General features: G+C 33.7%; 7 protein-coding genes, 1 non-coding gene and 1 pseudogene across 12 annotated transcripts; 4 read left to right on the forward strand and 5 right to left on the reverse strand.

Annotated features, from left to right (window-relative positions):
• The first annotated feature begins 6810 nt into the window (after positions 1-6810).
• LOC140990179 (F-box/kelch-repeat protein SKIP11-like) lies at positions 6811-9552 on the forward strand. Of its 3 annotated transcripts, none has more exons than XM_073459758.1 (2): positions 6811-7128; positions 7748-9552. In XM_073459758.1, exon 2 carries the CDS (start codon positions 7884-7886, stop codon positions 9207-9209), a length of 1326 nt encoding a protein of 441 aa, XP_073315859.1. In that variant the 5' UTR covers positions 6811-7128; positions 7748-7883; the 3' UTR covers positions 9210-9552. The 3 variants fall into 3 exon arrangements, with proteins under 3 accessions (XP_073315859.1, XP_073315858.1, XP_073315860.1); XM_073459757.1 differs by having other exon boundaries at positions 6812-7128; positions 7808-9552; XM_073459759.1 differs by lacking the exon at positions 6811-7128 and adding an exon at positions 7142-7428 and having other exon boundaries at positions 7808-9552.
• A 2918-nt stretch (positions 9553-12470) lies between these two features.
• On the reverse strand, positions 12471-15157 carry LOC140989201 (small ribosomal subunit protein uS4y). The gene is made up of 3 exons (XM_073458336.1): positions 15004-15157; positions 13986-14367; positions 12471-12904 (listed from the first exon to the last, which is right to left on the reverse strand). The coding sequence occupies exons 1-3, from the start codon at positions 15029-15031 to the stop codon at positions 12721-12723; spliced, it is 594 nt and encodes a 197-aa protein (XP_073314437.1). The 5' UTR covers positions 15032-15157; the 3' UTR covers positions 12471-12720.
• Positions 15158-16140: 983 nt separating this feature from the next.
• LOC140990163 (PH, RCC1 and FYVE domains-containing protein 1-like) lies at positions 16141-21239 on the reverse strand (annotated as a pseudogene).
• A 13275-nt stretch (positions 21240-34514) lies between these two features.
• On the reverse strand, positions 34515-36018 carry LOC140990000 (transcription factor TCP15-like). Its single transcript, XM_073459592.1, has one exon. It carries the CDS (start codon positions 35801-35803, stop codon positions 34727-34729), a length of 1077 nt encoding a protein of 358 aa, XP_073315693.1. The 5' UTR covers positions 35804-36018; the 3' UTR covers positions 34515-34726.
• A 10742-nt stretch (positions 36019-46760) lies between these two features.
• On the reverse strand, positions 46761-46832 carry TRNAM-CAU (transfer RNA methionine (anticodon CAU)). Its single transcript has one exon. It is a non-coding gene; the product is annotated as a tRNA-Met (tRNA).
• Positions 46833-46914: 82 nt separating this feature from the next.
• LOC140990193 (uncharacterized) lies at positions 46915-51159 on the forward strand. The gene is made up of 9 exons (XM_073459773.1): positions 46915-47071; positions 47317-47439; positions 48522-48719; positions 48901-48979; positions 49093-49238; positions 49430-49543; positions 50022-50153; positions 50536-50649; positions 50752-51159. Exons 1-9 carry the CDS (start codon positions 47018-47020, stop codon positions 50788-50790), a joined length of 999 nt encoding a protein of 332 aa, XP_073315874.1. The 5' UTR covers positions 46915-47017; the 3' UTR covers positions 50791-51159.
• An 821-nt stretch (positions 51160-51980) lies between these two features.
• On the forward strand, positions 51981-55029 carry LOC140990194 (origin of replication complex subunit 6-like). Its single transcript, XM_073459774.1, has 10 exons — positions 51981-52293; positions 52405-52451; positions 52547-52651; positions 52740-52820; positions 53196-53307; positions 53418-53480; positions 53553-53640; positions 53808-53875; positions 54090-54186; positions 54279-55029. The coding sequence occupies exons 1-10, from the start codon at positions 52174-52176 to the stop codon at positions 54356-54358; spliced, it is 861 nt and encodes a 286-aa protein (XP_073315875.1). The 5' UTR covers positions 51981-52173; the 3' UTR covers positions 54359-55029.
• Positions 55030-55605: 576 nt separating this feature from the next.
• Positions 55606-58305, forward strand: LOC140990304 (origin of replication complex subunit 6-like). Its single transcript, XM_073459919.1, has 10 exons — positions 55606-55918; positions 56030-56076; positions 56172-56276; positions 56365-56445; positions 56821-56932; positions 57043-57105; positions 57178-57265; positions 57433-57500; positions 57720-57816; positions 57907-58305. The coding sequence occupies exons 1-10, from the start codon at positions 55799-55801 to the stop codon at positions 57984-57986; spliced, it is 861 nt and encodes a 286-aa protein (XP_073316020.1). The 5' UTR covers positions 55606-55798; the 3' UTR covers positions 57987-58305.
• A 3401-nt stretch (positions 58306-61706) lies between these two features.
• On the reverse strand, positions 61707-66614 carry LOC140989767 (probable methyltransferase PMT2). Of its 3 annotated transcripts, XM_073459157.1 has the most exons (8): positions 66395-66614; positions 65996-66051; positions 64722-65376; positions 64383-64593; positions 64025-64319; positions 62802-63188; positions 62407-62484; positions 61707-62277 (listed from the first exon to the last, which is right to left on the reverse strand). In XM_073459157.1, exons 2-8 carry the CDS (start codon positions 66031-66033, stop codon positions 62052-62054), a joined length of 1890 nt encoding a protein of 629 aa, XP_073315258.1. In that variant the 5' UTR covers positions 66034-66051; positions 66395-66614; the 3' UTR covers positions 61707-62051. The 3 variants fall into 3 exon arrangements, with proteins under 3 accessions (XP_073315258.1, XP_073315260.1, XP_073315259.1); XM_073459159.1 differs by lacking the exon at positions 65996-66051 and having other exon boundaries at positions 66395-66613; XM_073459158.1 differs by lacking the exons at positions 65996-66051; positions 66395-66614 and adding an exon at positions 66243-66295.
• Between the last annotated feature and the right edge of the window lie 4819 nt (positions 66615-71433).

Below are 71433 nucleotides of genomic sequence, written 5' to 3' on the forward strand. Positions count from 1 at the left end.
TAATGGGGCGACGTCGTTTTCATTTCATGTACCCGTTGCTATAATTGACTTGCGGTCTGGGTTTAATTAGAGGTCTTCTAGATTACTTTTATTCAATTTTTAAATAATAATTTTATTCATAAAATACATGTTAAATTTCGGATTTGGGTCATCTGCTGTGACATTTTTTACACGAGATGATCAGTTGATCATCTCGTTTTCTCTGACAATTTTTCAAATTTATCTGATATTGTGTGAGGTCCATCAGATGATCAATTGATTATCTTGTATAAAAATGTACATCACCAGGTGCTGTATTTTCAACCACAATAGAGGATCTAAATCTTTAAATTTAACTGAGAAGCATGATTAAATTAATTAGACGAAGTTTATCGACTAGAGACGTGTTTAATCGTGAAACACATAGTGCATAGAATTGTTGGTTAAAGTTTAATTATATCAATTTTTAAAATACATAATCAAACACCTAATGGGGTATAAGCCGGCACAGGTGGATTTCCTCCACACTTGCAATCTTAATTTATTAATTAATAATTAGGGTTAGCGATGGCGAGCATCGACATAATCTCCAAATATTTTTAAAAAAATAATAATTGATAACAATTAATAGAGTATGTCTCTGTGAGACGGTCTCACGAATCTTTATCTGTGAGACGGGTCAACCCTACCGATATTCACAATAAAAAATAATACTCTTAGCATAAAAAGTAATATTTTTCCATGGATGACCCAAATAAGATATCCGTCTCACAAAATACGACCCGTGAGACCGTCTCACACAAATTTTTTCCCAATTAATAATCTACAATTAGACAAAATTTAATATTTTATTTAGCATTATTACATCTACATGATAAATGACGACGGAGAAGGCGAGAATAAAGCTTGGCTTTCAGATTTTTTAGTGAAAATAATATTTTTTTGTTGTATATATTTTTGCGATTTGGTCATTTATGTTGTAAAAGGTTTTTTGTTCATCAGAAGTGCTGATGTGTCGATACACATCAACATGTCAGAAAAAACCACATGTGTCGATACACATCAACATGTCAGAAAAAACCACAGTTTATTAAAAAAACAAATATAACGGACTAAAACTAAATTTGACAATATAAATGACCGAAATCACAAAGAAACACATATATATATGACCAAAAATATAATTTTTCCTATATAAAAAAATAATAACTTTCAAGGTTTTTAATACCAGAAAGAAGAAAATTATTGTCACGTCCCGAGCCCGGGCTCGCGCTTGCGTGACTGCATAATGGGCCCCTATAGCAACTACTTCGTATTCGTCCTCGTTTTACGAAAATGATTAACCCAAGTTGCTATAGAAGTCAATTGTAAGCCATTATAAACTCATTTTAAATCTTTGATTTTTTCGATGTGGGACAAGGGTATCACAATCACCCCTCCTTCAGAACGCGACGTCCTCGTCGCGGCCCGACCCCTCGATCCACCAGCACCGAGAATCTAGAGGTGGCTCCTACAGGTTCAAGAGCTGGCTCCTGTCATGTAGCACTTTTCCCCGCAGGTTCAAGAGGTGGCTCCCATGCACGTAGCACTTTGCCCTGCATAGCACTTATTTCCCGGTGTTCCATGCCGATGACCGGCTCTGATACCATTCTGTCACGCCCCGAGCCCGGGCTCGCGCTTGCGTGATTGCACAATGGGCCCCTATAGCAACTACTTCGTATTCGTCCTCGCTTTACGAAAATGATTAACCCAAGTTGTTATAAAAGTCAATTGTTAGCCATTATAAACTCATTTTAAATCTTTGATTTTTTCGATGTGGGACAAGGGTATCACAATTATGATTACGTTTTTCTTTATAATTAACGAAATTTGGCCATTTAATTTCCTTATCATGAGTTAAATGATCATCTTGTATTTCATAATATCAGGTAAAATAAAAATATCATAATATAATGTAATTAATTAAATATGTCAGTACATGCAAAAAAAAATTAAAATCCATGAGTACCGGTTTAAAATTATTAAATCTCGAACTTATGAAACAATGATAATTAAGTTTAACCAAACAACCTATAAAAATAACTTTAAAAACTTTGGGCTTGGGAGCAGTTAATAATTAAATCCTCCTAAATTAAATCTCATGGATCTATTTTTGTTATACAAGTCAGCCTAATTCAAACTTAAAGTGAAGATTTATACTTTTATGATAAAAAATGATAATTTTTTTTATTAATCATGTCGAGTTGGACATTCGTCTCGCAAAATTAATTTGTGAGTCCGTCACACGAGAGTTTTTTTGTTTTACTGATTTAAGAGTTATATCTGTTTGATCGGTTGTTTAACCACTTAAAAACTTTAATGAATTTTTTTTAAAAAAAAGATACAATAGAAAAATAATAAGAGGTGTCCAAAATTTTGTTGAACATGTGAAAATTTTGATTAGATATATAAGCAATATTTATCTGATTAATTAGATCATAGTCATTTTCATATACACTACTATTAAAATCTCACAAGGTACAGTCAGAATTTATTTATTTTCCCAAAAGTAAACTCAAGTAGACCGACCTAATAAAACAATGGACATCAAGATGCTATATGTTCTAAATCAATGGAATTGTGTGATATTGGTTAATTAGGCTTGCAATCAGTAAACATACTTGTCAAATTGATTACCTTTCCCAAAATCCAACACTTATTAATCCAATACCAAGAAGATGGATTTTTATTACACAAGATTTTGTGTTGGAATTATTTATAGAATGAATAAATAAGTTTCGCAACGATTTTTCTCATACTAATTTCGACCTAGATCGTGTATAACTCCGAGGATCAAGAAAGCTAGGAAAAAAAATATTTTCTCTGAGTTATGAAACGATGAGAACTTTTCTTGATTTTTAAGTTCTTAATATTCATATGATTATTGACAACACCGAATGTTTCACGTCTCGGTCTCGGAACGTGACAATGAAACGATGAGAACTCTTGATTTTTGAGTCGTATTATATTGTACTTTACGCAATAAAAAGAAGATTGAAGGTATCCTGATTGTTAATGAGGTACGCGCCTAATACAACAAAACGTGATCGAGGGGGGTTGCTCAATGATGCTTATCCAAGGGTGATCGAAAACACATTGGTATGGTTTGTACCTTTTTAAATCGTAATTAAAATGAGAAATTATTTTTAATTAATTTTTTTTAAAAAAAGGGGTTTTATATACTATTATTGGACCTTTTTAGATCATAATTAAAATGAGAAATTATTTTATTATTTTTTTAAAAAAGGGTTTTTATGTACTATTAAATTCGTTTTTATTGGAATCTATCATCAATATAAACAAAGTTAGGCGAAGGTGATGACGAACACTCATCTTATCTTTCACGTTTAATACTTTTATGTTTTATATTTGCCATCATTTTTCATTTATATATGTGCGTGTAACGTGTCGTATTTTATGAGACTGATCTCTTATTTGGGTCATCCATGCAAAAATATTACTTTTTATGCTAAGAGTAATACTTTTTATTGTGAATATCGGTAGGATGACCCGTCTCACAGATAAAGATTCGTGAGACCGTCTCACAAAAAACCTACTCATTATATTATATATGGTAAAAGTTTATTTCATTTAAAAGAAAGTTTGATTTTTCAAAGTTTGAAATTGACTAGTGTATTGTATTCGCAAGTTTGAACGCATGTTTTCATGATTAACAATTAACCAAGTTTGACATAATTGGCCCCTAAGTGGCGTATTAGATTTGTGTCCTTCGATAGAATGGTCTTACTTTTTCACAAAAAATTATGAGAGATAATTTTATGAATAAATTTTGTGAAACGAATCTATTATTTAGATTATACATAAAAAAATATTGTTTTTTATGCCGAAAGTATTACTTATTATTGTAAATATGGACAAATTTAACATGTCTCATGAATAAAGATCATTGAGACCTTCTCACAAGAGACGTGTTAAACTTTCTATCTCTTATTTCCTTTGATTTTAAATCTTCTACCATTTTTAAACAAGTACTCTAGCTAGCTGGTATAAAATTCAAAATTTTTGAGGAAAAAAAATAAAGATTAAATTTAATTAATATAAATTAAGTTGCTTATGTATATAATTTCAAAATCTTAAAACTTAATATTAATTTACAGATATATTCGAGTATGGTTATACACAATTTTATTTGTGATTCCACATTGTTCTGAATCTAATTTATTGGTTTTTTAGCATTAGGAACTGAAAATCGAATCGTAATTCCTCAATATCGGCTTCAATTTCAAAACCACGACCAAAAAAAAGTTTTGGTTGCAAATGTGGTGACTATTTTCATTCGATTTCATACATCCAAGACAATTGTTATCCAGTCTAAACAAAAGCTAGGGTGAAAAATGAGCAACAATTCTTGAACTATACATAGTTATATTAAAATATGGCATATTTTGTCATGACACCCTTGGATCAGGTCGAGCACACACTGACTGCATAATGATTCCCTATAACAACTGTTCTACAATCGTTTGCATTGCATGAAAATGTTAACTGAAATAGATTTAGTAGCAGGGGCGTAGCCAACATTTTTAGTATAGAGAGCTAAATTTTATATTAAAAAGTTCATTGATAAATATATATATATATATATATATATATATATATATATATATATTTGTTGAGAAATATATATATGTATGTATACACATAGGGTTTGGGCTGGACATATATATATGAGTACACCGTATCTCATCATAAATCATTTTGAACTTCTTTCCAAACTCATATGAGAAAAGATATACTACATATTCGATGTTTTGGTAAAGGAAATTTAATCTAAAATATTAACTTCGGTTAAAATACCAATAAATAAAATATAAAGGAGTTATTATAGAAATAATGGATTATAGTAAGGATATTTTAAAAGTTTCAGTTTTGTTTGTATGTATCGTAGAAATATTTAAATATCACAGTATAACTAACTGGTGATATTTTAATTACACAAAAACATTTATTAGACTGTTTCACCCGTAAAAATATTTATTTTATATCAAAAATATTATTTTTTTTAAATCATAAATTCGAATAAAAATATTATCAGCAAAAAGATCTACTCTTTTAACTATTATGATTATTCCTTTCGGCTGGTATTGTGCATGATTTGGAATCCAGCTGTCTAAGCCGCAATCTTCAATCCAGCCAGAAACACGTGCCGCCACCGACTGTTGGCAGATTCCGATGGCCGCTCTCCGCCACGAAGAAGAAGCTGTAAAGAGGGGTCTACATTTTTTTTAAGGATCAGATAAATACTTTATATATTGAACGAAATGAAAATTCTGTATCAAGAATGCTTTTCTTTTCAAAAGGATAAATTAAATGGACGAGTGGATTAAATCCTATGGTGAAAATGTATAATTTATACTGTGGAATTAATACATGTATAGCCTTGTCAAGGAAAAAAAAATTCACAGACATTAATTGATGTAGAATTCTGTTAGGTACCCTCTAAAATAAATAAGCAGAATGCAATTAAAACTACAAACAAACTGAAGTACTCTTTCAATAAGGATTGTTTCAGATAGAGAATTATTCTATACAAACAATAAATTGTCTTTAAAATTTTGGTAATACGTACTAAAAATAGGATTCGGCTCATATGTCTGATTGTTTTCTCATGATTTAGGAGCTCCCACCTTTTAGGGTATGCTCTCCTAATTATTTTTTAGTTTCGAACTTGAGACTTCGTCCCAATGATAATCATATTTTGAGGTACTAAACTTTCTTCTTCTCCCCCGTCTATACGTTCTAGCAAATTCATATATCCCGATCGAGTTTGTAACAATTTGTATATCGATGGTTGCATATGAATTCGATACCCATGTGAATATATTTTTTAGTAATCATAGTTGCATCGTATGTGCAACTAGAGAACTACTTTGATCTAAAATACATTTCTTACTTGGCCAAAGATTCTTTGCACTATCAACTAATCGTATCAGATATGATATCCACACCTATAAGTGAGCGGTGAATCTCCAACTATAATGCATGAGATCCAACATGTATCGAAACTGGATCCAAGATTGCCACATGATGACCCTCGCAGAGTCGATGAACTGGTCAAAGTATAACATTGGCATGCAAAGTCTATATGTTGTCTTGGGTCAATGGACTAATGATGTACAACTATAACTGTAAATTAATTTACTTGATTAATGATAACCGCTTGGAAAATGCGAGTGATGGTTGTTCAGTAGATCATCCTATGATCACTCACCCATCTGTATGATTCGACATCTTCATGTCTATACCAATGAAACATGACGTATAACATCACATATACTAGTCTAGAGCGACCTTTATCCTCATTTTAGGGGTATGAATCGACTAAAAACGATTTTATAATATACGGTAACTAAAATGTATTTATGATCGAGGTGACATGTACGACTTCATTATATTACAGTATATTAAATGTCTTTATCTATACATTTTGTATTATTATATAGATAAATTAAATATTATAATATATTAAAAGTTAAAATATTATTAAAACAAATATATTTTTTTACACAAAAGTCAATAAAGCTCGAATCGCAAGTTAGTTTGCTGAACACTTATTCTAACAATGACAACAAATAAATACCCATTGTATAACCTTGACACGCAAAAAAACGAATTTGTAACTACTGTGATTTGCAATATATTGGTTTAGTCTCAAATTTTACCCAATATGAACAAAATGATAGATGTTACAAGTTATCACGCCATAAAAAATAGAATTTTGTTTCTCTATTTAAATAAAATGACATGCTTTTATTCATAAAATTGGTAAATACAAATAAAAAGATCATGCCCCAAAGCCGAATTCCACAATCGAAAGCCTTCGCTTGATTTGCCGTGAGAATCCGAAGGATTTCTCTTCTACATAACCAAGATCGAAACTGCATTTCTTGCTCTTCACTTTCACACAAACACACACACACACACACACATAAATAAAGCTTAAAATAAGAGAAATAAAGGCAAAAGAAAGAAACACACAAAACACTAGTGTATACATGCATAAATACCTACAAAGGGGGGAAGAGGAAGAAAGTGTGGTGGTATTTAAATACAAATGTTTCTTTTCTTTGTTCCTATCCACAAACTTATGTAAGTGTTCCCTGTGATTAAGAATTTTTTTAGTCAATTATTGATTTATTTGGCTGTCTTTTTTGTTGTGATTTCAAATTATTATCATTATTTTTTGTGGGGCTGTGACGATAGATCTAATCTGGGTTGTTGATTGCAAAACCAATTCAAGATTCAAGCTTTGGGTGTGATTGATTATTTTTTCGAGTGTTGGAGCTGGGCTTTTGTTTGATCTGAATTTGGGGGATCTATCTGTACTGCTTTTCCGGATTTATGCATGTTTCGGTTGATTGAAAGCCGTTATTCTCGCTGTGTTTTGAGGTGTTCTGGAATCAGGGTTTCCCTAATTTTTGCTCTTTCTGCGTTTCAAAAGCTTTTTTGACTGGTTTTTGTAGTTTTTGTATGAAGATCGCTTTTTTATATATATAAGCATTTATCTGTAGATATTGTTTATTGAATGGGATCAGTTCTGGTCAGTGGTGTAAACTTTCCGTCCTCAGTTTTTTTCCTAATCTAATCGGTTTTATAGGCTTTATAAATGCTGTTAAAAAAGCTAATATGGAAACTTGTAGTGATGAATAATACAAGAATCTTGGTAGAATTTTTTTTTCTGATTTCTTTTTTGAACTTCTGTATGCAGTTAAATCCTTTTTATGGTAGTATTTCTAAGATTCGGGTCTATGCTTGCTAATATCTGCAGTGCCCATTACGAAGAAGCATTTGGATTGGTTTTAATAGAAAAATCGTCGATCCCTTTTGGTTTGGATCTGTAAGACATGTTGGAAGATTGGGCTTGCTTTGTTTCAAGGGATTATCCGAGGACCTGTGATCGAGAAGGCAATTGGCCTTGCCTGAATTACCGCCTTGAGAAAGTTGAGGTTCAGCAGAACAATAGAATGTTGGAGACAAACGAAGAGGAAGAAGTGGCTGTAAGAAAGAAGTTGAAACATTCGGGAAATCAGATTGATACCACATTATCGATAGGTGGGATTTTAACTACCCTTTCGAACCAATCCGAGAGTCAACGACTTGCTGGTGATAATTCTGATTCGAGTTCATTAATTGCTGCCATTCGGCGCGACAACTCAATCAGTTGCCTCATTAGGTGTTCTAGAGCTGATTATGGAGTTATTGCATCCTTGAACAGGAGTTTCCGCTCACTTATTAGAAATGGTGATCTGTATAGATTGAGGAGGCAAAACGGTGTGGTCGAGCATTGGGTTTATTTTTCATGCCAGCTGCTCGAATGGGAAGCCTTTGACCCTAATAGTCGCCGCTGGATGCAGATACCAAGAATGAATCCTAATGATTGTTTTGTGTTTTCAGATAAGGAGTCTTTGGCTGTTGGAACTGAGCTTCTTGTTTTTGGGAGGGATCTTATGTCGCATGTGACTTATCGATATAGTTTGTTAACGAACACGTGGACTACAGGGATGAGTATGAACTCACCTCGATGTTTATTCGGTTCTGCAAGTCTTGGAGAAATCGCGATACTGGCTGGTGGCTGTGATTCGCGTGGTAACATCTTTAGTTCTGCAGAATTATACAATTCTGATTTGAGAACCTGGACAACACTCCCGAACATGAATCAATCAAGAAAAATGTGTTCTGGGGTGTTCATGGATGGTAAATTTTATGTCGTTGGAGGGGTTGGAGGAGCTGATTCAAAGCTTCTCACGTCTGGCGAGGAATATGATTTGAAAAGTGGGATTTGGACTGAAATCCAGAATATGTCCCCTGTGCGGATCGCAAGGGATTATATGCCTGCAACATCAGAAGCGCCACCACTGATTGCTGTTGTAAATAATGAACTATATGCAGCTGATCATGCTGATATGGAAGTGAGAAAATATGACAAGATTAATCGAGTTTGGGTTACAGTAGGAAGATTGCCAGAAAGAATGGACTCTATGTATGGTTGGGGTTTAGCTTTTAGGGCATGTGGTGATAGGCTAATTGTGATTGGGGGCCTCCAAAATGCTGGTGAAGGCTTTATTGAAGTTAATTCATGGGTTCCTAGTGAAGGTCCGCCTCAATGGGATATGCTTGGTCGAAAAAGATCGGGAAGTTTCGTTTATAATTGTGCTGTGATGGGGTGCTGAATATTTACAGATGGAGGCACCGTTTGTATCAATATGTTGTTTCAAGATCATATATACAACCAGCTTCTTGCTAATGGGTAATTTATCCAAACTTTTATTTTTTTTCCCATCTTTTGGAATGGTAGGGCGATAGAGGATTATCTGATTTTACTGGAGATCAATTGGAATGTTTTCTCAGATTATATTGAGTATGATAGTTAAAATTTAATCACATGTTTTTTTTCTTTGAGCTGTCTTCTCCCATATGAGTGACACAAGGAGATCTCAATATGGCATCACTATGAACAGAAACAGGTTTAATACTTTGAAGGGGAGTTGGGTGTCTATTGGTGTTATTATTTCCCTTGGTTTCCCAATTTTCTTGGTATCATCCTGAAATTAATATCTTATCATGTTTATTTGTAACTTGATTTGTGTAATGACTCTAATTAATGTTAGGATATGCGGGACAAATCATTTTTTGATATATTTCTTATATCTTTCATTAAACTGTCTTTTGCTTCGTCATTTTTCATCTATCAAATTTGTTATGTCCTTGTCAGCTCCACAAGCAAATATAGGATGGCTAGTAAGTTCGAGGCTATCTTGCATAGATGGTTAGTCTTTATGGTTCAAGTTGTTGGTGGTCTAATATTGATGTTGTCATTAAGAAGCAATGGAACAGAAGGAGCAGAACTAGTATTGATGTTACACGTTTTCACAATATGGACTAGATTACGGTCCATGCACCGATTACCGATATGCGAGTGGAAAATAGCTAGTAAAGGGTGTGTGATGTTTTGTCCTACATAGGAGTGGTTAATAAGAACGAGAGACTCTAATTTTCTATTAGATGCGTCGATCATGGATCGTGTTGCGTGTTTTCTTGATTGCTCGCAAGCACACGACGTCAAGTTATAGTAAAATGTATTTTTGAGTACAATGTCGATCCTACGAAGAGTGTGTACATAAACGTATATCAATGTTAGTAATTAGAATAGTCCCGACTTTATCTAGAAAATTCAGTAAAATGTTTGGTTTGCTTAAACGGATTAATTGAAAGCAAAGAATTAAATTAATCACTGAGTTGAGAAATAACAATGAGAGAAAATATCTAGAGAAATGATTTCGCTAAGTTTCCACGATAATTATTCCCAGTTAAATTTATATTCATGAATTCCAATTATTTAATGGCCAAGAACACATAATTATTTTATTCCCCCTTTCCCAAGTGACGAATAAACTGTATCATTCAAATCTCGATTCAAACTTTCCTAATAAGAATCTAAATTTAGATGATAAATGCAAACTATATTCTTGTCTAAGCCTCGCCAAAGTTATACGCCTTCCGAACGATATAAACATTCAACGATGTGTCTCTAATGATCTATAATCCTAGTCCCTCTCCCGAGTTGTATAATTAATCAGACAACACACAATTTATGGTCAGTAAAATAAACACAGAGAACACAATTAAACAAAAACGGAATTCAATCAAATAAACCATCGAATCGAATCATCGTATCCACAAAGCTACGTAATTCTCTAGACTAGAGAATTAGTTCATGACGAATTCTAAATAAAAACAACACCTATGCGAAGTTTTAGACATCAAAATACAAGAAAATATAAAAGCGAAAGAATAGATGACAAATCCGAAGTGTCGTCTCCGTCCTCAGATCCACCGTTCTTCGTATTTGCGATCGTTTTTCGCACTTAGATCTTCGTCTCCGCTCAGCGCCTGTTCTCCCGTGTGTTTTTCTCTCCAAAACGGCGTGTAGATTCTGAACCCTTCTTTTCTTTTTATTTCAGCGTCCTGGCCTTAAATCGAGGCCCATTTATTTCAACTCGCTGCCATTAGCGCCGCGGCGCTGGATGAGTGGCGCCTAGGTGCCCTTGCTTCGCTGGTGTAGGCGCTGCGACGCTGGATTCTTAGCGCCTAGGCGCTTATTCTTCGGCAATGAGGCCCCGCGGCGCTACTAAGGCGCTTGTCCTTCGCACAAATGAGCGCTGCAGCGCAGGTTGTGGCGCTGTGGCTCTCGTATTTCGCAGTTTCACGCTCAAAAAAATACCTCTGATTGCTCTAAACCATCAACTAGTTTGTTCTCCGCACGACACCAAAACAGGCATAATTCTGTTCGAAACCAAAATAATTCAAATGGATTAACTTATAAATTAAGTACAATTCTTGCACTTATCATATCGCTTCATGAATAGAACACGTCGCCTCGGTGTTCAGATCTGCTGCACAACTGAATTGTTGGGCATTGAGAAGGATATGATTTGAAGGCCTTTTTACTTTACCCAATCCTCTTATTGGACAAAGAGCTATATAAATCTTTTCATGAAAAATTGACTCGGTCACAGGTTTATGTATCCCCTCCAGTTCTAATGCTACCAGTTTCCCCAAAGCAGTGTCATCTTTAGTGTAAGAAATATATCAACATGCTAAAGATTGTTACATGTTAACACCAACACTATCGCGTTCGTTTTGGCCTTACAAATGTAAATTGATTGTTTCTGGTGCTAGATGTGGTCATGACTTCGCAGGTGATTGAAACATTCATGCAAGAACTGTCTTCCTTCTTTCTTTTATGTTTTTCCCCCATCATGGCATACGATTTTGTTGTCCTATGAGGACACGTACGATGTTATTTAAGCATTTCGTCCTTTGTGATATGTTGAATGACAATAGCAGCATCTTTTAAGGTGGTGAACTATGTTTTTTGTGAGGTACGAGGCATGGTGTATGTCGTTCGACCGACAAATTTGATGGTCTGTTTTCTTGATTACGTGTCCCTTGGCTAGGTTTCGATTGATCTTGGTTTGTTTTCTCCGATATGTTGAGATATCTTTCAACCTCGAGGAATTTGTTGGCTTTTGCTATATAAATTAAATATGAATTAATTTGTTGACATTTGATTGCAACTAAATGATATTAATCAATTTTATATGAAAATTAAATGGAGATAGTTCCTTTCAGATAAAGTATATCGCTGACTTTTTTGTACTCAAATTTTGGCTCGGAAGCAAAAAGTAATGTATGTGCGTCTTTTAAAAGATCACGACACTTATATCGCTCTCCCACAACCACGTTTGCCCAGTTTAAACGACTCTCATCTTGCTCGTCGTTTTTACAGGAATCGCTTTTGCTTTCTTTATGTATATATATATATATATATATTTACAAAAAATGTAGTCAACATCTTTATCAAATATTTTGTTTAACACCTCATGTCATGACGACAAAATAAAAGGACTAAAAGTCATCGCAAACACAAATCAAGTAAATACAAAAATACACTATTTGGCTAACAAAGATTGACAATTCAATATTACAAACGATAATAAAGTAAGTTAGCAGAAACATTCAGAAGATAACAAAGCTTGAAACTATGTCCCAAACACAAATATCTCATCGAAAACAACGGATGGTCCATATAAAATATTATCACTCTTACAGGAGTAGCATAAACCAACTCAAAATCTGCTTCCCAATATTGCCATTCATAAATAAATAGAAAAGTTTACCTCATTCTTCATCATCCTCATCCCCGTCACCACCAGACGCCTTCTTTGCAGCTGCCTTTTGGTTCTTTCTCTTCACTCTACCAGGACGCCCACCACCAAATGGACTTGTGAGCGAGAAATCTATATGTTTCTGGGAGTCTACTCTTACCAAAAAAGAGGGCACATTCACTACTTGCCTCCCAACCCTACATTATGTAAACAGAGATCTCAATTCAATGACTAAATACATACATTTACAACGAACCTTCGCTATAGAAAGGCAAGAAAAGGCAAGATAATTGATGCATTCATTCTTGAAAGATGGCATTCATTCGCAGCATTCATCATTTATAACAGTGGGATAGAAAAACAATAATATCAATACAAATAATGACAAACGTAACAAGCAGGTGCACATTTCACATTGCATGAATGGCCCGTCCACTTCTCGAAGGGTATTATTCAAAACAGGTTTGAGGCTAGAGTCATCAACACCAAGACATTAAGTGGATATCACCTCACCTCAGGATGTCATCGAGTCGAGCCGAACTCTTGAATATAGTTTGATTTGTTTATAATTGAATCAAAATCAAGCTTTATTTCACAAATATATTCATGACTCACGAGCTTATTCGAGATTTTATTGAGCCTAAACAAGTTTAATAAATATAAATTATAAATTTAAATATTCATTAAATTCATTAAAAACTAAGCTATATATTTAGAAAAAAAATATAATATTCTTATTAAAATTTGGAATTTTATTTTAATAAATAAATTTAATATATTTTTCAAAAGCAGGAGGGTAAAACTAACAAATCTTATATCAAAAATATTATTTTTCATCAATAAAACTGATAACTCACATGCGATTTGGTTCATTTACATCCCTAATATCACCAAACATTGCAACATTCAAAAATTTACAAATATAATAGAGAAGAAGCTCAGTAGAGATGCTCCCTAATCTCACCAAACATTGCAACATTCAAAAATTTACAAATATAATAGAGAAGAAGCTCAGTAGAGATGCACAGATGCAGCCACAAACATGAGCATACCCTGCAATAATGGGTTCAATACCTAAAGTATAATAATCAAATGTAGCATGACAGACCAACAAAAGTAAATGCCCCACCGTTCAGCTATAAACAAGAGTCATTCTTTTCTAGTTGTCTCCAAAAAGTCAATAATTCAGTAGATAATTGAAAATCTAATGCTTCATGAACCTTGATATAAAAAAGGATAGGCATGCAAGTGACTGAGAAATTTAGTCATCGTTCCTACCTGATATGTCTTTGGCGGATAAGCACTCTGGCATGGTGAATAGATTTAGCCATCCCAGCCTTGAACACCAGTGTCTGGAGGCGGCGCTCAAGGAAGTTCTCTACAGTTAGGGCCAAGACATAATCGAGCTTGTTCTGGCTCTCATCCAGTAGCCCATACCTATTCATTCTCCTCAGAAGGGCTTCACCCTCAAAAATACGACGTGGATCCTTCTCATCAAGAGTCAAAAGCATTCTAGCAGCATTTCTGATGCGGCTCAGTGCATACTGGACCCTCCACAGCTCCCTCTTGCATCTCAGACCATATTCTCCAACAAGCTTCAACTCAGCATCCAATCGCTCCTTCTCATAAGGGCGCCGAGGCTTCTTAAATGTCTTTCCATCTGCAACCAACAGAAGCAACCAGATTTAAACATAATCTCATGCATGATGAGACCACTTATTTTCATTCTTCTTGAGTAAGAGACCAACACTTATTGAGGACAACAGTTCAACCACCAAAATTCAATCTTTAGTGGATCAAAGACCTAATTCTTACAAAGCAGAGCCCTTGCCGAGCAATTCCGACTTTATTTCATATTCTAATGCATGAAACCAATTTTAGCGAACTTATGATCATCCACCACATGTTCACAAAGCTAATGCTCGTGCATTTCTGGAGCACAACATACTAACATTTGCAAAAATATTACAACAGAAGTAATCGATTTTTTCAACAAACACAACGCTAGGAACCAAATATAGTGCCCTTCTCAACTCCAAATATGTAGATTCCAGCAAGGAATCGCATGAAAATGAAACAAAATCACCGTAACTTGTTCTAAATTCCAAATCTCGAACGATAAAAAAAGACGCAATTTTGGTCAGATACAACGGAGAGGTAATTCAAACAAAAAATAAAACATCAAAACGACCGCCATAAAACAATGCCACATACAGTCGCACGCATATAACTCACAACTACAGCCGATGTGATCATATATTATCAGCTGTTCGCAGAACAAGCAATGGAAGCTTACAGTTTCTGTAAAATGAGACGTTCACCATACTACTCCGCCGCCTCCGTCGCCAACGCGATTCTCAGTCCACCGACCTGCTGCTGTTGATGAAACCACTAGTGTGTGAGTTGTCATCTTATATAGACTTTTCTGGGCGAAAACCCTAATGAGCCTGTGAAAGAGTTGGACTTAGTCTTGGGCCTTTTGAGAACCAAGCAAATGACCAAATAGCCCAATTAGTTTTTATATTTATTTTTAAAATGACATTTTGAAACAAAGTAGTCTAAAATACTAAAAAAAATTATAAATTTTATGATTAAATAAATAAATAACTACTTTATATTTCTAGTACAAAAATATATGATAAAAAAATTTATATAGAAACCTAAGTTGTGTTTGAATTAAATGATTTGAAAATTTTAAAAAATATTTGAATGAATGATTTGAATTGACTCCATATTGAAATAAATTTAAATTTATTACAATGACTCAAATTCATTTTCAAGCAGATTTAGCCAAAATAAACCAATTGATTTTGTTATTATGATTTTGAAATCATAAATTTCAAACTCATCGATTCAAATATAACCTTACAGAACCTAAACCAATTATCCGAATAAAATTAATCCACCCTAGTGAGAATTAGTTTTTGTCAAATCGAATTTCCGAATATCGTTTGATAGCCCTAGTAAAGAGACTCTGAACCATTTGACCACACTTTTTAATGTCGTGTTTGGATTAAATTATTGTAAATAAGATTGCTTTTGGATCGATGATGATGATTTGATTTAAAATCCAATGCTAAATATTTTGTATCCATTTTCCCAAAGTAGCCAGAGAAAGATATTTGAAATCTATGGAGATGAATTCGAAAACATTTCACGTATGATCTTTCTCATAAGTAAATCATGTAAAAACACAACATAATTGTTATAATTGTGAAATTATTACAATTTAGAGACAAAGGCTTGAATACTTACTTAGTACTAAATAAATGGTATTTTTTAAAAAGAAAAATAAAAGAAAGTTGGAAAAATAATAAGTGATGATAATAATACAACTATTGAAGAACAGGGACTACGCCTAACTTAACATGCATGCCCAACTAACACTTCAACAAACCGATGAGAAAAGAATTTACATTTACAAATAGGAATTCCTTTAGAATTTCAATTGCTTCATCTATTAAAAAAAAAACAAAAACTTGTGTAAGACAGTCTCACGTATCGTATTTTGTAAGACAGATCTCTTATTTGGGTCATCCATAAAAAAGTATTACTTTTTATGCTAAGAGTATTACGTTTTATTGTAAATATCGATCGGGTTGACCGTCTCACAGATAAAGATTCGTGCGACCGTCTCACAAAAGACCTTCTCAAAAAAAAAGCTGGCCAGATCATGTTATTGTGCAGATTGTATATTATGTCGTCGGTATACCCTCGTTTCATTTTCGGCCCACCATTTTTCGGCCTGCTGCTCGGTGAAACGTTTCCGGCTGTAGAAGAACAGGAAAAACACCAAGTTTATAAACATCATTGAAACAAGGGCACAAGAAAATACAAAAAAAAAAAAAAGGTACTACCTGAAACGAACTCGTCTTAACTCATTGACACCGCCTGGTGATGAAATGAGAGTAATGTATACTCCAAGCTCGTCTTGTATGATATGTTCTAATTTATGTATTTGAGATGACTTAGTTCCGTTAGATATAGGTGGAGGAGTTGGATTGTCTCCACACTCGCTCTTGGGAGAGGTGATGCTTGTGACGCTGCTTCCGTTTGAGGGGCGATTAGTTTCGCCGGTTATTGGGTCATTTGTATCCAAGTTTCTGCACGTAATTTGTTGTTCCCTTTCGGCCATTTCCTTTAACTGCAAGAAATTTGGAACTTGATTAGATTAGACAAAAGGATGGAAACATAAATACTCTTCTTATAAGAAATCTCCACAAAATGACAAATCAAAAAGGCAAGAGAATTTGATCTTCCAAATCATGAATGGAGAAACTTGCCATGGAAAATAGTGGCTCTTCGTAACATTTAGGAGGGGCTTGTTTATTAGTAAGGTCACTTCTGCTCAATAAGTTGAAATTTTGTCGTTTCGTGCCACATGCATTAAAGGGAAAACAACTTTAACAATTTGCCTAAAATGCTTTTGTTGAGTATATGTGCGAATTAAAACACATTAAGAGTTTAAATAATATCAAGAACTAACATGCGAAGTCAAAGATTTGATCAATTCTTCTGCGGCTTTGTTTTTACAAACTTCATCTTCCACTCGTAAGGTAATCTCATTCAGCTGCTTTGATTTTCCGTGAAGTTCAGCTTCGAGAAGTTGTGTTTTGCAGCTGAGTTCTTCTACCTAAGTATAAACAAAATTTACAAAGAAATTATTATTGTTTGATTGCACACAGAGACTTACAGAAATTAAATTTTACTTCCAATTATGTTATCTAATTCATACTTCATTAATGTTCATTCTGTCATGCACACAAATTGTTGAAATGCAAATTTATATTCCAGAGTGGACAAAAGGACTGGAAAATCGCAAACATTGAGGTAAGATATGAATAGAGGGAAAAGATCCACAATGGTAATCTACAATTAATCAACACCATTTGTTTAACAGTTCCTGGTGAGTAATATCATTCGTACCTGTGATCTAAAACTTTTGACCTCCTGGCTTACACTATCATTGTAACTCTTCATGTCATCTGAAGTCGCTTCTGAAGTACGAAATGACAAAGGTGGTGACAGTGTTGCGGATTTCAGAGGATTCGACATCCTGGGTACAGGAGACGGTGACCGAGAAACAATTTTGGAACTTGGAACAGAGAAAGAAACGAAGTTCTTAGAAGTTTCAAATGGGCTCCTTGGCGATTTTGAAGAAGTGCTCAGCCTCTGAATCTTTCCATTTTGAAATAGGAAAACATTATTCTCATTTGATTCCGATGTCGTATGGACTGTGGAACTTCTATCGGACTTGAATGAGTCAACAGATGAGAGTCTAGCTGTAACTCCTGATAAACGACAACCTCCAGTCTCCTTTGCTACCGATTCACCAATAGTAGCTCCGGTTTGAACTGTAGGAATTCGAAGAGTGTCCGGGATCCATTTCCTTTTGTAATTTGACAAAACAATCATCGCAAACACGATATGGGCTAAGGAGGCTTTAAGAGACCTTCTAGTACTGCATAATTTGCAAAACACAAGCCCACAGTTATAACAATTGTGACGTTTTCGAATGAAATTGAAAGTATTATGACAGCCAGAGCACACTGAATTATCTGTACTAGATATGCGCTTATGCAGACAAATAACAGTGGTAAAATTCGAACCACATGCTATACTTTTTACTTGTTTGTCTTTCAAAAACTCGATTAGAGTTGGTGTATTCCGGTCTTCGGTATCACCATGGCCTGATTGCCCATTGGCACCTTTCCCCCAGGTGTAAACTTCCTGTTTTAAAGTCAAAATGGCAACATGATATGAACCACAAGCAATCTCTTCCACACAACTGTCACCAATATCTCCTTCTACACAAATGGGAGTCTTTCCATCAAATGATGGACTGCCTAGCTGTCCATGAGCAACACTTCCCATAGTGTACACTTTTCCCGAAGTAGTCAAAGCAACTGTAAGATTGTTTCCATAGGCTACTTGAGAAAATATACTTTGGCTGATGAAGAAACAAATTCAGGTACTAGTATTAATTCATTGTCACCATGCCCGAGTCGTCCTTTATCCCCGTCACCCCAAGTGAACAGCTTACCATATAGCAACAGGTCCGAATTTCCAGTGTTAAGAGATCTAGGAGTAACTTCAACAATTGCCACAGTGTGCCATACACCACAAGCAACTCCTACAGTTCGCATTCCCTTTAAAGCTTCAACTACTTGTGGAACACTTGTGCCACTTTGATCTCCATGTCCTAGCGCACCAAAAGTTCCATCTCCATAGGTAAACAAGTGTCCAGAAGACATCAACAAAGCTGTATGCCATGACCCACAAGAGACAAACAACACTCTTAAGCCGTCTATAGGGCCACTGACCTTTTTTTGAATCCAGTGACTCGTATCACTTCCATGCTCAAGCAAACTGCCACCCCAAGTATAAAGATCACCAGAGAGTGTGACAGCGCAAGTATGATACTCACCACATGCTACTGATTCAATTCTCTCGCCAATAAGATTTTCTATGAGCTTCGGTTGGGAAATATCCTTTTCTACTCCATGCCCAAGCCTACCTCCATCCTCTTCACCCCAACTGAATAATTCTCCATGCTTAATAACCAAAATAGCGTGTCTCTTTCCACAAGAAATATTGTACACATCAAGTACAGTTGTTGATTGCAATGCTTTAGGCAAGAGAGCATCAATTTTAATGCTAGATAACCTATCAACTTTTTCGAGACCATCCCCCAACAATCTAGCACCCGTGCCTTCTCCCCAAATGAAAACATCACCTATGCTATCAAAATCCTCATTATATGAACCTTGGCTTAAAGAACTTACAACACTCGAAAGGTTCACCCTAACTGTATCGGCTCCAGATGATCTGGCATTTGAGGTATCCACAACCACTGGTGGCTGTGAAGTGGGAGATTGTGTAATAGACTCGGACAACTGAAATTTCTTGGCAATTGCGGTGTATGAAACAATATCAGCAAATACCTTTCCCAACCTGCCTCGAGAAACATTTTCCGTAGGTTGGGCATCACTCTGATCCTACATAACTTAAAAATAAGAGAAATAAATAGAAGTATCTTTTAATAAAACATTTTAGGACACTGCAACTCACAAATGGTGAACTTGATGGGAAAACCTTCTGGCCATGTTGACTATCTGAGGATGCAATCTCATTCTTCTTCTCATTTCGTAATTTTTTGTTACTACCACGTGCTATTAGAGCTTTTAAGCCAAGAAACCAAACCTCTGCTTCATCCTTATCTTTACATATCTGTCAAGTTTTAGTAAGAATATGTTAAGCATCTAGTCTCAAATATATTGTGATATGGCAGCTCTAAAATTTTTGGTGATCAATTTTGTGAAATGAAGAAGGGATATATAAGAAGAGATCAATCACAAGCTCACCAAATCCAGTGATATGTCATTATATATGAGAGAAAATGGTTGGTACTCTTTCTCAGGACGAGGATACCGCCGAAAAAGAGCCTGTCATGCAAAAAAAGTGACTATATCAATCAAATAATTTGAATTGTTACCTTGATATTGTTCCAATAAGTTTCTCCAATGGCAGATAATCTCTAAAAAATTCTAATAGTTTGGTTCATAAAACTGTGGATTCAATTATTCAAAAGTGTTAAATATTGCATAAAATCCAGATTATGCAAGCTTTCCGCCAAGAAACTTAACATATAGTAGTACTTACTGTTTTTCGCCCATGAATTATCCTTGAAACTTGACAGAACTCAAGTGCTTTCTCATCTTTTCCATAATACCACAACAATTTTGACTCATCCTGAAATTAACNAAAAAAAAAAAAAAAAAAAAAAAAAAAAAAAAAAAAAAAAACCCATAAATCTTTAAAAAAATGAAAAAAAGGAAGTCCAAAAACATAATTTAGGAATGTGTTATGACTTATGAAGAGTTTACATTTGGTGGTTAAACTGAAGGTTGATTAATGTCAAGTGCTAAAATTTCTTTGAGTAAAAGAATGAGATTCAATCAAGGCAAAAACAAACTCCCCAATTTTTTTTTTTTAAAAAAAAAAGACGAACAAACAAACAAATCGCATCCAATATTAGCTAATCCTCGAGTCTTAGGGAAATTAACCAAGCTAAATCCAATGGAAGACACCTAACACAACAAGTTTAGATTGACAACGTCTATATAAACTTGTCTGAGAACTTACGGGAGGCAGTCGAAATGGGCAAAACTTTGGTTTTTCCTTCCGTACATACTTCAACAAGCGTGCTCCCTTCTTAAGAGCTATAATGGCCTAAAGAAAAGACTCATCAACCCAATGCCATAATCTTCACATTTTCTCAAGGTTCTCATAAAAGAACTCATGACTTAATACATCATAATCTCTACGAAAACATGAAATATATTATTAGTAACAAATAAACAACAGTGAACAAAAACAGAACACCTGTTCAACGTCTCTTTCCCCGAAACTAGGCCACTGTAAATCAGCCCTTCACGTTGCAAAATAACCAAGTGCAACAATCCAGGAATTAAACAAAAACCCATCCGAATTATTGAAAAATAATGCATTCTCCCACCTATTCTGCCCCATGATACAAATCCCCTAAACTCCAAGATTCAACATTTGGTTTCCTCATCTACTACATTTCGAAATTTCGATCAACAGGATCCTTTAAAATCAAAATCCCGCTCTTCAGCGAAATCGTATTCATACAAAATTCGAATTACCGAAAGCAAGAAATCGAATTTTCAGCATTAAAACAGCTGTAGCCACCCGCCGAAAATTGATCTACAACCCCAAAAAAAAATCTCTTAAAAAATTCATGCGCATGCATGAATAAGCGAAGAGGACAAAAGCTGGTGGAATCTTCAAGATAATGTCCTTACACCAAAAGGGTTTACTGCATTTAAGATAACTTCGTAAAAAATCTAATTTTAAACCACCAAACGAAGAACAATGACGGGTTATATGGGAAATGATTTCCAGACCAGGTTCTTGAATCTTGAAATTAATAAAAATTTGAATTGTGAAGGGATTATGGGATTCTGGGGAGGGTTGAATTTCAAGGTAAGATCCCTTGGACGTGCACACCTTCTTGATCTCTGTCTCCTCTCTCCAACCCCTTCAGTTCCGGGAGAATGCCATGTTGTTATAATAATATTACATTAATAAATTGGTATTTTGTCTGATTTAACGATTTGGTATAGTTTCACTTTAATCATGTTCTCCGAACTTTTTATTTTTTGACAAATAAAAGACACAAGAACTTCTCATGATGTTATAATTGATGTATCTTATTGTCATTAAAACGTTGAATAGTTTGGAATTAGATTCTTCTAATTTAGGCTTAATTGTAGAGGATTGTAAATTCTTGGTCAGAAAATTTTATCTGTGTCTGTTTGTTTTTGTTTTAGATCCGCGAATCATGCTACACATGTAAGAAATATGACACATGAAGTATCGTGTAGGAATTGGCGACGGCCATTGCCTACATAATTTGACGAAACTTGTGTACGCAACCTCAACTTTAGAAAATTGAGATGCGTGCATGTTTCTTCTTTTAACATTCAGACTCCCGATTTTCTCGTTGATGGTATGAGATGCCTATAAATAGAGACGATTGAGGTCCCTAAGCACACACACTTCATAAGAAATATACACCATCTACAGAGAGCGTGAAGTGCTTCGAAGGCTTCAACCGAGAAGAAAAGCAGAGAATTCAAAGTTTTCAATGGCTGGAGGTAATTCTCGATTAAGCTTCCGCATATTATATATCATGTTTATAAATACGTAGAAACATGATTTTGAGAATAATATCTAACATTTGGTATCAGAGCCGTGATACCTCTGCCTTGAAAATATTTGATTGCATAGCATGAAATTTTAGGAAAAGAATTTTAAGTTTTACGTAAGAAACTTAAAATTAAAGATTAGATAAAACAATATTAAGAAGCTTAACTTATAATTTTGTTCTGAGTTGAAATCTTGAAAATCGAAGAAGGTTTCTGAAATTTGATAGCCGGAGAGAAATTGTCGAATGTTGAAAATGATTCTTGCTTCAATACTGAATTGTGAATGTGTATATCAACGTGCATGTGAGGGAGACAATAAAATTTAAAGCATTGTCGATAATCATTAATTTTTTTAAAAAAATTTAATGTTGCGAGACCCACAATTTGATAATTGAATCATGTGTCGGCAACGTTTCAATTTAATTTTTTAAATTAATGCGGGACCCACGTTAATAATTTAGTTTTTTATTATTATTGTTTTTAAAATAAAAATAATAATAAATAAATAAATAATGTGTTATTAAGTTATATGTATAATTCGGTATATACATATAGCATTTGATTAAATAATTGAACACATTAAAATAATTTCAAGTTCGATTTTAATACATGTTTAGAAATTATTTTTGCATATTAGATAAAATGTCAAATATTATGGATAAGTGTTTGATGTGTACATGCAAATTTAATATTATACTTGCATTTATTTTTGAAGTTTTTCAAATGCAAATTGTATTGAAAAATATTTTGGTAAATCAATATTCATATTAAATTATATTGAGTTGTTTATAATTTGAAATGAACATATCAAGTAAGATGTGAATATAATATTGTAAAATATTTCAGATGCTCACAAATGAACAAATAATCTTCACTTTATCACTACTCTGATAAAAGAGAAAAACTGATGAGGAGTCCACATTTTCACGTAAATGTGATCCTCACTTTATCACTACTCTGATTGAAGAGAAAAACTGATGGGGAACATATTTGTTCATATTAAGTAAAAATGTGAATATAAAGTTATTTAATAAAAAATTTTGGCTTATAAATATTCACATAAATATGGATAATTAAGTTGAATAATAATTATAAGGTGACGTAAGAAAACATGATCTAAGGGAGTTCTTCATAAATCGGTTCAAACTGCCTTGACTAGCCACTAGTCTCCCTGAAGAATGTTGCTCTGACTAGGAGTTAGGTATTTAAAGGGCCTTAGCACTACCTATCTTTCTTGGGAACACTCTTGGAAAATGTTGATTATGTTACTAAATAATTATTAGATAAAGTATTAAAGTAAAGCCAAAATTTTGTCCGGTGAACCGTATAATTTTAAATAATTGAGGAATAGTCACAGCATCCTTAATTATGAAAAATTATGTATTAAGTGGATTTGGATCACATAATGGACAACAATTGTAATTAATTATATAAACATAATAAATTTTTTTCTCAAATGGATTTTTATTATATTTATATAACTAATTAGGTTAAAATATCAAATTATATTTTTTAATTTCCTACAGGAGTTAAGGAAAATACATTTTGATAGTTTTAACATAAAGTTACATAAAAATTTTATTGAATTAAAATTTTAGCCCACAAGCAAATTTTATGTCTCTAGATTTTTAAAACATGAATTACATGATATTGTCTCAAAATTTTAAGCATATGATATTTTGTACAGTTATGCAATTTGCGATTTTTTCTGATATGAAATGTGCTATTCCCGAACTAAAGGGCGATAACTATAAAATATGGAAAGAAAGAATTCTTCTTCAATTAGGGTGGATGGATATTGATTATGCTATACGGAAAGACGAACCATTTGCTATTACTGAAAACAGCATTCCGGATGATGTTGATCTTTATGAAAAATGGGAGCGATCTAATTGACTCCGCGTAATGTTCATAAATACCAAAATCTCTGCTGTCATGCGTGGTTCTGTCGACCAGCATAATAATGTCAAAGAATTACTGAAGTCTATTGATGAACAATTTCAGTCTTCAGATAAGGCACTAGCAAGCACCCTAATTATGGAATTCTCTTCATTAAGACTCACCAGTGTGAGAGGTGTGAGAGAGCACATAATGAAAATGCGGGACATAGCGGCTCGGCTCAAGATACTTGAAGTGGAAATGTCTGAAATTTTTCTTGTGCACTACATTTTATGCACTCTTCCACAGCAATATGGACCCTTCAAAATTTCTTACAACACACATAAAGATAAATGGTCAATCAATGAATTAATATCCATGTGTGATCAAGAGGAAGAAAGGTTGTTAATGGAAACGAGTGATAATGTTTTTATGACTACACAAGGAAAGTATAAGAAGCAAGCCAAAGTCAAGGGAAAAGGAAAAGGTATAATTCCAACCCAACCTGACATTAAGAAAGAATCCAAGTGTTTCTTATGTAAAAATACGAGACACATGAAGAAGGATTGCACTAAATTTAAAGAATGACTTGAAAAGAAAGGTATTCCTACTTCATTTGTCTGTTATGAATCTAATATGGTTGATATGATTTATAACACATGGTGGATTGATTCTGGTTCTACAATCTATGTTACAAATACCTTGCAGGGTATGCAAAACCTAAGGAAGCCAATAGAAAATGAACGGAGCATCTATTCAGGAAACAAGATGTCTTCGCATGTGGAGGCTATTGGGACTTGCTGCCTAGTGTTGAATAGTGGTTATATTTTAAAATTAGAAAAGACATTTTATGTTCCTAGTTTTTTTAGGAATTTAATTTCAGTTTCAAAACTTGTACCACTTGGTTATTCATTTTAGTTTTTGGATAAATCAATAAATTTGTTTTATAAATCAAATCTTATTGAAAATGGTACAATGATTGATGGTTTTTTCTCTATATATTTACAAAATAACAACACCACTATGCACGTTCAATGAGGTATTAAAAGATGTGTTATAAATTAAGATTCCTCTATATTATGGCATCGGAGATTGGGACACATCTCCATAGAGAGAATTAAAATATTAGTAAATGATGGAGTAATCAGTACTTTAGATTTTACTAATTTTGAGACTTGTGTGGACTGCATAAAGGGAAAGCAGACTAATAAATCTAAAAAGGGTGCCAAGAGGAGTACAGAACTATTAGAAATCATACATTCAGATATTTGTTGTCCAGATATGGATATGCAAAGTCCGAAATACTTCATCTCCTTCATTGATGATTATTCACGATACATGTATATCTACATGCTTATAATAAAAACGAAGCACTTGAAGCCTTTAAGGTTTTTAAGGCTGAAGTGGAAAATCAATGTAGAAAACATATTAAGATCGTGAGGACAGATAGAGGTGGAGAATATTATGGTAGATACACTGAGAATGGACAAGCACCTGGTCCGTTTGCGAAGTTTCTCCAAGAACATGGGATTGTTGCCCAATATACTATGCCTGGTTCTCCGGACAAAAATGGCGTAGCTGAGAGGAGAAACCGAACATTATTGGACATGGTGAGAAGCATGTTTAGTAGCTCTAAACTTCCTAAATCCTTGTGGGCTGAAGCTCTTAAGACAGCTGTGTATATATTAAATCGAGTTCCAACTAAGGCTGTCCCAAAGACGCCATTTGAGTTATTTAAAGGTTGGAAACCGAGTTTGCAACATATACACGTTTGGGGTTGTCTTTCTGAAATAAGTGTTTACAACCCACATGAAAAGAAACTGGACCAAGAACTATAAGTGGATATTTCATTGGGTATGCCGAAAAATCCAAAGGGTACAGATTCTATTGTCCATCTCACAACACTAGAATTGTGGAATCAAGAAATGCAAAATTTCTTGAAAATGACTTGATTAGTGAGAGTGATCATGGCATAGTTTTTGAGAATGATCACATTAATGCACAATCCTCTTATTCAAATGACATATTGATTGTTATTCACACCCCTCAAGACCAAATGGGTGTTAGACAACCAGTTATTGAAGTTCCACAAATCGCTGATGAAAATCCAGTAGATCAAGTTGTTAATGAAGAACAACAAGAAATTGTTGATCAACCAAACAACCTTAGGAGATATACTAGAATAAGAAGATCAGCAATATCTAATGATTATGTTGTGTATTTACAAGAATCGGATTTTAACATCGGAGCCGAAAATGATCCTGAAACGTTTTCACAAGCCATGAATTGTAATGAGTCAAAACTATGGTTTAATGCTATGAAAGAAGAGATGAATTCTATGGCAGTTAATAGAGTCTGGGATCTTGTTCAGTTGCCTGATGGTGTAAAAGCCATTGGATGTAAATGGGTCTTCAAGACAAAGAAAGACTCGTTAGGCAACATTGAAAGGTATAAAGCAAGACTCGTTGCTAAAGGATTCACTCAACAGGAAGGAATCGATTATAAGGAGACTTTTTCTCCTTTATCTAAGAAAGATTCTCTTCGTATCATTATAGCATTAGTTGCACATTTTGACTTTGATTTGAAACAAATGGATGTGAAAACAGCTTTTCTTAATGGAGAACTAGAGGAAGAGGTTTATATGAAACAACCTGAAGGATTCTTCTCTAGTAATGATGAGAAATTGGTTTGTAAGCTTAAGAAATCTATATATGGATTGAAACAAGCTTTCCGTCAATGGTATTTAAAATTTCATGATGTTATCTCTTCATTTGGATTCGTTGAGAACCCCATGGATCAATCTATATACCAGAAGGTCAGTGGGAGCAAGATATGTTTCCTTATTCTATATGTGGATGATATATTACTTGCAACCAATGATAAGGGTTCGTTATATGAGGTGAAACAATTTCTCTCTAAAAACTTTGATATGAAGGATATGGGCGATGCATCTTATGTCATTGGCATTAAGATACATAGAGACAGAATTCGAGGTATTATAGGTCTGTCTCAAGAAAACTATATCAACAAAGTTTTAGAGAGATATCGGATGAAAGATTGTTCACCAAGTATAGCTCCTGTTGTGAAAGGCGATAAATTCAATTTGAGCTAATGCCCAAAGAATGATCTAGAGCGGAAACAAATGAAAAACATTCCTTATACTTCTACTGTCGGAAGCTTAATGTATGCTCAGGTTTGCACTAGACCTGACATTGCATTTGTTGTTGGGATGTTGGGAAGATATCAGAGTAATCCAGGTTTAGACCATTGGAAAGCTGCAAAGAAAGTCATGAGGTACCTTCAAGGGACCAAAGATTATATGCTTATGTTCAGACGAACTGAGAATTTGGAAATAATTGACTACTCTGATTCAGACTACGCTGGCTGCATTGATTCAAGAAAATCCACTTCAGGATATATTTTTATGCTAGCTGGTGGAGCTATATCTTGGAGAAGTGCAAAGCAGACATTGACTGCTACTTCCACTATGGAAGCTGAGTTCGTATCTTGTTTTGAGCCAACCTCACATGGTGTATGGTTGAAGAGTTTCATTTCGAGGCTTAGAATCATGGATTATATATCTAAGCCATTAAAAATATATTGTGACAATTCAGCTGCTGTTTTTATGGCTAAAAATAACAAAAATGGTAGTCGAAACAAGCATATCGACATTAAGTATTTAGCCATACGAGAACGTGTTAAAGATAAGAAGTTACTTATTGAGCACATTAGCACTGAATTGATGATTGCGGATCCTTTGACTAAGGGCATGCCACCATTGAAATTTAAGGATCATACAGAAAGAATGAGACTTGGTTCTTTTATGTAATTTTGTTGTAAGAACAAATTTAATGAAACTATGATGTGATATTTTCTCATATTTGTTGTGTACACATTCATTGATTTGAGAAATATCAATAAAGTTGGACCTTGAATAAACATAAGGTTTATTCATTAAGTTATACAGTTTGATTTACATAATGCATTGTAATACATGGAAGATAATATTCATTTTAAGATTACCTATCGTCATGATTCATGTATTTTGTTTTCTCCTATGGTAAATGAGATATATGTGTCAAGTGGGAGAATGTAAGAAATATGACACATGAAGTATCGTGTAGGAATTGACAACGGCCATTGCCTACATAATTTGACGAAACTTGTGTACGCAACCTCAACTTAAGAAAATTGAGATGCGTACACGTTTCTTCTTTTAACATTCAGACTCTCGATTTTTTCGTTGATGGTATGATATGCCTATAAATAGAGACGATTGAGGTCCCTAAGCACACACACTTCATAAGAAATATACACCATCTACAGAGATCGTGAAGTGCTTAGAAGGCTTCAACCGAGAAGAAAAGCAGATAATTCAAAGTTTTCAATGGCTGGAGGTAATTCTCGATTAAGCTTCCGCATATTATATATCATGCTTATAAATACGTAAAAACGTGATTTTGAGAATAATATCTAACATCACACACTCTTGTTAGAGAAGCTGCTTCCATGTCTGAGCTGCTAGGAAGGGTCTCCTCTTTTACTTTAATTTCTTTTGTAATTGTACCATATTTAGTTTAATATTACATATCTCGAACTTTTTTTTTTTTTGAAAAAAAGCTCCATCTGTTTTCCGGAAAAGTATATACCACAATTCGTCATATGGTCTATATCCATAGTTTAAGTCGGCATGTACTAAGAGCAACTCCAACCCTGCACCAAAATGGTGTAATTTTGGTGCAGAGTTAATTGTTCCAACCAGAGCTATGTTTGACACCAAAGTAGAGATTTGCTAAAGTGTACAGTGTACACTGTAGCAATAGCGTTGTTTTTTTTTCTTTTTTTATTTTTGTAATTGTTTTTTATTGTAATTTTACTTAAAATCTAAATATTATATATTTAGTTTTATAATCTAATTTAATTATAAAAATGTATTATTTCAAACAATAAATTTTAACAAAGTGATTTTCAAAAAACTTGGATATTTTAATTTAATACATAATTAATAAAGATAATATTATTATGTTAATAAATTATTTGTGATAAATAAGTTGTAGTAAATAAAATAGTATAAATATGCCATGAATATCTTAATTATGTAGTTATAATTAAATAATTAATATTGAATACAAAGATACAAGTACAAAAAAAATTAAGATTTCAAACACTACTTTTTTGAAAATCAAAGAAAATGATACAACATTAAATAAACAAACATAAAAAACACTAAATTATTAAAATATCTATTTTATAAGCATCATTTGAATATTGGTTGTATGTTAGTAATTTATGTTCAAAATATTTATATGTGTGATTGTAATTTTTTTGAATGATTAGTTAATTACATTTAATTAAGTAATAAGTTTTAGTATTTAAAATTAATATTAAATATTAAAATTTTTTAAAGTAATTATAAAATATATTTAATTAATATTTTAATTCATTAATATATTTAATGAATTTTAATATAGAAATGATTTTAGATATTAGTGATATTTTAATTATTGTGTTTATAAATATTTTGTGAAATAAATTATTTGTTGTTAATAAAATAATAGAGAATATTCCTTTTAATGTAGAGTTTAGAGTTGATGGGTTGGAGATGAATTTTATATTTGGTGTAAGAATTACACTATTTTAAAGTTAGTGCGACACTAAGATAGCGTAATGGGTTGGAGATGGCCTAATCTAAAGGTCATGATTATATATGACGGAATTCTTCCGGTTCAGCATAGAATTCCTCTCTATATCGAAGAAACTATGTAATTTCTGTAAAAGAGGAGATCAATTTGCCAAAAAACCAAAGGAGATCGTAAATCAAACAGTCAACTTTACCAAAATCATATGACTAACTTGCTCATGTTTGATCGAAATATTATTTGAGAATAATTGATCGTGTGTTCATGTTAACTTTGGATATTCTGAGTAAAATAATTAATTGGTATGTATGAATTTTTCTTCTTCTACTTCTATTTTTAAATAATGGGGAAATTCTATCTAATTCGATTTCAATTAGTTTGAATATACAATGCAGTGCTTTTAACCAGATATCTAATATTTTTTAAGAAATCTACAGAATTAGATAATTACATTTTAAAATATTCAATTGACAACCCCGGCCTTGTAATTGGGAATAAACTTCATTTTACATATACATACATATGTCTATAATGAGACATTTGAATTTAAGCACTCATTCGCGAGGCACGAGAACGAGTACATAAAATTACAATTTTCATCCTACACATGCATGTTTGATGTTTGTCGAACATTTGGTTCTCTATGATCTTAAAATTTAGTTATATCTATATACATTTCAATTATTTTGATAATTTTAGTCATGTATCATACAAATATAAATATTATATTACACTACACGGATAAACGCTATATTATTTTTGGTTCGCGACTAAGAACATGCATACTAACTTACACTGTTACGCCTTGAGCTCGGGTCCGTGCCTGCGTGACTGCACAATGGGCCCTTATAGCAACTACTTCGTATTCGTCCTCGCTTTACGAAAATGATTAACCCAAGTTGCTATAGAAGTCTATTGTAAGCCATTATAAACTCATTTTAAATCTTTGATTTTTTTGATGTGGGACAAGGGTATCACAAATGTGAGAACCGAAAATATTGCAATAATGTAATTAATATTTGTAAGGAAATTTAGCATAAGATTTTTATTATTGTATTAAATGAGATATGCTTATGGGAAAATAATTATTGAGAAATCTTTGGTATCAAGATAATAATATATACAACAAGGCATGAGTATTTTCGAAATTTGGGAAGAGAATTTGTGAGATTGGAATACCATAAAAGTTTAAAGGAATTAAGGCATAAATATTTCAAGCAATTTCGAAATTATCCTAGATTAAATGCCAAGATTTTTGTGATGGTTAGATGGTTGGTTAATTGGAAGGAAATCATCAAAACCTTGCACCAAAACCGTTGGATCTAGACACCATATTTTCAAGCCAAATCAAGGGCCATGAGATCAAGAAATCTCACAAATTAGGGAACCATATTTTCGAAATTAAGCAAGGGGATTGGAGCCAAATTTTGAGAGATTTGGAACAAATTTTGGTAGGATGTTAGTGCCAAATTTAGATCCATCTCCCTCACCTATAAATACAACACCGTCTCTACTCATTCTTCACCCCAAATTTTCGAAATTCCTTGCTGAAAATTCTCGAATTCCAGCAGCCTCCCCCTAGCCGAAACTCTGCTGAATAATCATCCCTAAGTTAGCCTATAAATCGAACCTGAAGCGCCGTCCGAGTCAGAGCAAGAAGCGATCCAAATTTCCCGAAGCCAAGCATCCATGTTTTTATTAAATCCAAACACTGTAAGTGGGCTTGTTTTAAAAATTGAATTTCGGTTTTATGCATATGAAATTTCGGTTTTTGGTTTTAAAAATTCGGTCGAGCTATGTCTCCTCTCTATACGTTTTTATGAAATTTTGATACGTTTATGTGTTGACACTGTGAGGATTCCCTGAAAATAGGTGGAATTCCAACATATGGCCCTTCACGCTGGGATAGAACCGTTTTATGGCCTCGCCCCCTTAGAGGATTAAAACTTAGGGACTGACGTCAGTAAACCGTTAAAGGTAAAAAATCACAGTGTTGTTATGATATGGATATGATTTTACGATTATGAAAAACATGTTGTATGTATATGTTATTTTCGAAAATGTTGTAAAATTTTTATGTTGTATTCGATATCCTCCACTTGCTGAGTATTTCCCAAAATACTCATCCCCCTTACTCTCCTCTCCCAGATAAGTCCGAAGAACAGGTTGAGGATGAAGAGTTTGAACAGTTTTGGGGCTGGTGATTCACGAGACCAGTAGTAGTTTATATTTTGAATTTATTGCTTAAAACTTTGTAAGACGTTTCCGCATTTATTTCTGTCGTTTAGTGATTTTGGTTGTAAAGACAATGTTTATTTCATTGAAATTATGAATTATAAACTGGTTTCGGTTTATACTGTGCTACAAATGCTTGTTGTTTCGATTGTGTGATTGTTAAACAACGCCGGTGTCAATCCCGAGTTTCGGGGCATGACATACACAGCTTGGATTTTTGTAATCAAATAATAAATGTTACTTCTCATACAATCTTCAAGTAGATTTCTTACTAAGCTTTGACATGTAGCTAGATAAATGAGTCATAAAACATAAACAATACAGAATAATAATAATAATAATAATAATAATAATAATAATAATAATAATTTTTCTTTGAAAGAACACTTTTGTAAAGAAATGATTTTCAGTTGACCTTCCATTTAAAAGAGTAAAAAATATTTAAAAATCAAAATCAAGAAGCTCGAATTAAGATATTATTTTAGAGAAACGACTTCTTTCAAATTTTGGTAATTTTAGTTTTTTTTTCCTCAAGAATTTTCATTTAACATTGTATACATCACATCGCGTCCGGAAAAAAATAAAATTATAATAGTTTTCTGTGATGAATAATATGTATTTAAATACAAACCCCCTAGAAAGTAGCAAAATAATAGGGAAGGGGAAACCCTACCTGTAAAAAAGCCAAGCAAAGATGCTGATTACAAAACCAAGAAAACAGTTGGAAGCAAGAAAAGGAAACAAACCATGTTGTTGTCGAGTCAGCTGCCATAAAAATTTTCACCAAGAAACAGACCATTTTAATGAACAGTCATGATTCACAGCTTGGAATATTTAAGGCCATGTTTGGTAGGCCCAACACCACCTGATGAGCAGCAACTGCAGCCAACTTATACGAGAAACTACAAGAATTCTTATGTTTGTACCAACTCTACTTTTTACCACTTCTGGTGGATTTTTGAACACCGCCACCCCGCCCATCACTATTTTCAATATGGAAAATTATAATTTTTTCTTACATTTTTTCTATTGTATTCATGTTAACGTTGAATTTATATTTTTAATCGTATAACTTGCATGTTATATTTTTCATTTTGGTCATGTTATGATGAATTTTCATTTTTAATCTTATAACTAGTTTTTTTTTCATTTTTGTTCCTTTAACTTGTATTTTTTTCATTTTTGATCATTTTGTGACTAGAAAACACAATTAACTTAAGGTAAAAAAAAGATTAAAAATGGGGGAAAAACATATAAGTTACATAACTAAAAGTGAAAATTAAAGTTATCATAACATGACCAAAAATGAAAAGACATACAAGTTATATAACTAAAAATGCAATTTTATTATTAATACATGACCAAAATTGAAAAGTGCAAATTACGGGACCAAAAATATAATTTTCCTTTTAAATTTTTAGGGATATTATATTTGAATTATTTGACAAATCAAAAAGGTATTAATGGAATTTGTTCACGACTTCCATTGTTGGGTCAAGAATGTTACATTTTTTTGTATTTGGATAATTGTTATAGTGGTACTTGTAATATCTTTATGAACTCAATGATTCAATTATAAATAAAAAGAGTTAAGAAAAGTTAATTTATACACACACAACGTGTGCGCAACATTACTAGCTAGTTACGACTATATAATTTTTAACTCGCTGTTTCAGTGTAGATATATAGAATTGTAGTGTATATATGTAATTCATTGGCCACTTGCAACGAATTCAGACATATGTATATGAGTTTGGACAAATGAAATTACAGAAAGCATAATAACATTTATGACTATTTTGTTAGCATTTATTAAGAATGTGTATATTGATGTATTAAAAGTTATAAATGATGCAAAGATATATGTACCTCAAATTTTTTCACAGATTTTTTAATTATTATACTAAATCAAGATGAGATAGTAAACTTATAGTGGTTCAATGATCAAATCTTGCATGCAAACTAGTCGTTTTTATTGAACCAAAACCTAATTCACATGTAAGTTTCTTCGGCATATATGTATAATTTTGATATGTTGTTCATCAACCATGTTCATTTTTGTATTCACTGTTGATGTGACACTCAAGTGGTGGGCATGATGAAACATATCAAAAGTTTACATCAACTAAATAAATGTCACATCAACGATGTACACGGAAACAGATATGATTGGTGAACAACATATCAAAGTGATCATATATATAACACGAAAAGCAGAAGAAAGATTTCACTTAGTCATATTTTTTATGTAACTAATAACCATGTGAACACTAAATTTAGTCCAACAACAGAGAATCCTTATGTTCTCACAAAACCCTAGCTAAATAAATGTACTGTTTCATTGTATGAAAAAAATCGACCATTGCACTCAAATCACATTGAGATTTTAAATCAGAGGACCGATCAAGCCCAAAATATATAAGAAATTCTAGATCGACATAAATTCCATTTCACATTTATGAATTTCAAAATATTGAGAAATTTGTAATAATCCAATAAAAGAACTCAACTTCCACACTTAAATGATCATAAATCAAGAATGATGACTAGGTGCAATACTTAGGATATCATCCGCTGTCTCTCTGCCGCTAGTATTGGCTTCAACCTCAGCTTCCGTCGCTCCGGGAATCGGCCTAAATGAATCGAGGGCTGCAAGCATACCGAGATGCCCCTCCGCCATTGCGCCGCTGATGCCGCCTCCGCCAAGTTGTTGCCCTGGAAAGAGCGCCGCCACCTGTGGCGGCAGATTCATGAAATTCAGTCCACTCCTACCCATTGAACTTCCTCTATAGATGTTGGAATTCCCGACGGAAGGAAATGTCCATAGAGAATGATCACCGCTCATAAGAAGTGCTGTCGCCGGGATTTCACCTTGGCTTGCCGGAATAGAACCGGTGCTGGACTGTGACATATAATTTCCCATCTGCACAACCGGAAGCAGATTCTCCTCCGGCCGCCATTTCCGCCACCCCATACTTCCCTCCTCTCCCGCCACCAATTCCAGGCCGCAGGAGTCCATGTCACGCAGCTCTTGCTTAGCTTGTAAAATTGCATTCAGATTAGAAAAACTCAAAGAATTCTCATTTGATGGAAGTCCATTAGCTCCATGAAACAAAACCCTTCTTTGTGATGAATCCCCGAAGCCAAAGTACCCATTGTTCCTCAAATAAGACGGAGCCGAAATGGTTGATCCTGAACTCCTGACAGAAATATTAAGCGAAGTGAAATTAGCAGGGATAGTTCCGGTACCCGTGGCGGCGATCACCGCCGGCTCCGCCTGTTGAAGCAGCCACTCAATGGTTTCACCGTCCGATTTGTGTCCCAGCTCCCGAGTAAGCTGAAAAACCCTAGCTGCACAAGTCGCCGGCATGCGAATCCGGCGGCCTCGGCCATCGACCTTAGTGTGCCTGTCCTTAGTGGAGGTTCTCTTAGGCAGCGGGGGCTTCTTGGTAAGATGTTCTTGCTCCGTGGAAGCACTGGAAACTGCGAAATTGAAGCTGGAACAAGAGTCTCGATCATTTTTCTGAATAACATCTATATTTTCTAACAACTGGAAAGGGAAATTCTGCCTGTGCGCAGTATTTGATAATCCATTTCCACCAACATCCATGATCAAAAGGCAGATGAATATATATTAATCTTGGTGAGGAGCTAGTCAAGCATACACATGATCTGTATCTACTGTGGGACTCTTTTCTTGATTTCCTTTTTTTGGGATTTTGATTTGTTCCTTTTTTCTTTAAGAATTTAGGTTGCAACTTCTTTCAGATGGGGAATGGCAGATGGATTCCTATTATGGGAGAGAGAATGAGATAAGGGAAGCGAGGGAGTGCAAGCTTTAAGCAACAAACATAATGAGTGGGAATTATATGGGTGGGGTAGGGCAACAAATTTAAATATGCTTTTTCAAAAGGGGTAAATGTTAATTTTTTATTTATTATTTCTTTAGGGCAGGTGACATAAAATCTTTGAAATGATTTATTGTACTTTTGACGTATGTGGGAGCCTTGTCGCTTTATTTTTTTTTACTTCAATCACGTATTTTAATTTACATTTAATAATAAATACTTCACATATTTTTTTAACTCTAATTATATGTAATTCATTTTTTAACTGTCGGTACTCTCGATCCCAATTTATATTCTAATATACAGATTGGTCCTTGCTACATAAGAATATAAATGAACCAAAATGTTCACAAGTTGTTCGGAGCTCAACTCGATAAAAAGCTCGTTCGAAATTGTAAGTTTAGGTTGTTGAGCCGAGTTCGAGCTCGATTTTGAGCTCGACAATTTTATCGAACCGAAATCGATCTTAATTCGGCTCGTAAGCTCGCGAGCCTGTTTGTAAGCTCAAGCTCGACTACTTTCTTAGGATAGTTTGTTGGACTTCGAGTATTGTCCCACGTCAAGTAACTTGGTAAGATGGGAGTGATTGAAAATTATAAAAGGATAAACACACACTTGTATGGATGTAAGAATGTTTCAGCTCGAGCCTGATTCGTTAAACATGATAAACGAGTTATTCACAAACCGAGCTCGAGTTATTCGCGAGCTTAATAATTTATAAAGAGACGAGCTCGAGCTTCATGACAAAAGCTCGAGCTTGCTACTGTCCAACTTGACTAAGCTCGTTTACATCCCTAGTGGTACATAAAATAATAATTAATGTATTCATATCTTGTTTTTTTCATGTTCTTACAAATCAACTTTAGTTCAAATCTTTTATTTCTATGTAATTTGATTTGTCAATTAAAAATACTTTTTATTGGTATAACACTAAATTTTGTGAATGTAAATATAATTGAAAGTATATCGAACATATTTCAATTAATTTATAGGTAATCTATTTATGGATCGTTATTATATTGGTTATTAATTTGAGTATATGATTGAATTTACAATATAACTACAGGACAAATGTATAAATTAGATTTCAAGTTAATACTATTCGATGTGTACTGGATAAACTTCATGAGCTAACATATTAGTCTGCGAACCACATTAGTCAGGTAAACCGCAACGAGACTAAATTTGACTAATTGTTGTGGATCATACAATCGACATCGAACAACATATATCAAAACCAATAAAATCATTAGGTTAATTGTACAAAATACAATTTAATAGAACATAGACTAGATATACTTCCAGATTAAATTTCCATAATTATCTTTTACTTTAATGCAATTAATACGTACGGTCTCAATTAATTATTCACCTATGTTTTTCTTGTTGCAAATAATTAACAGACTTGAGAAAATAAATTAATGTAGACTTTGTAGAGGGTTCAAAAGATAATTGGTGTCCAAATATGAACATTACTACGTGAATAAAGCATTATCTTCGAAAATTATATAAATAAATCCTATATAAGAACAAAATGTAAACAAAAATTTATTGATATTCGTCTTCTTACATATAAACATATATTTTAAAATCGAGTATATTTTTTCTATAAAATATAATTATAAAATGTAAATAATTTGGCTCCTTACGTATGTTTGAAAAGATGAATTAGATTTATTGTTAATTAATCAAATTTTTCGGATAATAATGCTAAAAGTTCAACGGATATATCGTACATTGATATTTATATAATGTGATTTTCCTAGGGGTGGGTACGATACGGTATATCGTATCGAACTACGATATCGTATACCGTACCGTAAATATCGGTATGAAAAAATCCATACCGATACCGATACCGGAAATTCGGTATACCGAATTTTCGATATGAAAAAGTTCATACCGGATACCGTACCGACACCGAAAAAATGTCGGTATACCGAAAATATGGTATACCGATATTTTTTCGGTATACCGAACTTAAATTTAAAAAATAAAAATAAAAAAATTATTTTCGGTATTTCGGTATATACCGAAATACCGAAAAAAAAATTTACTTACCGATACCGATACCGAAAATTTGGGTACGGTATCATACCGTACCGAAATTTTCAGTATCTTGATTTTTTCGGTAATTTCGGTATTTTTTCGGTACGATATTTCGGTATTTCGATATTTCGGTATATTTTCCCAGCCCTAGATTTTCCGATAAGAATTTGTATTTAATTTAACACGAGATTTCGATAAATGACATTTTTGTATTGAATTTTTTGTGTTATAAAAATTGTTGTACAAACCTCGTTGTACCTATAGCATAACTCTAATGATTAATTAATAAGCGACCACTTATCTTTTATTATCTTCTTCTCTGTTGTCCGAATAGACTTAATTTGAAGTTCCACCGAACATGATTAAGATGACTAATGAGACATTATCTCGAACAAAACCTAAATCAAGTTGTCCTAAATGTTGTTAACATGACAGTTAGTCATGATCAAATCTTTGATGTTAGGATCCAATTATACCTTTTCAACCTATTATTTATGTCACTTAATCATATTACATTATCCTTTGGTTCGTAGTTACATGAGTAATTAGCAAATTCTCTGCCAAATATGTTGAATGATATAATATTTAAAATAAAAAAAGTTAGGAATGTCAATACAATAATAATAATTTTTTTAAAAAAAAGCAAATTTATTATAACAAGATTTTCTCTGCATTTACTTCAGAATACTCTTTTAGTTTCGAATTATGTCGAATGAACTAGAAGTTACATATTCACAATATTAAAATTGATAAGATGAAGCTAAAAAAAAACATTGATAAGAAGATCTATATGATGCAATCAAATAACTTGGTATCAGAATATAAAAAGGATATAATTTTCAAACTTAAGAAATTCTTCCATGACCTCAAGCAAGATAGTATATGATCGTAAATATTTGTTTATGTGACAAAAGAAACATAACATATACCGTGATTCAATGTATTATAAATTATGTACGTATGCATGGAGCATGTAAGGTATGGGGTCTCTTTTGTTTAACAGTGAAACAAGTAAGTAGGGATGTAAATGAGCCGAACTGTTCGCGATCNTGTTTATCAGAATTAAGTGTTATGTGAAATGTTACAACATTTCAGATAACATACAGCATAATATATAAGTTTGTAATACAAATTAACTTTAAACAAATATAATCCCTCCCCAACCAGCCGACACCCTCCCCTATCAGAACACTCTCGGTTTCATCATTTCCAGCTGAAGGTTCCATCGGCAATCACTTGTTCTCGCAAGAAAATCCTCCCGATGTCTCCCTCGCCTCATTCTTGTTCTTCAAACATCATCAGGTACCCTTTGCAACATCATTTGTGCATCATTCACATTCATATTACTGATGTAGGTGTATTCATGCAAGAAAACTTTCGATCCAAGCATGAGCTTGAATGGTTTCGGCTTTTACACGTGTTTTTGCATTCCATGCTTTGTTACTCACATTTTCTTGTATGTTGTGTAAGGGGCTGCGGTTCTTGACTGGTAAGGCACTGAACATGATGAAAAGAAGTGGTTTTGAGGATTAGGAATCGGGCTGGGGCTGTAAGTTGTCGGATCGAGAGTTTTATTCCTTGGGAGTGGCTCAGTTCTTGGAGTAGTGGCGTGCAAGGGCCTTCCAGCAACACAGGGACCTAGCCGAGCCTTAGACCAGGTCCTGGTGGGTCTGATACAAGGCTTGGACGGGTTCATTGCGGGCTGGAACTAACCCAAGCGCTGGTGTTCGGGAGGGAAGAGATGTTGCTCGGTTTGTGTGTTTCGGGAGTTTGTATTTCGGGGTGGGACTGCGGCTTTCATGGGTGAGCATCCGTGGGTTCATGGGTTCCAGAGAAGTCCTAGGATGGTCTAGGGGAGGCCGAGCCATGGCTGGTGCCGCCGGTAGGCTAGGGGCGTGAGTTTGGAGAAGAATAAGGTAATATGGTGCAAAATAGGGTAGGGCCAAAATTTATGGCATCTTCTCAAATGATCATCCGTGAGATTTTGGGCCTGAGGATTATGTTTTAGGAACATTATAGTGTTTTTAAGGTGTGGTAAAAATTTGGGAAAATTTCGGTTAAGTTTCGAGTCGATTCGGGTTAAAACCGGGACCTCGGTCCAAATTTTAAAACGAATCGGTTGAGTTCTGAATTTGACTCGAGTGTACATCTAGGAATGCTTTTAAATATGTTTTGGGACATTTTAAGGAGTTTGGTAAGCTTCGGGTCAATTTTAGAGGTCCAGGGTTAAGACGATAATTTTTGGGTTCTAGGGTCAAAATGGTCATTTTGCACTCAGGGTGATATTTTGGTCATGACAGCGCCCTGAGCACAAAATTATGATATTTTAAATGTTTATGCATCGTGTTTATGATTTTTACGCAATTATGATAAATACGGCGCATTCTTGGTTTAAAGGAAAAATTACGTATATGCATGCTTTTATTAAGTGCTGAATATGATGACACGTTTTGAAGGAAGTGATTTAGTTGTGTCTAACATGATGACACGATGACATGTAGGCCGGGACTCAGTGGGCGAGTAATGTTGTCGCTGATGATCCTCGCCGCAGGGTACCGCGGTTACACGTAGATGGATCCATCGACTGACATGATGATACGAAAGTCACAGCTAATTAACAGAATTCAAATTAAGAAAATTGACACGTATATGTTGATACGATGATACATGCTATGATTATTACCATGTTTTGACAGGACACGTTTGCGCATACGATTTTACTGCAGACATGAAATGTATGTTGATTATGCTAGTTTCCATTGTTGTATGCTATGTATATGTACTTGTTACCTATGGTACAGGTGTGTTGAGTCTTTAGACCCACTAGACGTGTGTGATACAGGTGAGCATTTTGATCAGGAGACTGGAGGTGATGATGATTGAGCGGGCGGAGCTGGTGGCACACGTTAACCAGAGGACCTTGTATTCTTCCGCAAGAATATGATTTTATGGGAACATGTTTAAATAGCTTTTTAAATGATTGATGATTTTATGTTGTCGAAGGTTTGACAAATTTTAATATGCTTGACGTTTTATATTTTTAAACAGAAATTGTTTAGGTTGGTTGTTCTTTTCATTGTTTTTAACTGCAGTTATTTTATTCAGAGGTGGGATGACTTTTTAAAAACATGTTCAACTTATTTAAATATTTTGGATGTGCGAGTATTTTCCGCCTTAGTGTGTTTTACAAAAAAAAAAAAGTGTTCACTAGAATTTTAAAATGAGCAGACATTACAACAGATGTCTCTAACAATCACGGCAAAAAGTAGATTCAGCACTTCTTCGATCAGCAGCAACTTTGTAGATTATTTTCTCTAAAGCTTATGACGTACAAATGTGCAATAGTATGTATGTGCTTCTGCGTAAATAACCCTCCTTTTGCATGAGATGAATCATTTTATTTATAGTACTAGAGTTTATCAACAAGGAAACCTACATATTATGGAAAGTAAGAGTTTTATTAGAAACAAAATCTTTTTAAACAAAGATGTCATATAACAAAAATATTGGCATAATTATCACATCTAAAAAAGCAAAAACATATTTAAATATTCAAAATCACATCAACAAGGAAAAATTAATCTTGGGAAATAAATTTAATACAGAAGTTATATTTCTCTTCAGAGCAAACAACGAAAATGTCACGTTTTGATGGAACCTTAACGTCACTCAGGGAGACCATATTTACAGCCAGTTTTCATGTAACCTTATTGAGTGGGCATGCATCCAAATTGGGGAAACAATCTTTAAGGTATAGTTTGGTATACTGGATAAGAGAGAGATTGATAAATAATCCTCCTTATCCCACTTTTGGTACCTTTTTAGAAAGCCCCATGTGATAAATAATTTTATATAAGGATAAAATATCACTTTTAAGAGATGTGATAATTTTAATTTAATGATAAAAAACACCACAAATGACTTAATTGCCTCAATATATAAAAAAACACCACAAATGATTTTTATAAATCTCAGCTAGTTGGTAGAAATTAAAATCAAATAAATATTTTTATTTATTTTTATATATTATATAAATGAACTCGAGATAATTATATAAATGATTTTTATAAATCTCAACAAAATTATTTGTATCACTCGATTAACCTTAAAAATTGATATTTGATTTGACTCACAAAATCAAGGGCTCAATTACCATATTATATAATATATAAAATTAGGTAAAAATAAATAAATCATGCAAGCACTGTCGACGCATGAACAGATAAGAAATATGAACTCAAGTAACAACTTTGAAATTATAAAATTTATTATGATAAGGTTAATTTTGTCATTACAATCTAATATATAAACTTAATCACTCTTATTAAACTCATATCAAACATTAAATATAATATCTTATATCCTATTTATCCTTAACTTATCCTTATATTATATATCACATGTTTATCCTATCATGCGTACCAAACTATGCCTAACAATATTGGTAGAATTACTGAAAGCGTACATAAAACCATGACATCAAAAAAAAAAATCCACATATTGAATTTTTTTTAATATATTTTTCTACTAATTTGTAAGTTAAACGTGACACTACAATTTTAAAATTTTGAGTACTTGTACCATTATGACTAGCTATATATAGCTATTGGTAAGAAGTAATCATTCAATCTTACAACTAATATAAGAGTCAACAACACGTCTAATTATCATGTATTGCAAATACTGCAATTACTAGGAAATAATAATTGTCCAAGTTAGGCGAGCGATAAAACGTGACATGACCTAGACTGCTCTACTATGAATAAAAAAAATTGAATTATACCATTATTAACTATCATAACTTTTAATAAATCGGCTTTCTATTAAATAATTTGAGAAAAGATATTGAAAGTGTATAATAGCAAACCATTGATGTCTCTCATTAATATTTTTGGCCTGATGGGTAAATGTCACACATGCATGCACTATATATGTTTCCCAACCATTCCAAAAAAGTTAAGACATTGTTGCAGTTTTGATTCTTTGTTTGGTGTCACAATTCCGAGGCCTAAATTATTATTCTCCCAACAGAGACTATAGAAAAGGTACATAATTAATTTGTCACACCCAATTTCAAAAAATATATATAATAATTTAATTTTTACAATAAATTGAGTTGTATCAGTGGAGTTGTTGCAATAATGGACACATTTTCATACTATATATCTTCTATCTCTACCATATTATTAAGCATCGTGAATAATATATTTTGTTACCTAAGCACGACTTTTCAATTTCTGATCGAAAATTAACCCATCCTTTAGATGGCCAATTTGTTGTATCAAGTAAACAAAAATGTAGAGCGCAAATATATTTTTTTTGGTTATAAATCGTGATAATTAATTCTTCATGTATATAATTAATCACAATAGATCGTATGAGATCGTCTAACATATCAATTATGTGATACAGATCTCTAATCTTTTTTATGTCAAAAATAGTACTTTCAATACAAAAATGGACCTGATCGACACGTCTCATAGGAGAACTACTCTTAGTTAATTTCCTATTTAATTAATTGCTATCAATTTATATTGATTATACTTATGATATCTCATAGGAAATTAACATAGTAGCCTAGTGTTGTACGTAATCATTCTATTTTGATTAAGATTGGAATTATTCTAAAAAGAAATTTTAATTTGCATCATGTTTGTATGTATTTTTGAGATTTTGATCATCTATATTATCGAATTTTATTATTATTAATGTATATTTAATTTTTTGGCATTTATATTTTAGTCATTTTTTTAGGGAAATGTTACATGACACTGTATATATCGATGTCATACCAACACCACACATGTCATAAAATAACTAAAACGATTAAGAAAGCAAATATAATTGACTAAAAATAAAATTTGAAAATATAGTTAGACTTTGGTAGAAAAAAGTAAATAATATATATACCCATAATATAAAAGTTGAGATAAGTATATATATTCATTAATCTGAAGACTATGATATATTCTTTTGGAGGCGACCGATACAGTTCGAGAATTTGGAATTTTTCATGTTGTTATAATTTACGATAAAAACACTGTATAGCTTGAGAGTGATATTGATTGACTGTAGCTATTTTTTTTCCCATACCAATAGAGTGTGATGTGATTAAAAAGAAAGAATTATAGGTTTTATGACATTCCTCCCACCAAAACTATAGGTCAATTTTGGATAAAATTACTTGTTGTATTGACTTTTTCCTAATTCATAGTTTGTTGAATCACTTAACATTAGATCAAAAGATAACTTGTTAGTCAAAATACTATTTTATTTTCTTATACTCGTGACAGTGTAGAGTGCACCTACTTAGGTGTTAATGAGTCGGACTGTTAGGCCATAAGTCTGTGGAGATACATGTCTATGTATTGGTGTTGTCTTTATATCTATGAGAGATCAGTCTTACCATTTCTTTATCGACGGCCTTGTTCTCAGCAGAGACATTATTGCACGCTAAGATCTGTCGTCACTATTTTACGGTACACCTAGCCGATCAGATCAAGCAGCGCAATGTCAACAGTTTGACGCATGAGAATTTCATAGGAGGTCACACATCTCAGTACTACTCTCACTCTTGCACTTTTAACCCAACATCTTCCCAACCCATTATTATCGAAATTATATGCATTTTGTTTTTAAAAACTCCAAGTATAAATTATCAAAACTAATATCGATTTAATTCAACTACGTAAGCTACATATTTCATTAAAAAAAAAATAACTTCTTTAAAAATTAGTACGCGATAAGAAAAGAGCAATGGCCAAGAAACCGTCGCTATCATCAAATAGAGAAGGTTTTGGCCGTTGCAAGAACAACTGGTTCCTTGTACATGGTATCGCACAAATTGTAACGATCGGAGGAGTGCTTCACAAATTATGTATTTGAAAATTAAAATATAGACTTGAGTCTTGTTTGGAAGAATATGTCGGTCGGGTTAAGCATGTTTGGATAAGAATAGTAATATTGAGTTTCTGAAAAATTTTCATGCATCACACACGGTTGATTTTGTTGTATGATTTAGAACAAAGAAGGCCGAGAAGATTGAAATTTGTGAGATGATATGACACAGTACCAGTAGTAAGGCACGCTCCTCCCGTACTCATGAACATATTATTCCGACTCATTGACACACAAGTAGATGCAACATCTTGTTTACCTATATTTTAATATGAGGCTTTGTACTGTCACAATATACAAAAATTTACACACGTTCTAAAAACTATAACTTTTGACATATACTAAAACTATAGCTTTAGAAAATCTCAACATATATTAATGTTATTATAAATTATAATTTTTAATAATTAATCGACAAATGCATTTTTTCTCACGTGCTTGATGAACATCAAGTTGATGTGAATTGGCAACCGATTTCACCAAGACTTTAATGGTATGAAAATAACTGCGCATGGAAGAAAATATATTCAAAGTGGCTGATTAATGCAGCACGGATTGACCTGGCACATATGTCTTTATACGAAAGTAACGTAAAATGACAAACTCAATTCCTCAACTAAAAGAACAAGTGTTATCTATCTATATTTAAGTTTTCACATCAAATATAGATATAGATATACTAAAATGGCTCCACATTATTAATGATATCGACAGAAGTAAATGGTCTAGAGTCGGTATGAATGACGATAGATTCGGGAGAAAAAATTGTGTGAGACAGTATCACGGATCGTATTTTGTGAAACAGATATCTTATTTAGGTCATCCATTAAAAAGTATTAATTTTTATGCTAAGAGTATTACTTTTTATTGTGAATATCGGTAGGGTTGGTCCGTCTGACAGATAAAAATTCGTGAGACCGTCTCACAAGAGACCCACTCTAGATTCAGAACGCTGAGGTTGTATTTAAAGAGATGAATTTGAAATTTATGAATTTTGGATATATTTTATTTATAATGAAAAATAAACATGTTATTTATTTACACATCAGTAATATAAAGTAAAATAATTTCAAATGAAAATATTATTGGATGAACTTGAAATACATCATATTTAACTTAAAATATTATATAAACATATAAGATGTATATTTGAAATTTATGGTTTTACTTATCTAATCAATAAAAATATATTTAAAATCCATCTATCCAAATACAATTACCTGATTGTTTTGGTTTTTTTTTTTTAAAAAAAAAAAATTGAAATGGATGTGAGAGTTTTGCAAAACTAAGGCAAAACCTCATCATAAATGGTGGGCGCTACAATTTTTTTTAATCATTATTATTATTATTTGTTTTTTTTTAATTGGAACTTTTATTTAATAAAGTGAGACTTGAGACCATACACAAAAAAATAAACTCAAGTTAAATAATATAAAAGATAACAACCAATTTTTTTTTCAAAAAAATCTTTATTTGTAAAATATTAGATAATTTATATTTCATTTTTTTTCAAAAAAAAAATGTTTATGCAGTATCCGTCATTGATAGTGGAGTTTTGTCTTAGTTTTACAAATTAATTTTTTAAAAACCCAATTGCTTTCCAATACAATAATTTTAGGATTTAACAGCTGGCATTATATCGTATAATTTGATGATTATAAAATTCAAAAAATATGCTTTTTTATAAAGAATTGTTATTATACAAAATATTATAAAGTGCATTAAAAAAAGGTAGGTTAGAGGAAGCTTGCACCTGATCTGAATTTTCAGAAATATCAGAGCCAGGTTTCGATCCTGGGACCTGTGGGTTATGGGCCCACCACGCTTCCGCTGCGCCACTCTGATTTTTTCTATGAGCTAGTCCATTTTATTTTTATTATATAAATTATTTCTCATTTCAATCGAACTAAAATCCACGAGTTCTGCAATTGGGCTTTTAAATTGGCCTCAAATTTTATTTTTCATTTTTTGTTATTTTATTTATTTTGTTAATCGTTAAGAAACCGTGAGCAGCCATTCAGCGAACAACTATGGCGACGGAGCTGGAGGAACTCCTTGGCTTTCTCTCATCTTCTTCTCCACCAGTGAGTTTTCTTCTTCTTTTTTTTTTTTCTTGCTAAAAAATTAATAGCAGGGTTTCTGTTCTCTCATCTGAACATGTAAAAAATATACGTAATTGATACTTGAGTATATTATGTGCCAATCTTTGTGGTGAAGATGATAAAGAAAATATTTTTCAACGTTTTAAATCCTTTTCGTTTCTGGGTTTTGATCAAAATTTATGATGTTTTTGGAGTTATCGATTTGATTGATTATAAGCAATGTGCAGATTAGGAAGGCGGCTGTTAGTATTGTTCGGGATTACACTGGGTCGGAGGACGGGTTGCAGTCTCTTGGAAAATACTCTAGTGTTGCCTTTCCTTCGTTGGCTCTCCTTCTAGCTGAAAATAAGGTATTTAATATGATGATTTACTTCTACTTTTGGTTGATGAAGCCGTATTAAGTTTTTTCGCTGGACTCTAGCTTTCCTAAGCCTTGATATTGGAATAATTTAGCTTATGCTTGGATGAAATTATTTGAATTGAGAAAATAATCTAAGCTATGAAATCAAATTACTCCTTTTTTTTAGAATTTGAAGTTTGTTATACTAATTAATAAGTAAGTTAACAATGGAAGGACAAGTTGAAATTGGCAGACTGAGGAATTTTGAATTGATGGAAATCAAGGATATTTAAACAGGTTTGATCTATTGAAAATATTAGATTTAAGATTTTTTTATTTCAGCATCCGAATGCACCCTCAGTTCCTTGCTTTTTGAAATCTGATAAATAGTTTAGGAAACCACTTATAGCTTCTGAATTACAATTTTTGGTGTTGGTCTGGTCCTATATTTGTGCCGATCTTGTTCTCATATTGGAAGCACCTTTAGTTGATAATGTGTGTTGCTAGCCTCTGTAAAGGTCTCTTTTATGTGTTTGTGGCTGACAATGTCCTGCTCGTGTTTGAGAATAAGATACTCACAATTAATTTTGCTCATAATTTCTAGTGATGCACTGTCACGGGTTTCAAGCACGTTTCTTTAAAGGTTTAAATGTAATTGTGAACTTGTTCCTTGATGGGTGGTGTGCAATGAAATGAGTTGGAAGCCCTGATCAATACCTTTCAACTATTTTTGAACCTAAACTTTTGCCGCTATAAGCACCCATAAGACTCAACGTCAACCACACAGAAGTGGAACCTGCAAGCACAGTCTTGGGAGCAATATTGTGTGCTCACTTTTGTCTGAAGTTGGCAGCGGTAATATAGCAAGATATAAGGTGGAATAGGTGCTATAAGGGTTTGGAAATGAGACATGATGGAGTCTGCCGGAGTAACGACTCTTACGGCCTAACTAACCTTTCCCTTGACCAATTCAGTGTTTGTGTTTACCATGTCTCCTTGCCAAGTTACTAAACTTTGAATGATCATGAATATATGCTCTGTTTTGAATGATTGGTTGTGCTGTTAATTCCTTCTTATTTTTCATTTGTTCAGGAAGTTTCAGAACCTGCAGCAGAAGCACTTGTTAATTTGTCACAAAACCCATCTTTTGCAGAAAAAATGGTCGAAATGGGCATCATCAAGACATCAATTGATATTTTGTACAGGAAAGATTGTGATATTACTCACTTGCTGATCATGCTACTTGTTAATCTCACACAGTTGGATTCCGGTATTGAATATTTGCTTCAGGTGGCCTTTATCCTCTTGTTACTTTTTTATTTTATTTTACTTTTTCCTGAATAGGAAATATATTATTGTTTGAAACCATCGATAAGTATAGCTCGCTGATTGACAAATATGAATTATTACCCCTTGATCTCTGAAAAGGCCTGAATAACTAAAGTTGTTATCATGAACCTTGATTCTTCAGCAAGGAGATGAGAAGATGCATGGTCTGTATGTCATGAAGCTGGTGAGATCATTCTGTACTTCGTCTAGTGAGAAAAGAGGTGGGTTCTAACTCCACTTCGATTTTGTTTTCCTTCTGTGATAAGATAATTTTTATGACATTCCCTCTTTTCCAACACGTATGTAAGCACCATCCTTTTTTTGTTTATATCAGGTGATCCCTTTGAACACGTGGCTTCGATACTCGTGAACATTTCTCAGAAAGAAGCAGGAAGAAAGCTTCTGCTTGACCCTAAGCGGGGACTTTTGAAACAAATTATTAGGCAATTTGATTCTTCTAGTTTATTGCGAAAGAAAGGGGTATATTTATTTCTTTTTTTGTTTACCTGAAATCCAATTTCAACGTGGGTTATCTTCTTTCAAAACCACGCTCTGATAAAAATGAAACTGAAATCAAGAGCGGACATTGTCTTGAAGCTTATGTTTGATGTTTTAGAATCCTTGAGTGAATAAATCGAAATGAAATTTCAACCTTGATCTTTTTTTTTCAGGTCTCAGGAACCATTCGAAATTGCTGTTTTGAAGCTGATAACCGACTGCAGGATTTGCTTTTGATCTCAGAGTTTCTTTGGCCTGCACTTCTTTTGCCAGTTGCTGGAAACAAGGTTATATATGCTTGAATCAACCTTTTTTAGCTTTGTGAAGCTGCTTGCTACTTGAATTCACACCCATGGGAAATCAAATAGCACACAAGGAAACGGGTTTTTTGCACAAATAACCTTGTGCAAAAATACTTTAAAAAAATACTCCATTGGTTATTTTCATATCACCGACGGAGATAATTTTTTTTAAATATATATTATTGTGCAGGGTAAGCTGTGCAACTGACCCCCATAAGAAACTGTTTGCATCAATGCTCTTAAACTGTACTTTCAACATTTGCCTTCACCGCTGGATTTATTATGGATTGTTACTCCACATTCCTTTGGACTTCATGTGAACAACTGGGTTGTTTTGTACTTCTTGATTCTTTGACAATTAAATATAATTCTGGTTTTTCGCTTTGTTTTTCTTGTTTCTGCATATTTTTCTGTATAAATGTTTTCAATTTAGTATGACGTCTAATATACTGACATGTGATAGATATACAGTGAGCAAGATATTTCTAAAATGCCACCTGAGCTCGGGAGTGCACTCTCAATAGAACGAGAAACAGTAGCAAATCCTGACATCCGTGTCCAAACACTGGATTCCATATATTTAATCATTTTACAGGTGAACTAACTTGTTTTTTGGCTAGGGTAAACTTTTTCTTGAACTAATCTGAAATGTAGTCATTATTTGCTTTTGCCTAGATATATTGGTATTATTATCACCAGTCACCACATTAGAAAATCTCCAACTTTTAGGGTGTGCTTGGAAATTAACATCACTAGTTTGAATTTATATGATTTTTGCCTGTTAGTCTTGAACGTGCCATAATCTTTGTTTGGATTATCAACTTCACTTTCTCTATTTCTATCTTGTTGAGTTTGTCATAGAATCCCTTAGTCGCAATAGACTGTGTTCAAGGTCAAACAAGTTCGACGACAACCTTGTATGATATCAATCAAAAGGTATCTTCGCCTTCTTCACACGCCCTACTTTCATGTTCCAGGAAGCAGGTAGGAGAGCTTTCTGGTCTGTTAATGGACCTCGAATACTTCAAGTGGGGTATGAAGATGAGGAAAACCCGCAAGTAATGGAAGCATACGAGCGAGTTGGCTCGTTGGTACGATTTAAATAACATTCGTGTGAATCCCATTGTTTCATTTAATCACGTAATAAATTATCACGTGTATCCAAGATCGTAACGCATTCTTCTTTATGCCAGTTGATTCAAGAAGATGGAACCAGCCAAGCCTCCACATAGGTTTTGCATCAGGAGTAAGTATGGGTTGCATACTGGTTTGCAAGATGTTTTATGGATTCGGTTCGTCAGTTTCCTTGAAAACTTACGGCAAGAAAATTGTGGTTTTGCCGTATTTTTAGTATTTGTTAAAGTTTGTGCTGGAAAATGAGATAGAAAACCAGTCTTTTTTTTGGGGGGGTTTAAGATTAGAGAACCAGATTTTAGATATCTTTTAATGTTTATGTTCGAAAGGGAGTAAAAAAATCATGGAAGTGTTTGGCATTGTAATGTGCTAATGGGAGTATTATAGGATAAGTTATGACATTATACTTCGTTTTTCCCTCCAAACAGAAACATATATTTATGAGTAACTGAATTTGTTTAATTTCATTTTTAACTTATCTTTTACTGATGTAAAGCATTTGGTACTTACAAATTCAAAAATTATAAGCTCCACATAAAATATTTTCACAGCTAAATGGAGAAAAGATGGAGTTTTACAAGTTTATAATATAACATTAATAAAAGTTGAAATATCATATGTTTCATAAATTCATTGACTTTATAACAAAATAATAAAGTTACATGAACCAAAATTGGAACTCTCTCTTAAAAACTAAGATGGAAACCACTATTTGTTATCTTATCATTGATTATTTTACATTGGGATTGATCATTTGACGAACATAATAAAAGGTTCATGATTTTAGATCTAAATTTATATAAAAATAGAAAATGGTAATCAAATTTCGACTTTAGTATGTTATTTTTTTCTTGTAATTTTATAATTTTTTCGGAAGGGACAATATATGGACACAAATATGACGATAGCATGCACAATATCACGTGGACATTATCAATGAACAAAAACTCTTGTGAGACGGTCTAATGGATCAATTTCGTTGGTCGAATATCTTATTTAAGTTATCAATGAAAAAGTATTATTTTTTATGTTAAAAGTATTACTTTTTATTGTGAATATCGGTAGGGTTGATCCGTCTCACATATAAAAATTTGTGAGATCGTCTCACAAGAAACTTACTTGAGAAAGAGAAAACAAAAATTGAAAGGTAAATGACTAAAAGTCTAAAACCTTTAAAAAAAAAATCATTCTTTGCTACTCGAGGATTGCAATTTTTTTTTAAAAAAAAGGCATAATTTTTTCTTAAAAGTTGACTGCAAAACCAAATGGAATTTCAATGTTGGGTTTTTGTAATTTTGGCGCGGGGAGAAATGGAGGGCATTTCCCACCGCGCCAAAATTCCAAAAACCCAACATTCCCGCTGTTAATACTTGATGAATCAAGATCCGACCACCACATTACTTCATTTCTTTGTGTTTTCCTTGGCCTACACTCCGAAATCCAACAACAAGAGGCTCGAGAATTAATTCAAATTGTTGAAAATGGATATGTCAGATATAGCCAGGAAACTGGGCCTCTCCGAATCCAAGCAACTCATCCGCAAAGCCGCGGAGCTGCGTCGTCTCGCAGATATTCAGTTTGATTCTTCAATTATTGGCGTTGTAAGCCCTCTTTAATTGGGGGGAAAAAAACAAACCCATTTCTGTTTAGTAGAGATATTATGTGATCTCTTTGAAGTTTTACAATTTTTATGCATTTATATTGATTTTCAGGGGGAGGTTTGTAAGGCCATTATTTGTCTAGAGATTGCTGCTTCCAGGTAGTTACCCACAAATGTTTATCCTTTATAATTCTTGATTTGGAGACTTGTGTTTGAATTCGTGGAGATGATTCTTGCTAATTCTGTTATGTTAGGATGGAAGTTATGTTTGATCGACAGGCGGCGGTGAAGCTGAGTGGGATGTCTGAAATGGCATATAATAGATCCTTTAATTCAATGCAGAATGGCATTGGTGTGAAGTAAGTATTTGCTATCATTTCATACTAAATTTTTCTAGAATTATTGATTTGGGAATTCAGATTTGATCTCTTTTGTTATTGGCGATAGGAATAATCTTGACATTCGAGAATTGGCTATTCAATTTGGATGCGTCATGCTCATTCCCTTCGTTCGCAAGGGTCTCGCATTGTAAGCATTTGATTTACCACTGCCAGGTTTCTTGTTGATTATCATCTATAAATTACTTAATTAAATGTTGATTAAATTTATCTGATTGGTTATTAGTTCAAAAGACTGGATCAAGATTTTGATTTGGGGGTTTTAGCAAAGCTTTATCGAATATGCTCTAAAAAATTAGAGCGAAAAAGTCCCAATTTTTAAGTGAACTAAACATGGCATTGTAGTCGATTGCAAGCTAGGCACTGGTAAATCAGTTCAGACAATTTAATGTATTTCGGGGTTGGGAACAAATTATATTATTCTCTTGGGAGGGAAGGAGGTGATGTTGCTTGTTATTTGCTCTATCACTGGTTGGAATTCCCAGACTCGATTGGTCATTTTCAGGTACAAAGATCGGTTTCTGGCTTCATTGCCCCCTTCCCGTAGGGGGAGTACTGACTTTGGTCGTCCTGTTTTTACTGCCATAGCATTCTACCTTAGTGCCAAGAAACACAAGGTTGCAAAAGAATCTTGAATTCTCTTTAACACTCTCTCCCATTTTACCGTCATCTCATATGAAATGTATGGGAAGAGATTTTTAGTGATTATTGTGTGCTAATTCTGCAGCTTAAGGTAGACAAATTTAAGTTGATTGAGCTTGCTGGCACATCTGAATCTGAATTCTCTAGTGTAAGAGTCATCATCTTCTCTTTGATGAGTCATGATTTGTTATCCTGTATTCATTTAGCAGTGCAATTTCAGGTACGCACCTCAATGCTTGATCTATGCTTTGACCTCTTTGGGACGACAAAAGAAAAGAAGGATTCTAAAGAAATTAAAGGAAACCGAGGTAACACAAATTTCCTTGGATACGCTTCTTTGCCATCACGCCAATCAAAAGTCTCTTTATTTGTTGTTATTCTCAACGGCTAGATAAACTAATTCAAGTCTTTCACTGGAAGATGCCTTTTGTTAAATTGGCGAATTTTCTTCTTATTTTTTGGCCTTGTGACGCAGAGCTTTTAGATGCATTACCGGACAAAAGAAGGGCCGAGGATGGGGGCTATTGTTCTGATGATGGTGAGGTAATCATCTGCAAATGATCTCAGCAGAGTTTAATGTTCTTTTTTCCTTGCAAAAGTCGAGTGATTCTTAAAGAAACAAATAACCTTCACAATCAGCCCTCTATGGTTCTATGAAATATAATCACTGAATCTGTGAATGAGTCTTGTTTCCTATTTGTACTCCGTAAGCAACAAATTTATTCACTTAACCCCAGGTTGGTTGATTCACTTGCAGACTTCTGCTTACAAGAAGCGTAAACTAACAGAAAGACTTGATTATGATAAGTGGAAATCTTCTGTTCTCCAGTCTAACACCAGCAGCAAGATTACAGGTAGTGAATTTTACCCTTGTCACCAAAAAAAAAAAAAAAAAAGTTCAATTCTTATATATATTTATGATAATTGTCATGTTCCAAATTTATAGGTCCTAACAAGAGAGCCAAAACTAAACAAGGTACACTTGATTTTCTGAAGAGACTACCTAAAGCTACAGCAGACGCTTAACCAGCAACATAATATCTCGAGGAAAACATGGTGTAGTCCATGGCTCATGCATTTGCATGAAGAATTCATCTTCAATCTTTTTGGCAGATTTTGTTCGAAACTTGGATAGAATGTCTATTGAATTTTTTTTTAAAAAAAAGATGATATGGCCATGCACATGAACATGGCGATCTTTTCCTATGGTACAGTGATTTCATTGTTATGTTTATAATATTACAAATCACAGAAGCTTATAAGTTTATGTGTTGATGGATTTTCTTTATAAATACTTGAATGTATGTAAATACAGTTGAATGCAATTGAATTATTTTGATGAAGAATTGGGTTTAACTTTATATTTATTCAATATTTATGTCAAGCTAATGCTACGTTTGGATCCATAAGGTTCACAATCTTATGAAACAATGCTTTCAATCTAGGTGAACTTGATCCAGCTAGCCGTTATCTTACTATCCTGATTGTATCCAATGGCAAATGTCTATGTACTTATAATGCATCAGTTCAATCTGATCTATTCAAAAGTGACCCCGATATATTCTTAAAGGGAAACCTTTCGAGATACTACTAAATTGTTCTTTATAGGGGCTATTGCACTTGTCCGCAAATGTCCATTTCCCTGAACTGTACACACAGGGCACTGGCATGGACTTGGGCTCGGGCGATACCATACACCATCCCCATAGCTCGTAGCATTGGAGGGTCAAAAGGCCACTTGGGTGTACCGTCGGCAAAAGTGGATGATGGTAGGGACAAATATTAATGGTGGTAGTTGTGGGTCGACAAACGCAGCAGAGAATTCAATAATTGTTTGCAAATTAATGAAAACACATTTCACAGTAATCATGGTTCGCAATCGCGATCGCGGAGGTATGACATTTCGCGGAACGATCACGGTTGATATTTTTTAAAAATTAATATAAATTGAAAATTTTGGAAAAATATTTAAAAATATGTAAATCAAAATAAATATCATTTAAATAGATTATTGGATGAAAACAATATAANTTATTGTGAATATCGGTAGGGTTGATCCGTCTCACATATAAAAATTTGTGAGATCGTCTCACAAGAGACTTACTTGAGAAAGAGAAAACAAAAATTGAAAGGTAAATGACTAAAAGTCTAAAACCTTTAAAAAAAAAATCATTCTTTGCTACTCGAGGATTGCAATTTTTTTTAAAAAAAAAGGCATAATTTTTTCTTAAAAGTTGACTGCAAAACCAAATGGAATTTCAATGTTGGGTTTTTGTAATTTTGGCGCGGGGAGAAATGGAGGGCATTTCCCACCGCGCCAAAATTCCAAAAACCCAACATTCCCGCTGTTAATACTTGATGAATCAAGATCCGACCACCACATTACTTCATTTCTTTGTGTTTTCCTTGGCCTACACTCCGAAATCCAACAACAAGAGGCTCGAGAATTAATTCAAATTGTTGAAAATGGATATGTCAGATATAGCCAGGAAACTGGGCCTCTCCGAATCCAAGCAACTCATCCGCAAAGCCGCGGAGCTGCGTCGTCTCGCAGATATTCAGTTTGATTCTTCAATTATTGGCGTTGTAAGCCCTCTTTAATTGGGGGGAAAAAAACAAACCCATTTCTGTTTAGTAGAGATATTATGTGATCTCTTTGAAGTTTTACAATTTTTATGCATTTATATTGATTTTCAGGGGGAGGTTTGTAAGGCCATTATTTGTCTAGAGATTGCTGCTTCCAGGTAGTTACCCACAAATGTTTATCCTTTATAATTCTTGATTTGGAGACTTGTGTTTGAATTCGTGGAGATGATTCTTGCTAATTCTGTTATGTTAGGATGGAAGTTATGTTTGATCGACAGGCGGCGGTGAAGCTGAGTGGGATGTCTGAAATGGCATATAATAGATCCTTTAATTCAATGCAGAATGGCATTGGTGTGAAGTAAGTATTTGCTATCATTTCATACTAAATTTTTCTAGAATTATTGATTTGGGAATTCAGATTTGATCTCTTTTGTTATTGGCGATAGGAATAATCTTGACATTCGAGAATTGGCTATTCAATTTGGATGCGTCATGCTCATTCCCTTCGTTCGCAAGGGTCTCGCATTGTAAGCATTTGATTTACCACTGCCAGGTTTCTTGTTGATTATCATCTATAAATTACTTAATTAAATGTTGATTAAATTTATCTGATTGGTTATTAGTTCAAAAGACTGGATCAAGATTTTGATTTGGGGGTTTTAGCAAAGCTTTATCGAATATGCTCTAAAAAAATTAGAGCGAAAAAGTCACAATTTTTAAGTGAACTAAACATGGCATTGTAGTCGATTGCAAGCTAGGCACTGGTAAATCAGTTCAGACAATTTAATGTATTTCGGGGTTGGGAACAATTATATTATTCTCTTGGAAGGGAAGGAGGTGATGTTACTTGTTATTTGCTCTATCACTGGTTGGAATTCCCAGACTCGATTGGTCATTTTCAGGTACAAAGATCGGTTTCTGGCTTCATTGCCCCCTTCCCGTAGGGGGAGTACTGACTTTGGTCGTCCTGTTTTTACTGCCATAGCATTCTACCTTAGTGCCAAGAAACACAAGGTTGCAAAAGAATCTTGAATTCTCTTTAACACTCTCTTCCATTTTACCGTCATCTCATATGAAATGTATGGGAAGAGATTTTCAGTGATTATTGTGTGCTAATTCTGCAGCTTAAGGTAGACAAATTTAAGTTGATTGAGCTTGCTGGCACATCGGAATCTGAATTCTCTAGTGTAAGAGTCATCATCTTCTCTTTGATGAGTCATGATTTGTTATCCTGTATTCATTTAGCAATGCAATTTCAGGTACGCACCTCAATGCTTGATCTATGCTTTGACCTCTTTGGGACGACAAAAGAAAAGAAGGATTCTAAAGAAATTAAAGGAAACCGAGGTAACACAAATTTCCTTGGATACGCTTCTTTGCCATCACGCCAATCAAAAGTCTCTTTATTTGTTGTTATTCTCAACGGCTAGATAGACTAATTCAAGTCTTTCACTGGAAGATGCCTTTTGTTAAATTGGCGAATTTTCTTCTTATTTTTTGGCCTTGTGACGCAGAGCTTTTAGATGCATTACCGGACAAAAGAAGGGCCGAGGATGGGGGCTATTGTTCTGATGATGGCGAGGTAATCATCTGCAAATGATCTCAGCAGAGTTTAATGTGCTTTTTTCCTTGCAAAAGTCGAGTGATTCTTAAAGAAACAAGTAACCTTCACAATCAGCCCTATATGGTTCTATGAAATATTTTCAATCACTGAATCTGTGAATGAGTCTTGTTTCCTATTTGTACTCCGTAAGCAACAAATTTATTCATTTTAACCCCAGGTTGGTTGATTCACTTGCAGACTTCTGCTTACAAGAAGCGTAAACTAACAGAAAGACTTGATTATGATAAGTGGAAATCTTCTGTTCTCCAGTCTAACACCAGCAGCAAGATTACAGGTAGTAAATTTTACCCTTATCACACAAAAAAAAAAAATCAGATCAATTCTTATATATATTTATGATAATTGTCATGTTCCAAATTTATAGGTCCTAACAAGAGAGCCAAAACTAAACAAGGTACACTTGATTTTCTGAAGAGACTACCTAAAGCTACAGCAGACGCTTAACCAGCAACATAATATCTTGAGGAAAACATGGTGTAGTCCATGGCTCATGCATTTGCATGAAGAATTCATCTTCAATCTTTTTGGCAGTTTTTGTTCGAAACTTGGATAGAATGTCTATTGAATATTTTTTTAAAAAAAAAAGATGATATGGCCATGCACATGAACATGGCGATCTTTTCCTATGGTACAGTGATTTCATTGTTATGTTTATAGTATTACAAATCACAGAAGCTTATAAGTTTATGTGTTTATGGATTTTCTTTATAAATACTTGAATGTATGTAAATACAGTTGAATGCAATTGAATTATTTTGATGAAGAATTGGGTTTAACTTTATATTTATTCAATATTTATGTCAAGCTAATGCTACGTTTGGATCCATAAGGTTCACAATCTTATGAAACAATGCTTTCAATCTAGGTGAACTTGATCCAGCTAGCCGTTATCTTACTATCCTGATTGTATCCATTGGCAAATGTATATGTATTTATAATGCATCAGTCAATCTGATCTATTCAAAAGTGACCCCGATATATTCTTAAAGGGAAACCTTTCGAGATACTACTAAATTGTTCTTTATAGGGGCTATTGCGCTTGTCCGCAAATGTCCATTTCCCTGAACTGTACACACAGGGCACTGGCTTGGACTTGGACTTGGACTTGGGCTCGGGCGATACCATACACCATCCCCATAGCTCGTAGCATTGGAGGGTCAAAGGCCACTTGGGTGTACAGTGGACTGTCGGCAAAGGTGGATGATGGTAGGGAGTGATATTAATGATGGTAGTTGTGGGTCGACAAACGCAGCAGAGAATTCAACAATTGTTTGCAAATTAAGAGAACGTTCACAGTAATCATGGTTCGCAATCGCGGTCGCCGAGGTCACCGTTCCAGTTCTCATGACATTTCGCGGACGATCACGGTGGATATTTTTTAAAAATTAATATAAATTGAAAATTTTGGAAAAATATTTAAAAATATGTAAATCAAAATAAATATCATTTAAATAGATTATTGGATGAAAACAATATAATAAATATATTTTTTAAATTTTATTTACGTCTTATTGAATCACAAAGCATATCTTTGTTATATATCGAAATTTTCACAACTTTCTCAAAATTAAAATATACTATTAAGAAAGTTTTGGGATATAATCAATTAAATTTTTGAAAAAATTTCAATTTGAGTTACATATGTTAACCCAAATTGGAATCAAAGTTCTTCAAAACTTACTTTAGAATTACATATTATTGAACATCAACTAAAATACATAAACTAAAATCAATATTTTACAATCAATTTAATTATTTATTATTACACATTCGGATGAAAATTAGAGGTACATATGTTAACATTTTTTTTTCTTTTTACCATTCCGTTTTCCGTGCCGTTTCTTCGATCCGTGTGATTCCACTGATAGCACGGTATTTTCTATCTACGTAACGACGCCCCAAAGCATAAACGATCACACCCAGGAACTTCGTCAAGGTGAGCCTTGTTCCCTTTCTGGAACGGTCGGATATCATTCAGCAAACCATGACAGTAATAGGGGAGCTCTATTTATAGAGCTCTCCTCTCATTGTAATGTATCCCTTCATCGAGTTCTTTCTCTCATCTTATAGAATTTAAGTGCTTAGTTCTATGATATTTGTGAGGTATTTGTTCTCATGTATTAAGAGAATGTGTGTTCTCTTTGGAAACACAGTGAGTGGTTATACACCATAAAATATTATAGTGAAATTCTTTTATCTTGCCCATGGTTTTACCCAAATAATTTTAAGGGTTTTTCACGTAAATCTCGGTTCCAATTTATTCTTTATTTTCATATTATCATTTCAAGTTGTCGCACGTGGGATCAACATGTACCACTTGCGAGTAATACTTGATTATTCGGGAAACTAAATATGCTAAACTCATCTACTTAGGACGTAAATTTGCCTAATCAATATATGTTCATTTTTATCAAAATGGAACTCAAATTATTGATCACAACCGGCCAAATCCAGCAGTCTGAACTTTTGTTAGTGCCTAATGGTCAGGCACAGACAACAGAGTTCGAAAAGACACAAGTTGAGTTAGATAAATCGTTAGATTTAGGTCCAAATTTAACTAGAAAGTGTTGGACCGGAAAATGTCCAAATTCAACTATTGATCATTTTTATGCCTTCGTGGGAATAATGGAATGTTTTGCAGATCAACGATGGTAGTTTTCATACTCTACCGACTCTGTGGTGACTGAAGTGTCAAATACAGCTCATATGATTTGGTTGAACTCTTAATAAAAACCAGGTTTCGATACTGTAGACGAGTAAGTTGAAGACGCTAATCCACGAACCCCATCGAATACAGATCATCAACCCGAAACAACATGAGCTAGAAAAACTCAGATTAATCTTGTGTGTTTTTTTTTTGGTTCTCTTTGACTAATGGAAAACAAAATTCATAAGTGATGAATTGTTGGGGACTTTTGTGCCCATAATCGTGTACTTGGTTTACTCGAGAATGTATGTAATGGTAGGATCACTGGATATGTATAGGCTGCATTCCCAAAAGAAGAGGATAAAAAGAATTTAGTGCCTAAGAAGGAGGTGGTGAAAGGGGTCTTCAGGCTGCTGTTGCATATCTTCTATATGCTGCCAGTGGCCACAAGTCTAATCTTCTTCTTCTTTTTGAGCTGCTAATGAACAAGTTTTTTTATGTAAAAAAAGTTCTAGTAATTTTTATTTCATTTAGAAATTTATTCTACTATTTTTCATGCCAAAAAGTCTGAAACATCAAAAGCATGATTTTTGTTCCTGATATACGCCTTATCAACTTGTTTTAAAATCAATTAAACTTTATGTGATAAAATTAATTTATTTGTTGTAGAATAAAACAAAATAAAATATACATTAACTTTTAATGGAGCTAATGATATAATTTGTATATATTATATTGTTGGGTTGTACAAACGCTAGCTATCTTGATTTTGATCTTGACAAAATTTGTTTTGTCTCTGACATATTTACTCGAATATACAGCTGAAGAGAACTCAATTATCTAGAAGTCATATTTCAAGCCGATCAGGTTAGTTTGGACTTTACCTATGCTAAGCAGACGCCATAATGTCCAGCTGGAAGTCACAGATACAGCGAACGACTAGATTTGACCCGTTCTTTTTTTTGTTCGTATCTTATAAACCAATGATCTAAATGACAATCGGGAAAAACGATTGAAAATCCAACTCAATTTTCTACAAGTCATACTTCAGACCGGTCAAGTTAGTTCAGATGTTATCTATGTTAACCGGATGCTGTAAGATCGCGCTGAAGAACACGGATACAACAAACGGATAAACTTTAGTTATGATATTTTAACCATATCTTTCAACTATTTTATCGTAATGGAACGATCAACATGAGTTACAAATCTAAAACAATGATCTACAAATCATATTCAAAAGTTGAAGTCTGAATCGGAACTTAAGAAGCTAATAAACCGCGATAAAATTGTTGGTTTTGTAACACACATACAATTGCCAACCAGACAAAATAATACCGAGATTTCGAGCATATCTCTATCATGATTGATTTATGTCACCGCACCACTAAGTGATGACAAAATATTTCAATGGACAAAAATAAGGATGACTTTTACTTGGGATCAAAATATCTTACCATGTAACATTAACCATGGGATTTCTAGGTCTCAAGTAAAATTTGAGTAAGGTTGGATCATATCCGGCAAAAGCTACATTTTCATGACATCATATCATACAAAATAAAATGGAAACTAGAGTAGAAGAATAACAAATGTAATTGATTTATGTTCTAAAATAACAGTATGATAACGTAGGGAACAAAACTCAAAGGTATCAATAAATACCATTAACACTGAGTTTCAATAAATTACCGGTTAAATCCGCACTACCCAGCTTAAAAGCATTTGCCTCCTTCAATGGAAAAACCTTCATAAAGTGAACCGTGCCTGCCCCCCTTCAATGGAAAAACCTTCATAAAGAGAACCCTGCATCCTCGGAATGTGTACGAGAAAATCAAAGAATCGCCGTGTTTCATGGGGTTTTACTGCGTCGAAGTGGAGTTGCCAACCCAGTATTGCTTAACTGCAACCAGTATTTTTTCGGGGACGAGGGGACCGTCCTCGTGATCCATCATTTTAAAATCCCATTTCATACCAGTAATCATCTTCTTCACCTTAACTATTACATCTACTTCATCGCGGAGTATGACTGCACCTTCTGGTCGCAGGATTCTGTCCATTTCTAGCAAAATGTCTTCATAGTCACATCTGTGTTCATTTTAATGAATCAGTTTGTTAGTTCTCGAAGTCATGTCAGTTTTCGTTTTTGTCGTCAGTTGTATATTTCAAGATTTCTTGGAACAGGATTGACAAAATAGAAGGATACCGAAAACTTACATGTCCTTGTACAGGCTGAAAAGACTATTAGCATGAATAAGATCATATGTTCTTGGATAAGTAGAAAAGCCTTCACACCTGAAAAAGAAAAAGTACAATCAGATACACGACGGGGTTGGTATCTGGGATAAAAAGATATCAGAAGCCAAGCAGGACAAAAAGAAATTTCACAAGATTGGGTAAAACGGGACTCAGCCAGGTCATGATCAATCTACTATATTGTGTGGTCACATATGTGGCACAAAAATTGAAATTTGGTGATTTAGGCAACAACTATAGGTTCAAAATATTCGAGTTGCACCAATATAATTAGATATAGTCATATAACAATCGATAAAGAGATATATTTGGTCCTATAAGCAGGAAAACAAAATAGTTGACAAAAAAAAGCATACCAGTCGTGATAAATGCCAATCAATCCCCGTTCATAAATGACACCCAAAGTATTTTTCTTGGCAATCGTAGGCACAACATTCATTACCCAAAATTTGGGAGAATGAAGTGCAGCAGCGAAGCCTCCAAATCCAGCATTCATATCCATAATGTTCCGGTACCTTCCAGAGTCAAGAATCTTGTTGATCCTTTTATAGGCGCTGACGTGCTTTTTCCATTGCTTGTTGTCCTCCAAGTACGTCTCAATGGAGACTCCAGAAACCGACCCACTAGCAATTCTGGGAGGGACGGCATAAAGCCTCTCAGGGAATGGTTTAAGTACCCAACTTGATGCTTCATCACTGTTTCCATTGGTATATGGAGTAACACACGGCTCCATTTTCTTGTACCTAATAAACGATAGACCAAACACTGAATGCGTGCAAAAAAGTACATTTTTTGTGACTAAAGTACATATTCAAAACGTGAAAGTGGTGAAACCCAAAATCTCTCATCGCATAGCTGTCAAAGGTGAGAGATTCCCCAGGTGAGGAACCTGTGCCTAAGGTCATCCCAGGCGCAACGATTTACTAAGACGAGCCCAGGAGCTCGGCTGGACTAGCCTTGGAAGCCCACTCAGTCGCACTTAAAGCACGACTTGGTGATTTTTTTTAATCTCGGCTGGACTAGCCTTTGAAGTTCACTTACACACGTTTTAGTATTTTTTTTTAATAACTTGTTTAAAACAAAAGGCTCAAACCCAAACCCTAGCAATCCAATGCTCTGACATTGGAATCAGAAGAAGAAAGCGCTGAATAAAAAAATGAGGTGAGGGCATCTACATCTAAAACAACCAGAAAAAATCGGTTTCACATCTTTTGGACGAGGAGGAAAAAGAAATTGATGTTGGTCAAGAGAATTATGAAGACCAAGAATAATATAAGTCCGAAAGTTCTGGGAACTATGACGATTCAATGGAAGAATATCAAATTGATTTGGATAATCGAAAAATTTTAATCGTTTTACTAATTAATATGAACTTAGTAATTTTTTTTTTTTGGAATGATAGTGCGACTTATTTATTTCATATTTTAATATATTTATTCTAACATAAATATAATTTTTAAAAAATAAAAAAAATGTCTGTCTAGCTTAGGTAAGACGGGCGCCTCGTCTTGCGCCTCGGTATGCCTTGCGTCCTTGACAACTATGCCTCATCATGGTTTGTACGTATAGTTATTCATACCAGACGTCGTCAGCATCTTCTGGTTTACAAAATGTTACTCCAGAATTTTCTTGTTCTGCACGACAAGAATCAGTATCCATTGTCTTCTGCCATATGGCAATTTCACCTTTCTCAGACTTCTTTTCCCAGCAGAGAAGTTTGGCGACTTCTTCAATCTTTCTTTGTTCTTCCTCGAGGTCTTCCTTTGTACGCTGCCACGGCTTGTAGTTAATCTTCCAATTGATAGGAGGCCCCGAAAGAACCCAATAACCACCGGGCCTAAGAACACGATCCACCTCCTTCATATACAGTCCATCTGCAAAGAGAACCAAATTACACAAACAACAAGAAGCTCAATTGTTTAACTTTTGGTGCTTACCATTTATCCCCCAAGGTATAAGACAACGAGAACAGTGAGCCATGTCAAAAGCTCTGGATGGATATGGAGTTTTTATAGTTCCAAGAACACCAATAACAGCAGGTACACCCCTTTCAAGAGCAAACTGAACCTGGGCCTCGTGTGAATCTCTTGGAGCAAAGGACATTGCAATAACGTTTCTTTTCCATAGATAAGCCCCCCAACTAGCAACCTGAAATCATGAAATATATATCAGACTCAACAACACATAAAATACAAATATTGGCATAGAACATCTAAATAATCAAAGTAAAAGAGCACAATCTAGTGCAAAATCAATAAATATAGCACTGGACATACCCCACATCCAGTATCCAATGCTGTCCTTACAGTTCCATCAGCTATTGGTATAACTGAAGCCAGCTGGTCAATATACTTGTCGGCCCCCTGAGGAAATTGTGTTCCTCCACCAGGGAACCTGAACACATCGCCCTCATATTGAATCCAGTTCTGAATAGCCTTCTCAACAGTCAAGCTCTTGTATGGAGCATTGGCATAAGGAACATAATCACGACTTTTTGGCCATGGAAATGGGGTTACATATCCTTCGGGAGCTGGAATAAGGCAATGAAGTTTCTCTGCTTGAGGAGGGCAGTGCCTTTCACGATATATCATATTTTCCCTAGGGAAAGTCATGGCACGACTTTGATCTTGGCAGGGCGTGTAATCAGTGAATCGAGTGTGGCATGGCTTATACTCAGTTGTTTTAGAATCAGAATCATCAATAATCCCGGCTTCACCAACGTGGCGGGTTTCGAAATTGAGGTTCGGAACGATGTTGCAGTTTTCTCCACTCTTGGTCATCTCAAGGGCTATGCTATCTCCCTTTCCAAATCCACTTCTCTGCCATGCTCCGAGTAAGTAGAAGAAACAGCAAAGGCCAGCTGCTATAAAGATAGATACAGAACTTCTAGTTTTACTATCACCCGAATTCAACTTATTCGCCATCACGAACCTGAAGCATTTGCAACTCAAAATAAGCAATAGACAAAAGAAAATTTGTTTCCCAAATTCGACACAATTTTCCCACATTAACATACAAAAATGATCCTTATCTTTATCAAACTCGATCAGAAGAGAAAAAAAGTTTTGCTACTCCGATCATTTCCAAAAGCTAGTAACTATTATTTTCGATGCTTTTCGTGTCAAATTCACTTCTGGAATCTTCACATACTCAAATACACATGCAGTTAGTAGTGACATAAATAAACTATGGTTAAACCAACAATATAATAAGAGAAGATATAAACCACCAACAATATAATAAGAGAAGATATAAACCATAAGTGTAATCTTCTCCCAATAAATTTCACGCGGATTTGCACAGATTCAATGCTCATGTACATCATAACACAGCATAACTTAGATCTGCTGCCACTTTACCAAGATCCATTGTGATCATCGAATGAACAAACTTTAAATGGATCCATTTCTTAAAAGAGATAAAAGAAGGCTCATCTACTTCAACCTCAAGCAACATTATGACTTTATTAAAATCATCAAATACTAAAGATCACGCAAGAAAGGGATTAAAAAATCGGGTCCTTCGACCCTACAGTGGGGGTACTACCCACCCACTGTATGACATCAATGAACCCCATCTCGATGACATCGTATTAAATTAGATTTCCTGTTAAAAAACAAAAGCGATTAAATTCTCAAATCAAGCATTCATTTGCTTAAATTAAAGGGAAAAACACATAAATTTGATCTAAGTACCAAGTGTCCGTCAAAAAATATGTTCCAAACGACAAGCATTCAAGAACGAGCTCGAACGTTATATCGAACCCAGAAACTAAATCCTTAAAAATAAAAATATACATCAGATTCCACAAATTTTTCCCGAAAACTCCATTCATCAACAGAGAGAACAAGACCAAAAGATGAGCACTAATTATTATTTTTATTTATAAAAAATAAAAATAATAAACATGACAATCAAATCAAAATGCATCAAACAATAAAACTCATACCAATCACATCAGTTGATGCGAACACCGATTCAAACGATCTAAAAGATCGAATCTTTACGATTTTTTCCTCACCGATTAACCGATGAACAGAGTTTTGGCACAACACAAGCACTCAATAGCAAACAAATCCTCACTTCATCTAAACAAATATTTCTTCAAATGGTATATTTATATTTTTTTTAATTCCCTCTGATTTTGGTCTCTTAAATGTGGAGGACAAACATATCTTTTTTTTTTTTCCACCTTTTCTTTTTCTTTTTGCTTTTTATTTATTATTATTATTATTTAATGCAGTATCACCAACCATGAAACAATTTTTCATTTTGGCCCTTCATTTAGTGCCCAATGAATTGCCTCAAAACTTTTCAAATTGTATAATTCAACCTGAAAGTTGTGATTTTTGACTCTCTTATTTGGGAAGCTTTAATTTTAAATCCAAATCCCATTTTTTTAAAGTATATATATCTGAAATCTCAAATTTAGAAATAAAAATTAGATTTTCGGACAGCTAAACACGTAAAACGTTTATGTTTCGGATCAGCCAATTCCAACATTTTTCCAAGTTACTTATATTCTCCTTCGGGATTATCATTCGATTTATTCAATGGATTTCTTGGATATGTTCTTCACAATCTAGACTATAAGGCCTAGTCAACTAGCATAGGCGCAGTTTGATTAGTTTGGTACCTATATGATAGACAAAGTAGAGAGAGGACTTCACTGATATTTTAAAGAAAACAGGGGTGTAAAATGATAATAAGGTTGAGAACTGGAGACCACTTAAATGAGGTGATAACGTCCATGATCCAACCCCTCCTGTTTTTTAATATTTCAAAGAAGGTCCCACAAAGCTCCACCGTCTCCGCGTATGATATGGTGCACGGGGTGCGCAACACGCTCACACACACACACTAACACTAGGTCGCCCCAATCTTCATCGGGCCCCCGAAGACAATAAAGTCCAAAAGCAATTAAAATTTATTGATGATGGGCCCACAATCATCATGTCGATCAAGGCCACCGATTTCGAATAGGGGTGTCAAAAAGAGAAATTTATTTAATTTAATTAAGAAAATAATCGTGTTTTTTAAATAAATATGATATTTTTTTAATTAAATAATTGATCGAGATTAAAAAACAAAATATATTTCCAAAAGTGAGCATGATGAACGGTAGAAGATGACGGATGGTCAGATCTGAAGGAGGAAAGGTTTTTTTAGATTTTTCACAAGCGAGTTTGATACGATTAGCTAATTTTACGTAAAATAAATATATATATTTATACATCCAACAAAAAAAATTATTATATGTATTTTTTTCTCCCGGTTTATTGATCAATCCAATATTTATAGAATTAGAATTTGTGTAAATATCGCATTGTAAAGAAAATTAAATATGTAATTTAAGTTGTAGTTGGTGAGGTGGCATGGTTACATAATTCATAAGGTAGAACCATTCTTTTTAATTTTAATAATAATAATAATTAATTTTAAATGACCAAGTAACATTCATCGTATTAAAATTTGATCCATATATCAGATTTTATTGAAAAGATCAAACCAATCCTATGACATTAATTAAAGCTCATTAATTAACAACCTTAATATTTAATTGCAAGAACACATGAATGAAGACTATAAAATCGATCAATGTAATGTTTGTGAATAGTAGTGGTCCACGATTATTTTATGAACCCCTATAGTCGGCAAATGTTCATATACATACATACATACATANTATATATATAATTTGGAGTGAACATGATTGAGGAACATCATAACAAAACTGATATATATAATTTGGAGTGCTAAATATAAATGTTTTTTGATTAACCATGGGAAGCTTTCAAACTTAAGTTTCATTAATTATTTAGGTGTGACTTTGAGAACATATGAATAAATTTGAGTCCTAGTGGGATTTTTAAACAAATGGAGCCATCTTTGGATTTTCGAAAAAACTTCTGCGAGACTGTTTCATAGATCCATTTTGTAAGACGTATATTTTATTTGAGTCACTTAAGAAAAAATTGTAATTTTATGTCAATAATATTACTTTTTATTATAATTGCTATGTCTCACGATTAAAGATACGTGAGACCATCTCACGAGCTACTCACGTGCTTTGACCTCTATTTAGTTGGTAAATTTGTGTGAAAAAGCGAAAATGGATTTGTAAGATGACTTCAGTTTAGTTTTTTAAAAAATTTTATGATCTATCTAATTAATAAAAGTTGGTTTTTAATGTAATATTTAATTTTTATACCAAAAATAGGTCACCAATGAAAGTTATAGGGGTGGTATACCGTACCGTACCGAATATCCTATATCGTATACCGTACCGAAAATTTCGGTATAAGAAAATTCATACCGATGCCATACCGAAATTTTCGGTTACATATAAGTCGCATACCGATTATACCGAAATTGTACGGTATATCGATATTTCGGTACGGTATCGTTATATATCGTTTTTATACCGAAAAAACCTTACATTTTAAATTTTTATAAATTTATTGTTTTAAAATATTATATATTTTAAAATTTTGTATATTTTTTCGGTATTCCGTGTATACCGAAATTTTCAAATTATATACCGTTACCGTACCGAAAAATTCGATATTGTTACCGTACCGTACTGAAATCTTCGGTGTACCGAAAATTCGGTATTTTTTTGGTACGATAATCTCGGTATACCGTACAATTCGGTATTTTTTCTCGAGTGGGTCTCATGTGAGACCGTCTCACAGATCTTAATATGTGAGACGGGTCAACCCTACCCATATTCACAATATAAAGTAATACTCTTAGCATAAAAAGTAATACTTTTTCGTGGATAACCCAAATAAGAGATCCGTCTCACAAATACGACCCGTGAGACCGTCTCACACAAGTTTTTGCCTTTTTTCTCACCCCCTAAATTGAAATATATTATTTTTTATACAAAAAATATAATTTATTATTGTAAATCTGAGCAGGGTTGATCCGCCTCACGGATATCTTACGAATAAATATCCGTAAGACCGTCTTATAAGATACACCTGCTTTTTGAAATTTATGTCTCATGGTTTTTCCCATCGTTATTTACTTTTTCTTTTTTTTTTTTCGAATACGATTTCCCATTGTTCAACAGTTGAAAAAATACAAAAACTAAATTAAACCATGTTAGATGTTGAATCTTATTTTTCTCATTCATTCAAAAAAAAAAATCTATAAAGCCTCGTATCATATCTCAATCTAACAAGTTCTTAAAAGCCGGCAGGATTTGAGGAGTATTGCGAAATAATAATTGAAAAATGCCAAACATATCTTGTGGAATATCTTCAAAATTCAGTATATAACCCAATATAAAGTACAAAATTAGATAAAATACAAGAGTCGAAGGAATGGCACTCACATGCAATAAGATTGCAATTATTTTGATAAGCCTACATCATCTCCTTTCGCAGACAATGAAAGTCGTTCAAAACCCTCACACACACACACACACACACACACACACACACATCATCATCTCCTTTCGCAGACAATGAAAGTCGTTCAAAACCCTCACTCTCACACACACACACACATAATATGTGTGTGTGTGTGTGTGTGTGTGTGTGTGTATGTCTATAACTTTTCGGAGAAATTGCAATTTTAGTATCATAACTTAATATATTTTGAGTTTTAGCGTCAATATTTGGTTTTAATTTAGTAGTTTGGATTTTTTGTGATTTATTTTTTTACCAAAAATCAATCACGTCGTCAAATATTATTTGTATGAGATTATTGTTCTATATTACACATATCAAAATAAAAGCAAAGAAAAAATAAAACAAAATATCCAATATTTCAAATTGAGAAGAAAAAAAATTTGTCATTCTCCTTTTAATTTTGCTTAGATAGCTTCGGTTTTATCTTATTTTGAAGCTTCTCTTAACCTTAAGAGTATGTATCTTGTGAGATGGTCTCACGAATCTTTATCTGTGAGACGGATCAATCCTACCAATATTCACAATAAAAAGTAATACTCTTAGCATAAAAAGTAATATTTTTTTCATGGATGACCCAAATATGAGATCTGTCTCACAAAATACGATCCGTGAGACCGTCCCACACAAGTTTTTACATAACAAGTTAACCTCTTACAAATACTCGAAGACACATGTGATTTTATTTTTGTTGTATGATTAATTTAGTAATTTACCAAAATCATTCTGTAAATTAGTTTATTTCGATTTATCATTTAACCACTCAAATTTTGATATTAGTGATTAGTTTTTTTTTTCACCTTTTGTTTCTTTCTATTAGAGTGCTGACATAATATGATAATGTATATTGTTGGCATGATGACGAGCATTACTTATATGTCTATACTATGTCATTACTCTGACAAAAAAAGACTAAAAACAAAAACAAAAAAATAACTTAAAAGAGATTTGACTAAACTTATTTAAAACATCTTATAAGCTCTTATATGAAACAACTTATAAGTTCTTACGATCCAGCGGTAGAGTACAATTCCAACCCATCGCGCAACACACAGTTGTGCCAGATTTACCTCTGCGTCGATGCTTCCGACATGGACTTTGTCCAATGTCCCGTGTTTCCTATAAGGGCGTGCGGTACCTCCATTCAATTTCCAGTCTTCTAGGACTCTACTCTTTAGGCCATTTTCAAATAGTTGTCCTAAGGAAGACGAGGGACGGTGGACCGCGGACGATGACTTTATTTTGTACAAATTCTAATAAAATGAAGTCGATCGTATTTATGATAATATGGTCTTGTAATTGATTGAATTTCAAATTCGAAATGGAAAGCTTAATTAACAAGGAACGTGTTTGGCTCTTAATTTTGTGTGATTGTGTCATGTACAAAATATACCAATCAAGAGACGAATAAATAAAAATCTAGTTTCCAGATGACGTAGGTCATCGATTCGACTGTTAGTTCTAACCATCTTGATCGAACATCTATAATATGTCGATTCAGAAAAATGGATAAGGATTCGGAAGTTGAATATTTACAAATAACATAAATACGACATTATGCCATTTAATT

This window comes from Primulina huaijiensis, chromosome 12 (genome assembly GCF_012295235.1).
Source record: "Primulina huaijiensis isolate GDHJ02 chromosome 12, ASM1229523v2, whole genome shotgun sequence".
In the NCBI taxonomy this organism is placed as follows: Eukaryota; Viridiplantae; Streptophyta; class Magnoliopsida; order Lamiales; family Gesneriaceae; genus Primulina; species Primulina huaijiensis.

What these genes read in the sequence shown, in the direction of transcription:
- LOC140989201 (XM_073458336.1), bottom strand. Translation starts at nt 15,031, where the DNA reads ATGGTGAACGTCTCATTTTACAGAAACT. An exon ending in CGTCTCATTTTACAGAAACT is followed by an intron (nt 14,368 to 15,003) that starts GTAAGCTTCCAT and finishes TGTTGGTTGCAG; the next exon opens with ATGGAAAGACATTTAAGAAG. An exon ending in ATCCGCCAAAGACATATCAG is followed by an intron (nt 12,905 to 13,985) that starts GTAGGAACGATG and finishes TACATAATGTAG; the next exon opens with GGTTGGGAGGCAAGTAGTGA.
- LOC140990179 (XM_073459758.1), top strand. Translation starts at nt 7,884, where the DNA reads ATGTTGGAAGATTGGGCTTGCTTTGTTTCAAGGGATTATCCGAGGACC.
- LOC140990194 (XM_073459774.1), top strand. Translation starts at nt 52,174, where the DNA reads ATGGATATGTCAGATATAGCCAGGAAACTGGGCCTCTCCGAATCCAAG. An exon ending in AGAAATTAAAGGAAACCGAG is followed by an intron (nt 53,641 to 53,807) that starts GTAACACAAATT and finishes CTTGTGACGCAG; the next exon opens with AGCTTTTAGATGCATTACCG. An exon ending in ATTGTTCTGATGATGGTGAG is followed by an intron (nt 53,876 to 54,089) that starts GTAATCATCTGC and finishes ATTCACTTGCAG; the next exon opens with ACTTCTGCTTACAAGAAGCG.
- LOC140990000 (XM_073459592.1), bottom strand. Translation starts at nt 35,803, where the DNA reads ATGGATGTTGGTGGAAATGGATTATCAAATACTGCGCACAGGCAGAAT.
- LOC140990193 (XM_073459773.1), top strand. Translation starts at nt 47,018, where the DNA reads ATGGCGACGGAGCTGGAGGAACTCCTTGGCTTTCTCTCATCTTCTTCT. An exon ending in TCTCATCTTCTTCTCCACCA is followed by an intron (nt 47,072 to 47,316) that starts GTGAGTTTTCTT and finishes AGCAATGTGCAG; the next exon opens with ATTAGGAAGGCGGCTGTTAG. An exon ending in TTCGTCTAGTGAGAAAAGAG is followed by an intron (nt 48,980 to 49,092) that starts GTGGGTTCTAAC and finishes TGTTTATATCAG; the next exon opens with GTGATCCCTTTGAACACGTG.
- LOC140990304 (XM_073459919.1), top strand. Translation starts at nt 55,799, where the DNA reads ATGGATATGTCAGATATAGCCAGGAAACTGGGCCTCTCCGAATCCAAG. An exon ending in TTAGTGCCAAGAAACACAAG is followed by an intron (nt 56,933 to 57,042) that starts GTTGCAAAAGAA and finishes CTAATTCTGCAG; the next exon opens with CTTAAGGTAGACAAATTTAA. An exon ending in CACCAGCAGCAAGATTACAG is followed by an intron (nt 57,817 to 57,906) that starts GTAGTAAATTTT and finishes CCAAATTTATAG; the next exon opens with GTCCTAACAAGAGAGCCAAA.
- LOC140989767 (XM_073459157.1), bottom strand. Translation starts at nt 66,033, where the DNA reads ATGTCATCGAGATGGGGTTCATTGATGTCATACAGTGG. An exon ending in TCATTGATGTCATACAGTGG is followed by an intron (nt 65,377 to 65,995) that starts GTGGGTAGTACC and finishes CAAATGCTTCAG; the next exon opens with GTTCGTGATGGCGAATAAGT. An exon ending in GAAGATGCTGACGACGTCTG is followed by an intron (nt 63,189 to 64,024) that starts GTATGAATAACT and finishes ATCGTTTATTAG; the next exon opens with GTACAAGAAAATGGAGCCGT.